Genomic DNA, 72,089 nt, shown 5'->3' on the forward strand with positions numbered 1-72,089 from the left:
TGGACAAAAACAAATAAAACAAACCTTTGCACCTGGATTACAATTGTCTGTCTGTTCTTTAATCACCTGCACCTGTACACTATTAACCACTTTGCCACATGGTGTCACAATGTATGCACCCCAATAACCTCCAATTAAGTGTGACACTAGGTCGCAAAGAGACACACACACACACACAAATGCTGATATACTGACAGCAAAGGCAGGAATAGGATAAACGGAAGAACAGATATAAGTTACCTACTAAATCGCAAAAATGAAATACGTGATTAAAAGAGGGCCTATAAACTTATACTCTAGTCTCTACAGAATTTAAACTAGATCGATCAGTTGGAAAGGGATGAGAAGCTTTCAGAAATATTGATGGACTCCAGTGGGTCAAAACGCAAGATGTGGACTTATAATTCTGAATCTGAAGTCTTTAATTGCATTTGCAAAAAAAGTCTTACTCATACCAACAGAAAATAAAAATAGCAGTAGGTTATGAACACTGTCAAATTTATCGGACGGGACTTAAGGTGTACGGTACCGGTCAGGTATCATTTTTACCTGTAGTGCTTTACTATAAGTGAAATGTTTTGGCCAGATTCAATGTAAACAAACCCACCCCAGACATGTCAACATGTAAGTGTTCACACCAGTGAGACCCCTGCTGAAAAACGGGATTGATGAAAAACCTTAACCTAGACCACTAGATTTTGTTTTTGGGGGGAGTGGGGGGGTGGTGCTGGTAATGGATCGAGATTTTTGCACATGGCTGATAGCTATGCCACTGATCTAGACTTAAGGGCTATGCACACCGGGAGCGAAGCAAACACAAATACAGCACGAGTACATAAAAAAAACTGTAGCTAGTCTTGAAAGGAAAATACTCTGCTTTTGCTCCTTTTGTGGAGACGAAATAAAATAAAGAAATAGTCTGCTTACACCACACACTAAAAAAAATATCATTTAACAGTGAATGTTTATATGTGATCTGGTTTAACATGTAAATTATTCAAAAAGAATACATCTACACATATTTCTTTGTAAATATGATACGAGATACGAGACTAGGGCGTGTGAACTATGCATCAGCTGCAGCGTCACTTACAACAACATCTCACCCGAAAGACAGAGCACAAGGAGGTTAAGTGACTTGTTCAGGGTCACACAATGAGTCAGTGGCTGAGCTCTGATTTGAACAGGGGACCTCCTGGTTATAAGCCTGTTTCTTTAACCACTGGACCACACAGCCTCCTATAATGTCTATTTCAATTTTATTTCTGTGGTAATTTCTGCGTGAACAAGACAGTGACAGTGACAGCCTCTCCTTCGAGACTGAGTAATGACGTGTGTGTACAGAAACATAGAAGGCTTGCGCAAACAAACCGTCAGTTTGAGACAACAAGGCAACTCTATCTTTGGAGTAAGGGGGGGAGTTTGCGTAGCAGCTACAGGGATATAGAATGGTAATGTACACCTCTTCATGGTGACCCCCACTCCCACAAAGTGAAATAATACGCTTGGACATGTGTATTGGATTTACCGCTGTATCATGTATAAAGGGTTTCTCAGCCTCACAAACAATAACACACTTATACACAAACGTGAGAATCCATTGCACGCCCATGAGACTCTCAAAATTGTGAAAAACTGTGAGTTTCACGGGTAAACCTTGAGACTTGACATCCATGCCACCCATTCTGCTTGTATTGTACCTTAACAGCAGTACCACCTAGGAACACACACTGCAGTACAGTGACTGTACACACCATTACATTGGTCATATGACTTCTCTGTGGATGTAATATCTGTCTTTCCACGGTAGATGGCGCTACGGGAGTATGTATTTACTTTGCTGTAGACAGTGAAAATTGCATGTTTGTGTGTTGGCTATAATAATATTTAGCTTTTGTAATGCTAATTCCCCCCTCAGAATGTCATAAAATCTTACATATATAATTAAATTTAAAAAATTGGAAACATTGAAAGTTACAAAAAATATATTATTATAAATTTAATTATTTAATTTATCTAATAAATACATATTTACAGATAATATTGTGTATATGCTGGTATTAATAACTTAAATTATATATATATACACATATATATGTATACATACAGGGCCTTGCAAAAGTATTCAGACCCCTGACCAATTCTCTCATATTACTGAATTACAAATGGTACATTGAAATTTCGTTCTGTTTGATATTTTATTTTAAAACACTGAAACTCAAAATCAATTATTGTATGGTGACATTGGTTTTATGTTGGGAAATATTTTTAAGAAAAATAAAAAACTGAAATATCTTGCTTGCATAAGTATTCAACCCCTGTGCTGTGGAAGCTCTCAGTTTACACCGATGAAAGAAATTGCCCTAACGAGGACACAATTACCTTACCATTGGCCTCCACCTGTGAACCATTAAAGTTGCTGTCACATTTTCTGGATAAAAACCCCACTGTTGAAGGATCATTGGTCAGGCAAATCTGCCAAGAAGAATGGGCCAAAATCACTCCGACACTGTGTGCAAAGCTGGTACATACTTACCCCAAAAGACTTAAAGCTGTTATTGCAGCGAAAGGTGGCGCTACCAAATATTAAATGTGTGGGGGTTGAATACTTATACAAGCAAGATATTTCACTTTTTTATTTTTCTTAAAAATATTTCCCAACATAAAACCAATGTCACCTTACAATAATTGATTTTGAGTTTCAGTGTTTTAAAATAAATTATCAAACAGAACGAAATTTCATTGTACCATTTGTAATTCAGTACTAGAGAATTGGTCAGGGGTCTGAATACAAGGTAATCGAACATGCAATCTTCAGGTGTGAAAAAGTTATCCACCGTTTTGTTTGTAATTCTTATTAACAAATGTAAAATAACTGTTTTCTTAAACTATGTTGATCATGTTCAGCACCTCTGCTGGTGGTATTGATTTATCTAGTCTATTATCTAGTGCTTTTTGACAAGCTTCTAAAGTTTCTTTACGAGGGACACTTGGGTACAAGGATTTTACATCCATGCAGCTATTATGTGTATTGGATTATCAATTGTACTGACTATCATTCCCATAGTGTGATTTTCTTTGTGCATTTTAGGATTTCCTCTTGCTAGGCCTGTTCTTGCATTATGTGGCTGCATGTATTTTTTAAAATTCTTTTGATATAATGCCTTTATTGTATAGTCTCTCCGCAATTTCCTTAACCTCTTTTACCGATTTATTGATCTTATTGCTTTTAACTTCTTCATATGTAGTATTTAATTCACATTCTACAGATTTCATATAGTCATCTGTGTTCATTATCACTATTCCTGAACCTTTATCTGCTGGTCTTATCATTATATCATCATCATTTAACAACTCAGTCATAGCTTGTTCTTCAATATTGGTTAAATTAAGTTTACATCTTTTCTTTAGTCCTACTATTATTTCTTGTTTAACTACTTCAATATACATATCTAACCATTTATCTCTTCCATCCGGAGGAGTCCATGTGCTTGTACTATTAATCCCATGCTCTTAATTACCCTCTGAATCTGAGATATTTTCATTGAAAAAATATTCCGCTAATCTCATGTGTCTCTCCCACTCCTTTAATTCAGTGGCCTGTTTATCTTTATCGATGTATCTTTCTTAATTATGCCACCGTATTCAGATTTTATTCCGGTTTCATTGTCTTTAAATACAATAACTGAGAAATGGTTATTGTTGTATAAAAGATTAATTGGATCGTTCTTATTTTTAATAGTTTCTATTGTGCCTTCGTATTTAAAACAGGGCTTCCTTATTCTTTGTCTATGTATACGTGTATGTATATATACACACACACACACATTATTTTAGTAGTTTGTTGTAGTTTTAGTATTGCATGGTAAAAAATGTTTACTAAATGTGCTTAATTAAATATTATTTGTTATCCGCCTTCTAAATACTCAAGACAAAACATACCATCACAACAATACCAGTAGAGTACAGCCGCTCTTCGGATACGACTGGCGAAATACTTTGTGGGCCTCAGAGTACCACAAATCCTCGCCAATCAATCAACTCACTGAACGTCCCCCGACCAAAACAAAAACATATAGCTCCCAATCGCCCCTCTGTAGGGTTAGCAGACCATAATTAGTGCCTCTCGACGAATGAAAACGCAAACCTTTTTAATTTGTATCCAATTCCAACATTCAATGAACACAGCAAGACAAATGTTGTCCAATCAAATCCCTAATCGCCCATAGTAATTGTGGTGGGGGCTCAGTAAATGATTTGACAAATATGGAACTTTGAATGCCCACTATCCAATGACATTACACCCAAACAAAACTGTTGTCCAACCAGGTTTGGTATTTCCCCAAAATATTACATCACTTCAGTACGCTCAGATCTCCGTGGACGGCCAATAGGATCGCCTGAATCGAGTATAAAGACCGTTGATATTATTCCTGGCAGCCAATCAGTGGCATCGGTCAGCTGTGTTATTGGTGGTGACGCATGAAAATAGTTCTGTTGCTAGTAGAGAACAGGATAGAGTTTAGATAGACGCAGGGGTCTAGTCGAAAGCTTACTTGCTTGTTTATTTATTGACGTTTGTTACATACGGAAGACCCGTCGCAGCTGCGTCTTTGTTTTATCCCAGCAATTAAAAAAATAGCCATGTCGGTGAATATGGACGAGCTCCGGCACCAAGTGATGATAAATCAGTTCGTTTTGACTGCTGGCTGTGCGGCGGACCAAGCGAAACAGCTACTACAATCGGCTCACTGGCAGTTTGAGGTGTGTGTGTGTGTGAGTTGGGGACGGGGGACGGGGGACGGGAGTACAGATGAGAGGTATACTGGTTCTCGTGTTGGCACATCTCTGACATGAAAAGTTGTTTATTATAATAATAATAATAATAATAATAATAATTTGAGCCGAGGGGTTGGAGTGGGCCAGGGTTAGGCTGTATGCCTACAGTTGAACGACATTGTTCCTTGTTTACAGTAGCTACAATTCTGTCTCACAGAGGGGTGCAGTTCACATTTTTTGAAGGTTACGCAATTGTACTTTTCGAATTATTGAATTTAGACAAAAACAGAAAATAAATAATAAAAGATAAATAAAAAAAACATAATGCAAGTCTCCCACAAGTAAAAAAAAAAAAAAAAAAAACACTGTACATAACAACTATTCTATTAAGATACTATATGTATGTTGTAGCTTGATATATATATATATATATATATATATATATATATATATATATATATATATATATATAAAATTATTGTACAGTAATGTCCAAAAATTTGGAAACAGCAAGACTCACTCACACCCCTTGCTTACTAAATACCCTGGTATCTCTGAATAGATAACCATCTTCTCTTTAAAAATATGCTAAATATTGTAATAAGCAAGACATCTCACAAGTACAGTGGTCCCCCAAAATGTTCTCCTTTTTCTAGGAAAGGAGTACAGCCTGGGGACGGGGAGTTTGTTGCTGGATAACTTCACTCTGACAACTTTCTCACTGAATATCTTGGTATCCCTGAATAGAAAATCGTCCCCTCTTTAGAAATATGCAAGAAATTTAAATGAACAATCTCTCCCACAAGAGCTGTGGTACCCCACGTATGATCCACAATGCAGAATGTTTTAAAACATGTAAAAATGAGCTTGTCATCTATGTTGCATAAAGGTAGAACAAGGGTATTTCTCAAATAAATAGACCATCTACAAATGAATATTTTCATTTAACTAAACAGCAGCAGGTCTAAATACTTATAATATCCTCGGTATGCAAAGGTGTGAAACCAACAGGAATGCCAGAGTCTCTTTGGCTGTATCTTTGTAGCTTGTAGACATATACTCCAAAACAGCTTCCTCTGAGAGACTCAATTCTACACATTCCAGCACGTTCAGATTTGTAGATGTGTATGGCTTCTCTCCTCTGTGCTGTTTGGAAATGGATTTTTGTTTGTGCAAATTTACACTCCCTAAAGTGAATGTCTGCACAGGTAGAACTGGTAGGTTCGCTTTTGTCTCTTTGTTTATTTTGAATGGGTTTAAACAAGCTTTGTATTTCGATGGCACTCCCTATCATCATCTCTCCCTGTCCCTTACAGGAGATAATATCGCCTTTTCTAGTGATGCAAGCATTTGGGGATTAAAATCAATAATGAAGGCAGTTATGTGTCTTATTAATACAGAACCGTTTTGAACAGTGAAGACATGCTGGCAATATACAGTGAGGTTGCATGAGTGGTCCACTTCTTGGGTCCATTATTATCTTCTACTCTTTTAAAAATAAAATGTTGTATTGTGCACCTAACTGTAACCCTGTTATAATGAACCACATGCACAAACCAATACAAAGGGTGTCGACTTGCTCCCCAGCTCCTACTATGTGGGCATTTTGGTGTGGCAAGGTCCTATATTTGGAACTCTGCAAGAAAGAAAACTGCACAGGCCATTCAGATTCTCCCCTAGCTTCTCTGTCTGGAATGCTTTAGGCTTCTCTGATCTGATGGAAGAAAGGGCTGTGTTTGTTATTGCAGCAAAGTATGGTGCATTTACAAAGGATCCAAAAACATTGTGTTAAACAGAATAGGATGTGGGGTTTACAATAGGGTTGGATGATAATGACATTTTCAGTTATCAATTATCGGCTGTAAATGATCACGATAATCATGATTATCGGCTGAAAAAATAACATATGTAAAATGTGTTGGAATTTATCAAATTTAAAGCTATATATACTTGAGCAATATGACAACTGCCTCTACGAGTTTAGAAGAAATAAAACTAGACAATTTTGAAAAAGACCAGCATCTTTAATAAAAGTTATGAAACAATGGTTGGTTACAAAAAGCACAAATAATATAACCAAATGTTTGTTTGGTAGCTTTTCAACTTTTGAACTATAAGCTACTTATTAAAAGTGTTTAAAAAAAAAAAAAAAAAAGAAATTTATAAATTGCGATTCAAAAATATCAGCTTTTGAACAGTTTCAGCACTGAATCGATTACGTTGCGGTGTCACTATCAGTCCACATCCACTGAACAGCCTTTCAGACGGAACGCTCGTGGCTGGCAAACACAGATACTTGCAAGCTAACATGGAAAGATGTGTAAATGACTGGGCATGCATCTTCCACCAGTTTAGTGGATCAACCTCGATATTACTTTCAGGTAAGCTGAGATAACCGAGAATCTCACGCTGAACAGCTTCTGACACAGACAGGTTTCTTGCAAGTACTTCAAGTTTTCTCTTCTTGATTTTGACTGCCTGTTTCAAAAGTGAGGTTAAGCCTCCCTTGGTTTTCCTTTTTCTTGAGGTAAGCAAAGTGTGGGTGCTGCTTTCACCATGGCTGTCCTCAACTCAAAGGATCCAAAGAGACTGCCTCTTCCTCACCCTGGGCCTGGCGAGAGCCACCAGATCCATTAAAAGCCACTTTGGCCACTTCCACAGCTTCCTGCTTAACTGTTGCAAGAGTAGCATCTTTATTTTCAAGATACTCCTGTCTAAAACAGGGATCCAGAAATGAGCACACACTCACCAACTGTTTCATGCCTTCAGCTAAGTACTGAGACTGCAAGTCCTCTGATATGGTATGCTTGAGCTGCTTAACCATTTTTATTATTATTTGTTTATTTAGCAGACGCCTTTATCCAAGGCGACTTACAGAGACTAGGGTGTGTGAACTATGCATCAGCTGCAGAGTCACTTACAATTACGTCTCACCCGAAAGACGGAGCACAAGGAGGTTAAGTGACTTGCTCAGGGTCACACAATGAGTCAGTGGCTGAGGTGGGATTTGAACCGGGGACCAAATGGTTACAAGCCCTTTTCTTTAACCACTGGACCACACAGCCTCATTTCTCGGTCTTGGTCAGCATTCACGTCCAGAATATCCCTATGCAAGTGCTGCAGAAGGGGACTTAAAGCAGATATAATTACATGTTCTTCTCCACTGAGAGAATCTGTAAACTGCAGTAGTGGTTCCATTACTTGTGCTATATCTTATAAGACTGTAATTGCTCCATCATCTGGCATAAGTGCCAGTTTTTGCAGTCCTGTGCCAGCGTGGCAGAGATTGCCTGCTGCTGCTCAATAAATCTGATGACCATTGATGCAGTTGACCCCCATCTGGTAGGAACATCCTGCAAAAATATCAAAACACTTTCAATCAAAAACACACCACATATTTAAATATGTAAGATTTTAATACAAGTGTTTCTGTTTATGGTAATTATCTAATTGAGATACATGAGTAGAAGAAAAAAAAAACAACTTGGTAGCAATACAATTTATAAAATTAAAACAAGCCTACATACAGTATTTAGTACTGTACTTATGATTGTAGTTTAAAATAAACAACTATAATATTAGCCTAAAAATAAATTTAGGCTAATATTAAACTTTTTTTTTTGGGTGGGGGGGGGGGGTTGCATTGTAATAATTGCAATTACATTTAATGTATGTAAACTGTCAATGTTAAACAGACAAAATAATGAGATTTACAGTGAGCTACATATTTTTATTACAACAGGGATGTATAGCAATTCTGTGACTCAAAATATAAATTGCGTAGCAAAACTTGGGATTTGTGTAGCAGTTTTTATTTATGTACTTTTTTTAAATTACTTTGTAAATGAGGGACGGAAGTGAGACGAATGCATAGCAGTTTGGTCCATTTCAGGTTTTACTAACCACAAGCCCTTGTACTGTACTGAAAATGCTGGTCACAAAACCAAATGTGTTTCCCAGTGCCAATATTTGTACTGTCTGATCTGTCTTGTATGAAAAAACACGTACCGATGATTAAGATAGCGTCAGCGTTGGAAACATTAAGAAAGCTTTTTGGCGCGTTCCACTTTGAGAGGCGGGCTGTGTGAGTGTCGTCAGTCAGTTGTGTGTCGCAGTGATGTTTCAATACACTAGTCTAGAAAGCTTTATGTTTTACTTAAGGTGTTTATATGATGGAGCTTTGCTGGATATAGCTTATGTAAACCACATAGCAACACTATTTGTAGCCTGATTAGAATATAAGTACCTTTGCATTTTAAAAAAAGAAAAGAAAGAAGTACCGCTGCCTGCAGTACTTTATTTTACGCGTGTTTCAAAACAGATAAACTGAAATAGTTGCTTCACTTTTTAGCGATCCATACATACATATGCATGGCATTTATCATGTATTTTTGGTTTGCAAATTGCGATGCGATACCATCTGTTTCCACCCCCTGTTTACAAGTACCAATAATTGTGTTTTAATGTTAGGAAACCAGGAAATTTTTGGGTCAAAGTGAAACCATGACATGAAGTTAAAAGCAACTGTTTAAAGTCAATACTTACATGTATCAACTTATGGTCTGGAAGCCCCAGTTTCTGTTGCTCCTTCTTCAGATCTCGTTTTTTCTTCCAGCTTCTATGAAAATGAGCAATGACAAGACAGCACACTCGAACATCTCTCTGTACCGAATCAATCTTAAGTCCATGGTTTATTGCCAAATCTAAATAGTGGCCAAAACAACTCAGCCTTTGAACCTCCATATCCCGAAATGCCTTTACATAGTTGCTCCCGTTGTCTGTTACAGCACACACAATTGACTCTTTTTTTCAGGCCCCACTGATCCAAGACATTACAAACTGCTTCAGCAATATTGTTTGCAGTGTGATCTGCTGTCATTGGTACAACCCCTAAGCACTTGGATTTTAACGCCCACTCTTTATTAACAAAACGACAGGTAAACGACATGTATGCATCGTTGTCCCTGCTTGTCCACAGGTTGGTAGTACAGGAAAAAAAAAGTAAGTCCATCCAATTCCGCCCTCAAACGGGAGACTTTGGTCTCATACATTGCTGGTATGTGAGCACCACTGAAGTATTTTCTTGATGGAATCTCCATATATTTTGTCCTATGTGTTCATCATATGTCGTAATTCCAGGTTTCTCAGCTACGTCACGGAATGGCTGCATATCCTTGCACATAAAACAGACGATGGCATTTGTAATTTCACAGTGTTTTGGGTGATCCGTGCTGTATTTAGATTTACGTTCCAGAAACTCAATTTTTATGTTTGAGCTTCTCTGTTCAGATTTCGATTTCACTCTGCCTCCGTCATTTTTGGTTCTTGTAGAAATATGTGTATGAATCTGGATGGTGATCTCATAGATGGGTGAAGACTAGTGGTATTCCCTTTGCATGGTATTTTTTTCCCACACTGCCTACAGACGGGCTTCTTACCTTGCGGATCACTTTCTGTCACTCCAAAAAACTGCCACACAGGACTGATGCTGTTTCTTTTTTCTAAAATGTTTTCGGAAGGTTTGGTAGTTTCTGCAGTTGCCATCGCCATTAGCTCAAACGTTTGCCTTTACTCGGTGAATCTTACGTCACATGTTACAACTTCCCACTACGCAGCGCGCGCAGATCACGTGTTGCGCCTCACTCAGACAGTTAAGTCCTGTCTTACTGCTTCAATGCAGAGCTACTCTTACACACAAACATATCATAGTGGGTAACGGACGATAAAATGATTATCAATAACTATTTTTCAACCCAGTACAATTATCGATGCAAAAACATTATCGATAATATCACGATAATCGATTATTGTTCCAACCCTAGTTTACAACACAACACGTTTCTTAACATTGCTGTCTGGTGTGTGGGATGAGTTCCCCTGAATCCCTTTCAGTATTATTCTGATTACTTTGTTTTTTGTATACACATAACCTTTGTCATAAATTAGTTTGGACCTATTTCCACTTCCACAACTGATCAATCTTTAAAAAGCAAAATTGGATGCTAAAGCAGGTTCATATGAGTTAGGAGCTGTCTCTCATTTCTATCAATTTTTATATTCTGTGATAATAATATTTATTGATTAACAAAAAAATCGATTTAGTTTGGGTTCGGGTGGTATACAAACCAGTGAATAATAAACTAACCAATAATTTTACTTGCAAAGCCACCCAGAAGCATATAGCCATTCTGCAGATTTCACTGTGTATACAGTTTGCTGTGTGAAAATGTTGAATACTACTTGAGACACAGAATACAAAATTGAAGACATTTTTAGTAGCAAGCAGCTGCATCAGTTGAATAATAATCCAGGACATATGGATATATAAAAAAATCTATCTAGTCCAGTATCAAATGAATTATCCTCCTGCTAATCTTTCATTGAGAAACGTAGCGGTTGAAAGTTAGGTGCCTCCAGGGATGCAGCATAGTTGTAATTACTGGTTCTTCTTGCTGATGTTGATCCGCTATCCAGATGTAATGTAACAGCATGGTGACGGTTCAACAGTATTGACACGAGTGTCTTATTATGCCAGTTTGGAAGGAAGATGTGCCTTGTGTTTCCCGTCCCCTGTCACAGGTGAGACTAGACCAACCAAAGCAGAAGGAAATCTGTTGCACTCAGAGAAAGCTTCTTAAAATGGATGTGAGCGGCAGGAGCTGTATGCATTGGATTTCTCTCGGCACGCCTTCACTGATTGGCTCTCACTATGACATCCCAGTTTCTCGTTGGCTGGTTAATATGCCCATATCTATGTGTCTCTGGTTCATGCTGTACACAAACATTAACAGCAGATAGTGGGATAAAATGACACAGTAAAATGTATTTCCTGGTTCTTGTGCTCTACATGAGAGCTGGCTGGTCTAAAATGGAATTTCAGTTTATGTATCAGGTAATTAAATATCCCCATGAGGGGAACTTGCAGATATGTTTTTGTTAATCTGCCTGTCCTTCAATTGCAAATTTCTCTTAAACCGTTTCAGAGCCCAACTTCTTATTTAAAGTGTTATAGAAACTCCACAGTGGAAATCTATCAGCATCCTGTGACCTAAGATGGCTGCCATAATGAGGATTTAATGCTTTGAAATTTTAACTTTGTGTTTTGTACATTTTGTGATTCTGCTGATCAAATTGGATCGTTCCAGGGGGAAAATTGCAATGTTCTCTTTTTGATGCAGACCGCACATAGATTGTGTCTTTACAGATCTCTCAATGTCAGGTGGTGTCCAGTAAAGCATTGTTTGCCACGTAATTCTACCCTCTGGGCTTATCAGTGATGCAGATCTTTTTTAAATTTCAATTTTACTTCGTTTACATGCAATTCCCCTTGCATTATGCCCTTGCACATGCTTTGTTTTTGTTTTGTTTGTAAAAACATCCAGTTTCTAGTTGTAATGCTGTTTACGCTGTTAAGAAAATATATAGCAGGGAAAAGGTTAAGCAGGTGATCGATACCAACAAACAAACAAAAAAAACTTGAGAGAATTTGAACCAGTCTTTGGGGGGCAATAGGTCAGTGTTAGTCATGTGATTGCTCTGTTGGGAGATGTGATCCTAAAGGCATAATTTCGTGAGACTGAACAAACCTGATTTGGCAAAACTGATCCACCTTCCTACCGTGGAACATGTTTGGTCGAACAGCCCAGTCTGCACAAGATGAAACATGGTGGAGCCCCGCAGGTACAGCTATGGCCAAAAGGTTTGCATCACCTACATTTTCTTTTTGTTGGATTGAGACACTTTAACATCATGTAATCAAAGAAACTACAGAATCATTGGCTCTATACTAAAAAAAAAAAAACATTGGTATTTCAGTGTGTTTTACCAAAGCGAATTTCTTACCATTTTGTCAGAAAGTCGAAGTGATACACAAACATAATCCCCTAAAATAAGGAAATTTGGTGAGCACTTATCCCCCCTTAAATCCCCTGTGCAATCAGTCAATTAAGGATTTAATCTGTAAAAAGGAAATGTATTAAATACGGAGTAACAGGCAGATGATGGTCCTCCCAGGGAAAAGCAGTTGAAAACCAATCGAATATCTAGAAATACGAGGTAACAAACAGTTTCAAAAGATAACTTTTATGCCGGGTTTTACTAATGACAGGAACCCACAGAAAAGCAGCTGTTTTTTTGCATGCGCCAGGCTCTGGGGAAACATTTATCTAAGAAGCAAGTGGTACATTTGTCTTCTAACCATTAATCCTGTATAAATACGTTTCTAAAACATGAAGAGTTATTTTGTTCCAGATGTTATTTATCTTAGGTGTAATAAGAAGTATGCATGTTGATGCACTGTATTGTTTAAAATAAAATGTAAAAAATATATGGCTATGTAACCCATTAATTGCAGGTTAATGTATTATATAAAATGTGTACAGTATATTATTATTATTATTTATTTGGCTGTTGCTTTTATCCAAAGCTTTTTTTTTTTTTTATATATATATACATACACATTCTGGTACCCATTTATACAGTTGGATTTACTGGAGCAATCTGTAGTTATGCTCCAGTAGTTAAACAGATGAGTAGTTATGTAGCTAAACAAATGAGTAGTTATGTAGCTAAACAAATGAGCCATAAACTGTTTCATGCATATTATGTATTAGAGGTCAATAAAATGACTGTTCAAATACAATTCTGGATTGCACTGGGTTTATGTCACACATGCATGTCTTACATACATGTTACATGTCTTAGCACATTACTGTCCAATAACATACATAATGTGGCTCTGTACTTCTCTCTATCTTGTCAGCATTTACTATTATATGTACATGTATTGTAGTAGGAAATAGGAATATTTTGGGATGGTTAAAGTTGCTGGTCTGTAAAAGCCATTATAATGTTTAGTTAAAATCCAAGCCATTTCCGCCTGTGTTTATTTTTATTTTTTACTGTTAGGTTTGTGCCTATAACTCTTTAGCTGTAAAGGTTACTGATACATGTCATACATGAAATGAATGTGCACACACTGGGCTTTCATTTTTAAAAAGTGAAATAGTCTGAGACTCGCCATGTTTAATACAGATAACAAAAAACACAAAACGAGACGCTTTTTAGAAAAAAAAAAGATTTATTGTTTATACAATTTCTTTTAGTATGGTCAGCTCAAATATGACTGTACAATGAAACTTCAATATGTATGGAACATGGAAAATTGAACAAATTGGATAATAAATAAAGGAATGATGGCCATATATACAAAAGGGACCAAAAGCAACCCCCCAAAAAATGAACAATTGAAAATGTGCAAAAGAAAAATATATATAATACTAAGAGAGAATGTGTATTTAAATAACCATTAAAAGACTATTGTATATGTAAATGGTTTCATTAGATTTATCAATTATTTAATGTGCCCCGGTCTGACATTTCGTTAAGCAGTGCTGCGGGCTCGTGGTGCAAAGACTGAACTCGATCGTCATTATTGCAGCAATATTAGCGGCGATGCCAGCAACAGCGACAGCATTGCTCATACATGCAACACCAGCACATAAATTCATGTTTACAATTACAATGTGCAGTTCCTATGGAGAACACTATTCAACTGCTTTTAGGGCAGACGCGATCTGTCGGAAAATGTTCATGGAAAAAGGTTTCTTAAACATTACTAAATCTTTTGAGTATCACTTCGAAGTACCTAATGACTAGGGGAAATCGTGAAATACAGGATTGTCCGCGAAATTAACCTTAAAAGTATTATTCAAAATAAAATGTGAATTACTGATAAAATAGTTTGTTTCAAAACTTCTCCGCGGTCACTGCGCTGCAAAAGCACTTTACTTCCTTCTTTATATTGCCACGTGATAATTAAATCCAATCACTGGCTTGCTGAATTAGCGTCGTCTACTTTGTGTGACATAACGTTACAGTATATGCGACATCAGTTTGGTTGAACTCTAAAACATATCGAAGGTGGCATTACTTAAAATACCCGGAATATGACGTACAAATCAAAAAAATCTAAATACATTTCAGCTCAGGAGCGGGTGAAAGAGTTCCCGACAGGAACCTTACATGCAGACGGCGATAAATTGTTTTGTTCATCTTGCAATGTGACTAGATTTTTCAAGAAAATACACGATCGGTCGACATTTTGCTTCAGAATCGCATATCAAACGTAAATCTACTGCAGAAGCTACTGCCCAAAATAAAAAGCAAGCGACAGTGGCATCGATGTTTTAAAAGAGCAACTCAAAGCAGTTCAGCAAGAACTTGAAGAAGAGAAGAAACGTTCGAGCTAGTGGAGGCCTTCACTGCTGCTAACATATCTTTGGAAAAATGGATAATCCCAAACTAAGGGAGTACTTCAACAAACACGTAGCAAACGCTGGAAGTTTTCCGTGTGCAAACAAACTTCCGCCAGGATTATTTACCAGAATTAATTGCTTTGCACGTTGAGTCTGTTAAATCTGCACTGGCGGAATGCGATTCCGTTTCAGTTGTAGCCGACGAAGCAACAGACGCACAGGATAACTATATACTCCACATTTTATTTGTACCTGGCAGCTGGAACGACAACGACCTGACCGTGTTTTTAACAGAGCCTGTTCAGCTTGAGTCTGTAAATTACTCAACTGTACCGCAAGCCACAGTAAAGGCTGTTGTAAACTATGGCTTGGAATTCAGCAAGGTCTCCGCATTTATCTCTTGACATTGCGATGTACATGAATAAAGCTTTTTCTGATGTGCTGCATGGAATGATGCCGAATGCAATTCACCTTACCAGCAATGCACATATTCTTTCCTTGACTAGTGATGTCTGGCGTACAAGTTTCACTGATGTGGATATCCTGGTTTCTTCTTTAAAAAACAAACAAACAAAAAAAAAAAAAAACATTTAAGCATTGTCCAAGTCGTAAATTATGGTGCCGGGAGTCAATTGCCAATCAAAGTGACAAAGTACATGCAGCAGTGTCGCTTCCACCGGATTACAAGGTGGAATTCGTGGTTTAATGCAGTGAGTTACCATGCAAAGAATATACAGTACTACCAGCAATTTGTTGGTGACGTGCTTGAAATCAACCAGACACACAGTCTTTGCTTAAAATCCGTGATCTTTTAAAACAAAGTGACATTGCTGACCAAGTGAAATTTGTGGCTAAAATGCAAGCAGGTTCGTGCAGCTTCTGACTGATGCCAGTAAAAGTGACTGAGCTTTGGCACACGCTTTCCATGTCTCTACAGTTGGCAAAGCGCCGCCTTACAATTCTGGTGAATTCAGTGGATGCCGAACGTGCCATATCAATGAATGGTCAAGTAAGTATTCACACCCCAGAGACAGAGGATGTCAGCTGTAATTGCTGGTGCATGCTGCATGCTGACATTTAACAAATACGACGGCGCGTTTTATGAAGGTAAGGATACATGTGTATTCCTGAGCTTTGGAGGTACATTTTATATATATATATATATATATATATATATATATATATATATATATATATATATATATATATATATATATATATATATATATACACACACACACACAGTGCCTTGCAAAAGTATTCAGACCCCTGACCAATTCTCTCATATTACTGAATTACAAATGGTACATTGAAATTTCGTTCTGTGTGATATTTTATTTTAAAGCACTGAAACTCAAAATCAATTATTGTAAGGTGACATTGGTTTTATGTTGGGAAATATTTTTAAGAAATAAAAAAGTGAAATATCTTGCTTGTATAAGTATTCAACCCCCACACATTTAATATTTGTTAGAGCCATCTTTCGCTGCAATAACAGCTTTAAGTCTTTTGGGGTAAGTATGTTACCAGCTTTGCACACAGTGTCGGAGTGATTTTGGCCCATTCTTCTTGGCAGATTTGCCTGACCAATGATCCTTCAACAGTGGGGTTTTTATCCAGAAAATGTGACAGCAACTTTAATGATTCACAGGTGGAGGCCAATGGTAAGGTAATTGTGTCCTCGTTAGGGCAATTTCTTTCATCGGTGTAAACTGGGAGCTTCCACAGCACAGGGGTTGAATACTTATGCAAGCAAGATATTTCATTTTTTTATTTTTCTTAAATATTTCCCAACATAAAACCAATGTCGCCTTACAATAATTGATTTTGAGTTTCAGTGTTTTAAAATAAAATATCAAACAGAACGAAATTTCAATGTACCATTTGTAATTCAGTAATATGAGAGAATTGGTCAGGGGTCTGAATACTTTTGCAAGGCACTGTGTATATATAGTATACATTGTTTTTTATATTGTATAAATACAGCCGTGAAATATCCGCGAATTTTGCCATTTATGCCGTAATAGACCCGCGAAAAATTAAAAATGTATCCGATTTAAGTAGACCCCTACTAATGACCAATGAGGGGATAAGATACACAGTCGGAATTGTCAAATCCTCGGTGTTGCAGCATAATAGTTGTACAGTATTTCATGTTGGATTTCGAAATGTCACATTTTCTAATTGTCAATTTTTAGTTAAGTATGGAAAACACAAAACGGTATGTAATTCAATATGTTTACGTAACATTGTTCAGCAGACTTCATTCGATCATGATATGACGCAAAATTGTTTAATTATATAGGGAGATCCAAAACCTTTTCCCATAGCTGTACTGCTAATTCACTGTATTCTATAGATAAATTACACAACTGCATGCAGTACAAGTAGCCTCGATTTACGAGGGTCTGTATAGCGAGATTTTTTTTATATATATTTTTGACCAATAATATTAATGTTATAGTTTATTACATATGATATAACTACTGCTTGGAACTTTCTGTTTGAAAAAAAAAACATCACAATTCACAACAGCGTCCCCATGAGGCAATGAACTAAATGATTTAGCGAAAAGGTTAAATAAAACCTGTTCAGTTTCCACAAACAAGCTGAAAGTGTTCGAGTCTGTGCGCCTCACGAAATTCCGCCTTAACAACTGAAGGTAAAAATTCTGTTTAAAAACAAAAAACAAAAATGACATGCTTTTGGGATATTAAGTTAATTGTGTTTATAGAATCATGTTTTCGCTTAAGAGTTGTAACGAATGCATGTGTACTGTGGGCTAAGTTTTGAGATGCAGACACGTGTGTGGTTTTTATTTATTTATTTATTTATTTTTTAGAAACGTTTTCATACTAAGTTTTGTGCTTGATAACATTTAAATACAATTGATGCCTATGATTGATTAATGTTTCAATTTTGTAATTAATCTGCAGGTTTTTGATTATATTTGTCCCACCAATCAAAACCTTTCTTAATTTCACTGTTGTGGATTTCGCCTTTTTTTGTTGTGATACAGTAGCGACATTCGATTTGGTGGATGACCGTTAGGAATGGCATGTCTGTAGAATTTAGACTGGATAGATCTGGATCCAGACAGGAACACTGTGCACTGTAGACTAGAGCCTACCATGCACTGGTGGATCTTTTATTTATAACCTGCTGTGTTCAGATCAACTGGCTGTGCTGTATGTTAATGACATACTCATTGATATTGAAGGTAGTGGTGGAATTGTCCTGTACACTATCTCTCAAAGATTGCATGTCCCTGAAACCTGGCGACGGCGTGTTTGTAAAAGGGCAATAAAAAGCACACTGTAAAAAAGAAACTCAATGCTTGGCTACCCCTCGCACTGTGATTGATTGGCTCTGGACTCTTGACCGAAAGGTCGTGGGTTCAATCCCAGGTGGGGTATACTGCTGCTGTACCCTTGAGCAAGGTACTTTACCTAGATTGCTCCAGTAAAAACCCAACTGTATAAATGGGTAATTGTATGTTAAAAATAATATGATATAATTGTAACAATTGTAAGATGGTAATTTAGAAATTGCTGTTATGAAGACATCCCACACAATCACTAAAGGAGTTATAACTGAGCTTTTAAAATCCATTCCTTTGCCTTGTCCTAGCTCTGAGCAACATTCACTGCCCCCTCTTTTCTTGTGTTGAAGATCTTCTGTTTCTCTGCTATACTTTAATTTGGGAGCTCCAGTGGTCTAGCTGCAATCAGACTATGCGGTCTACAGAAAAGCAGTTTATTGCACAGAATTTAAAATTTACATAACATAAAAAAAAGTGGCCCCAAAGATGGGGGGGGGGGGGACGACGACGACAGACTAGAGCATGAGTGAGTTTCTGATGACAATGAAGGGCAATGTGTTACTTTCTTATTCTAAAACATCTTCTCTCTTTTTCTCTTTTAATCCAGACGGCATTAAGCACTTTCTTCCAGGAAGCCAATGTTCCCAGTCACCACCATCAAATGGTAAGATTGTTTTATTTCTGTCACCTGGTTGGTCTGTACAACACAAGTACAATGGGCATTCCAGTCGAGTCTTACTGTCAAGGAATGTCCAAACAAAGCTTCATCACAATTGAATGAGTAGTTCACACAATTAAAAATGAATACAAATACAAGTTTGACATGAATATCAAAACAAATAGATCCCCATCATAATAATGTGCAGAGGTGGTAACTCCCAGTGGATAGTATTTTGAGCCATTCCAGATTTTACTGTAAACTCAAATTATTTACATCTGAGATTTCACACTCCTTACAGTGTTCTACGTCTCCCATTGTTCTGCAACTTTATTATTAATATTATTTATTTCTTAGCAGACACCCTTATCCAGGGCGACTTACAATTGTTACAAGATATCACATTATTTTTACATACAATTGCATTATTTTTTACATACAATTACCCATTTATACAGTTGGGTTTTTACTGGAGCAATCTAGGTAAAGTACTTTGCTCAAGGGTACAGCAGCAGTGTCCCCCACCTGGGATTGAACTCACGACCCTGCGGTCAAGAGTCCAGAGCCCTAACCACTACTCCACACTGCTGCAACTTGGTAAGGATACTCCTTACTAGCTCAAAGGTCATGACAGTGCAATAAGCTAACAAAACAGAAACGTCGGTACATGCCAGACTTTCACCAGAACCCAGTAATGTGTGCCTTGAGTGTGGTTCTTAGACCAGTGATCTCACAGTTCAGTTCAGTTCATGTTGTCAATATGAGCACCTGTACAACACCTAGCCAGCTGCTTTCCACCAAGCACAGGCGTGTGCTAAAAATCAAGAGCTACAATTAATAGAAGATGGAAACAATTATATTTAATAACAGGCTAGGGATGGGAATTTTAAACGTATAAACTCGAAAGAAGTGGTTAAACATTTTTTTTTTTTTTTTTTTTTTTAATTTAGTCGTCGCCAATTTTTTTACCCCCGTTTTCTCCCCATTTAGCATGCCCAATTATTATCTGTATCCTCGGCTCGCCACTTGCAACCCCCCCGCCGACTTGGGGAAACGGCGGCTGGAACACACGTCCTCCAAAACGTGCTCCTGCCAAGCCGTCATTTTTCGCACTGCGGATCCACAGCGATGCCACCAGACCTATAGTGCCGGAGGACAACACAGATCTGGCAGCTCCACTGCAGAACCACAGGCGCCCTATCGGCCACAGGGGTTGCTGATGCGCGGTGAGCCGTGGATTTCCCTGCCGACCTAAGCCCTCCCTACCCGGGCAGCGCTCAGCCAATTGTGCGCCGCCCCCTAGGAACTCCCGGTCATAGTCGGCTGTGACATAGCCTGGATTTGAACTTGCGATCTCCAGGCTATAGGGCACATCCTGCACTCCGCGCGGAGCACCTTTACTAGATGCGCCACTCGGGAGCCCCCAAATGGTTAAACATTTAATAATATGCTAGACGTATCATCATATACAGCATTATATGATATACAGCATTCTGTTGCGTATCCAACTACTGTGATGCCACAGTAAGAGTGGATATTAATAAACAGAACACTCTAGATGGCGACTGTGAATACGTATAATTTTAAAAGGATTTTTTTTTCCAATATTAATTCGGAGAATGCATAAATGTATATTTAGGCTTTAATTTACCAGTACACTGTTACACAAATCATTTGTTAAAAACTATATATATATATATATATATATATATATATATATATATATATATATATATATATAGATATAATATATATATAATATATAGATATATATTGGAATCTGTGCATTTGATAGATTCTGTAATGCATGCAAGCTGTGTTTTTGTTTTTTATTATATTTGGGTTTATTTTGTTCTTTCAATACAATATAATGTGGAAAAAAAGGTTTAGTTTACTTTATTCATTCAATAGCGCAGTACAAATACAAATAGAGACATTTACCAATATGGAAAATAATAATACAAATGCTTTTTAAAAGACCAAATTTCCACTGGGCTTTTATTTTTAATTATCAACTAATGGTCATAAATTAACTGATCAAAAATTTGAATTGAGTGACAGCCCTAATTTCAATATAAACTTTGTGTGCGTTTTATTTTTTTTTAACTTTGTAGTTCAGTCTTTTTGATGTTAAAATGTTATTTGCTTATTTAGGGGTTATTTGCTTGGGAACTACTAACCAGGGCTATCCGTATACATCGGAATATAATGTAGAGTGTGTGTTTGTAGATATGGTTTAAACGCTGACACCTGCATAGCATTTAATCATTTAGGGCAGCAGTGTGGAGTAGTGGTTAGGACTCTGGACTCTTGACTGGAGGGTTGTGGGTTCAATCCCAGGTGGGGGGACACTGCTGCTGTACCTTTGAGCAAGGTACTTTACCTAGATTTCTCCAGTAAAAACCCAACTGTATAAATGGGTAATTGTATGTAAAAATAATGTGTAAAAAATAATGTAATTGTATGTAAAAATAATGTGATATCTTGTAACAACTGTAAGTCGCCCTGGATAAGGATATCTGCTAAGAAATAAATAATAATAATAATTTAATCGTTCATAAAAATTTACCAAAAGCACATCCCTGTAACGGGCTACTCTATGGGAATGGGTTTGAGCATGTACCTGATCCCAGTATGGCAGAGCAGAGGAATCACAGTTATGAAAGCTAACCTAGCAACCAAACGAAACGCCTGAAAAAGTGTAGCTTGCATGGGGTCGCTATTGTACATTGCTTTGAAGTGAACTGCCACTTCATTTATCTAACAAGGTTTGCATAAATATAAGGTTTCCTTAATCAATCCCCATGTTGTAATTTACTCTTTGAGATTTTGTTCATTTAATTGTAGTTCTGATCAGGAGAATGATTGCTTGGTTATTGCCTCAGTAATGAAAACCCAAGCTTACCCTGAATTTACAGAATGGTTTATTATGTAAAGGGTTTTATGACTTTTTTTATATTTATCCTACGTGTGCAGGTGTTCAAAAGCAAATTTATTTTCCATCCTCTTATAAATACAGTATTTAACAATCCACTTTTGCCTCTTTCAATGCACGAATCGAATCAAAACATTACAGTGCTGTCTTTTGCGTAACTGCTGAAGAATCATTGATTCTGAGTAGGATAAAAAGAGAATGTCATGGCTCTGCAGGAATGGAAATAAGACTCTCATTGCACAGCAGTTTGTTTCATTCCTGGTTTTACTATGAGTTTAATAAAAGTACACCTGACCTTGTTACCTGTACACTGTGGCTAATCAAACTCGCAGTAAAGAGTCTTATCTCCATCCCTGGCTCTGTGTGGGTGACACACAAATAATACTCGCATTGATTTGTTTTCGTAGATACCTGCATAGAACCATCATGTAGCCTCTGCGTACTGTAGAGCCGACTCCGCTTGCGCTGTACTCTGTGTGTATTTTGCTTGCATTTAGTGGACGTGTTTATGTTCCTCTGTAGTTTCCAAGCCTTAGAGGAAATGTATTTCTGTTTGTGTGGAGTTGGAGTCACGAGTGCATGCATGTACTTGCCTTCTGCAGACGTGTGTCTACCTGCATTATGAGTGCTTTCATGAATGCGTGTGTGTTTGTGTAAATGGAGGCATGGCTTTTACTAGCCTTGTGGGGTTGGAAGCATCTTGTATGTGGTGAGAGGTCAGGCTATTTTTCATGTCTAAAAAGTGGTAACCAGTTTGTGGGCAAGAGCGATTTTTATTGTGAAGTGGATCCACCTCTTAAAGCATTTGTGAACATTCGTTTTTGGTTTTTTTTGCAGAAATGTAAAGTTTAGGCTCTATTATAATGTAATGTAAAAAAAAAAATGTTAAAAGTAACCTAAAGGCCAAAAAATAGGGCAAACCTGTCGGTATTTACGCATATTCTTTGGAAACACTCTGCTATCCTCGGCGTGTGACATTATAAGAAGTCCTACACAAGCTACTTGCCATAATTACCATTGACTTAAGTCTGAGGAGTCTACGCAGTGCTTTGAGTATTTTGAGAATTAAGTGGCATGATGGTGTATTGTGTTGCTTATGGGTGCTCTAATAGAAGCAAAAGGGATTTAGGATTAGTTTTTTTCATTTCCCGGAGGATCCTTTGCAAAGAAAGGCTTGGACCCATAAAATTAAACAGACTAACTTCACTCCAAGCAAATACAGCAAGGTATGTTCTGACCACTTTGAACATGACTGCTACGAAAGGTATGCTGACGATCTGGCTGGAATTGGCTACCATGGAGGCTACAATAAGTTAAAACCAGATGCTATACCAACAATATTCTGTGCTTTTGGTAAATCAAAATAAAAAAATGAAGACGAAAACCCAGATGTGTCGGCGGGGTCACCCATGACAGCTTGTCAGCAGACCAAAAGACTGTGAAAGGCTTACGAAAAAAGACACCGTGAGGGGAGTCCTTGCTTTTCCTGTCGTAAAATAAAACATAAAAAATATTTGGTTAATGATAGTCCATTTTAATAATTTTATTTTTAATCTCAACCTGAACTCTGGCTGTCTGTGAGTGGGTGTATGCTTTAGACCAGAGCTTCTCAAACTCGGTCCTGGGGACCCCATGTGGCTGCTGGTTTTCATTCCAGCTGAGCTCTCAATTACTTACTAGACAGAGAAATGAACTAATAATTTGCCTAATTTGACATTTTTACTTGTTTTCAGCTCTTAAACAGTTGCAGTTTACAAGTTACTTATCAACTGTCACGGCTAACTTGAAATGTGAACTGTTCAAGAGCTGAAAACAAGTAAAACGGTCTAATTAAGCAAATGATCAGTTCAATTAAGGGTCTAGTTAAGTAACTGAGAGCTCGGTTGGAATGAAAACCAGCAGACACGGGGTCCCCAGGACCGAGTCTGAGAAGCTCTGCTTTAGACTGTGGATTCCGCACAGCATTCTCTCCCGATGTCAGCCTACCCCTCCCCCCTGACATTTTAAACCTCTGATATTTCAAATTATAAATGTGTGCAGCATCATTTCTGTACAAACTGATTTCAAAAAGCTTGGTCTGAGCACTTCAGGCCGTAAGATATTGTAATAACTTGTTACCTCTGTCGCCCTGGATAAAGGCGCCTGCCAAAAATAAAGAAATAAATAAATAAAGAAATAATAATATGATCAGCAGCACATTGTATAGTCCCCATGGAAATCTGCGGTAAAATTTCCTAAAATCTGCAACGAGAAGTGTTTTCTGCAAAATTCTGCAGCAATGACTTTTTAATGAAAAACAGTGTTAATGAGTATAAATAAATAAGAAAAAGTCAGTCAGTTTTATATTCATTTTTTGTATTAAATCACATCACTAAAATCTAGAAAAAAATACTTGCCATATTTTATGGAAATCAAAGAAGAAAAAACTCTGATACAATAAAGCAGAGTTCACTTTAAAAAAACAAACAAACAAACAAAAAAAAAACAACTCTACAGCACTGACTTGGGTGCCATTTTTTAAAATATACAGTACTGTGCAAAAATTTTAGGCAGGTGTGAAAAAATGCTGTAAAGTAAGAATGCTTTCAAAAATAGACATGTTAATAGATTATATTTATCAATTAACTAAATGCAAAGTGAGTGAACAGAAGAAAAATCTAAATCAAATCCATATTTGGTGTGACCACCCTTTGCCTTCAAAACAGCATCAATTCTTGTAGGTACACTTGCACAAAGTCAGGGATTTTGTAGGCATATAGTCAGGTGTATGATTAAACAATTATACCAAACAGGTGCTAATGAACATCAATTCAATATGTAGGTTGAAACACAATCATTAACTGAAACAGAAACAGCTGTGTAGGAGGAATAAAACTGGGTGAGGAACAGCCAAACTCAGCTAACAAGGTGAGGTTGCTGAAGACAGTTTACTGTCAAAAGTCATACACCATGGCAAGACTGAGCACAGCAACAAGACACAATGTATTTATACTGCATCAGCAAGGTCTCTCCCAGGCAGAAATTTCAAGGCAGACAGGGGTTTCCAGATGTGCTGTCCAAGCTCTTTTGAAGAAGCACAAAGAAACGGGCAACGTTGAGGACCGTAGACGCAGTGGTCGGCCAAGGAAACTTACTGCAGCAGATGAAAGACACATCATGCTTACTTCCCTTCACAATCGGAATGTGTCCAGCAGTGCCATCAGCTCAGAATTGGCAGAAAACAGTGGGACCCTGGTACACCCATCTACTGTCCGGAGAAGTCTGGTCAGAAGTGGCCTTCATGGAAGACTTGCGGCCAAAAAGCCATACCTCCGACGTAGAAACAAGGCCAAGTGACTCAACTATGCACAAACACAGGAACTGGGGTGCAGAAAAATGGCAGCAGGTGCTCTGGACTGATGAGTCAAAATTTGAAATATTTGGCTGCAGCAGAAGGCAGTTTGTTCGCCCAAGGGCTGGAGAGCGGTACACGAATGAGTGTGCAGGCAACAGTGAAGCATGGTGGAGGTTCCTTGCAAGTTTGGGGCTGCATTTCTGCAAATGGAGTTGGGGATTTGGTCAGAATTAATGGTCTCCTCAATGCTGAGAAGTACAGGCAGATACTTATCCATCATGCAATACCATCAGGGAGGCATCTGATTGGCCCCAAATTTATTCTGCAGCATGACAACGACCCCAAACATACAGCGAAAGTCATTAAGAACTATCTTCAGTGTAAAGAAGACCAAGGAGTCCTGGAAGTGATGGTATGGCCCCCACAGAGCCCTGATCTCAACATCATCGAGTCTGTCTGGGATTACATGAAGAGAGAGAAGCAACTGAGGCTGCCTAAATCCACAGAAGAACTGTGGTTAGTTCTCCAAGATGTTTGGGCCAACCTACCTGCCGAGTTCCTTCAAAAACTGTGTGCAAGTGTACCTAGAAGAATTGATGCTGTTTTGAAGGCAAAAGGTGGTCACACCAAATAATAATTTGATGTAGATTTTTCTTCTGTTCACTCACTTTGCATTTTGTTAATTGATAAATATATACTATTAACATGTCTATTTTTGAAAGCATTCTTACTTTACAGCATTTTTTCACACCTGCCTAAAACTTTTGCACAGTACTGTACATAAAACATAACAATTCTTAAAAAATAAATTAAGTACAGTGTTAGCCAAAACATATGACTGTTTAGTACTTCTGTTTTTTGGGTTTTATTAATTGTATTTTTCAGTGCTTTTATATTTAGCTATTTGAGTTTTATGTAAACCTGTTTTTTTTCGGGGCTTTCGTTTTTGATATACTGTATGAAATTAGTGTTTTCAGTTATTTTCCAAAATGCTTGAGCATTTTTTTTTTCTTCTGTCAAAATATGTATAGTAGTAACTGACAGTACTTGCACATTTAAGTTGTACCTTCTTTCCTTTGCTGTCTCCCACAACGAAATCCCTATGGTCACGGGCACATTCTTCTGCGGTTTTTGTGTGTGTAGGCATTTTTGTACATTTCGCCACAAAAACTTGGGTACATTTTAAGGTACCTTGAGTTAAAAAATACAATGTATAGACTGGAGTGAAAAGCTTTGAGAATTCAAATGTGGACTCATATACCTCTGTACAAGCGAGCCGGCCCAGGGCCGTACCGAGCCCTCACGGTGCGGTTAAGAGGAGCCTGGGTTATTTTTCTACTGTAGAGCCGAGCTGACCTCACACGAAACAAAAGATAATTGTTATTAATTATTAAGAACATAAGAAGAACATAAGAAAGTTTACAAACGAGAGGAGGCCATTCAGCTCATCTTGCTCGTTTGGTTGTTAGTAGCTTATTGATCCCAGAATCTCATCAAGCAGCTTCTTGAAGGATCTTAGGTTGTCCGCTTCAAAAACATTACTTCAACATTACTTCCCTTGATTTAAATTCAACACGTCTCACAATATATCCGAGCATCATGTTGGCCTTTTTTATACCTTCCCCACATTGTCTAGATGAAGACATTTCTGAGTCAACATAAATTCCTAAGTCTTTTTCATAGATTCCTTCTTCAATTTCAGTATCTCCCATATGATATTTATAATGCACATTTTTTTGCCTGCATGCAATACTTTACACTTTTCTCCATTAAATGTTATTTGCCATGTGTCTGCCCAGTTCTGAATGCTGTCTAGATCATTTTGAATGACCTGGCAACAGTGTTTGCCACTCCTCCTATTTTTGTGTCGTCTGCAAATTTAACGAGTTTGCTTACTAGACCAGAATCTAAATCATTAATGTAGATTAGGAATAGCAGAGGACCTAATACTGATCCCTGTGGTACACCACTGGTTACCTCGCTCCATTTTGAGGTTTCTCCTCTAATCAGTACATGTTAACCACTCCTTAATCCATGTGCATGCATTTCCTTGAATCCCTACTGCATTCAGTTTGAGAATTAATCTTTTATGCGGGACTTTGTCAAAAGCTTTCTGGAAATCTAAATAAACCATGTCGTATGCTTTGCAATTATCCATTTTCAATGTTGCATCCTCAAAAAAGTCAAGCAGGTTAGTTAGACATGATCTCCCTTTCCTAAAACCATGCTGACTGTCTCCCAGGATATTGTTACCAGGTAATTTTCCATTTTGGATCTTATTATACTTTCCATAAGTTTCCATATAATAGAAGTCAGGCTTATTGGTCTGTAGTTACCTGGTTCGGTTTTGTCTCACTTTTTGTGGATCGGTATTACGTTTGCTGTTTCCCAGTCTGTCGGTACAACCCCTGTGTCAAGAGACTGTTGCATGATCTTGGTTAGCGGTTTGTAAATAACTTCTTTCATTTCTTTGAGTACTATTGGGAGGATCTCATCCGGCCCAGGGGATTTGTTTATTTTAAGAACTCCTAGTCCCTTTAACACTTCTGCCTCTGTTATGCTAAAGTTATTTAAAATTGGATAGGAACAGGTCGCCATGTCGGGCATGTTGTCCGTGTCCTCCTTTGTAAAAACCTGTGAAAAGTAATCCATTTTTAATATATTTGCTATTTTTTTTTCTTCATCTATGATTTTGCCATTTGTGTCTCTTAGACATTTAATCTCCTCTTTGAATGTTCTCTTGCTGTTATAATATTGGAAAAACATTTTGGAATTGGTTTTAGCCCCCTTAGCAATATTGATTTCTATCTCGCTTGGCCTTTCTAACTTCCTTTTGACTTGTGTTTGCATTTCCAAGTACTCTTTCTGGGTACTTTGTTTTTGGTCCATTTTAAATGCTCTGTAAAGTGCCTTTTTTCGCTGAATAATTTTTTTTAATTGATCTATTAAACCATTTTGGCCATTTTTTTTTTAGATTTAGATTTGTCTACTTTTGGGATGTAATTGTTTTGCGCCTCTAGTACTACATTTTTAAACGGCCATCCTTTTTCTGTGGATGTTTTCTCTATTTTACTCCAATCGACTTCTGTTAGTCTCTGTTTCATACCTTCATAGTTTGCTTTTCTAAAATTGTAAACCTTAGCTTTAGTCATTACTTTTGGGGTTTTAAAAAATACTTCAAATGAGACCATGTTGTGGTCTGAGTTTGCCAATGGCTCTCTGACCTCTGTTTTAGTTATTCGGTCTTCATTATTTGAAAAGACTAAATCAAGGCATGCCTCCCCTCTAGTCGGTGCCTTGACAAATTGCGTTAGGAAGCAGTCATTTGTCATTTCCACCATTTCAATTTCGTCCGTTGTGCTCCCCACCGGGTTTTCCCATTTTATACAGGGGAAGTTGAAATCCCCCATTAGTATGGCTTCTCCTTTTCTACACGCATTTCGAATGTTATTGTATAACAGATTATTTTGCTCAGCGTCTGAATTTGGCGGTCTATAGCATGCTACTATTATTATGCCCTTTGAAATTGTGTCCATTATTCTGACCCATATTGATTCTGCATTGTTTTCTTTGTCCTGATTTAACACTTGGTCTTCAAGACTATTTCTTATGTATAGCGCTACCCCTCCGCCTCTTCTGACCTGCCTGACTATCCTATACAGTGTGTACCCACTAATATTATATTTGTCTCCATCACTCTCAGACAACCAAGTTTCTGTAACACCTATTACATCGTAGTTACTTGTTAGTGCAGTAGCTTCAAGTTCTAACATTTTGTTTCTGAGACTTCTAGCATTAACCCTTTGCGGTCCATTGTCGGACTGGGTCCGACATTGCAATTATTCCTCACAGGTCCTTTGTTGGACTGGGTCCGACATCATTATAGCAACGCAATAAACGGGTGTCTAGTCGTTTTTTCTCCGGAAAAAGCCGAGAAAACCATTCAATTGCCGAGTGGGAGCGACAGGAGCCGAGACAAGTCGAAAAAAAAAAAAAAAAAAATCTCATGAATAGTCATACATGGTATCAGGTATCAGATAACGGGGGCGGTCTGAAGTAAACAAGTTGGCTGACTGAATCAGCGCACAGAAAACACGGACATTTGCAGAGCTTTTTTGAGATGTTATAGTAATAAAATAATGACTTGGATCGCATTATTGAGGAGTTTGGTGATAAAACGAGTGATCCGGAGATGATCGATCGGTATGTACGACTTATTATTATTATTATTATTATTATTATTATTTATTTCTTACATAGGTGAACGCTATAGCAAACGAAAGGGTGGGGCGGGGCTGGAGATGCCTAGTGAGTGCTTTGTTGATATGCAGGGCCATTTAAACCCGTTTGACTGTGGAAAAAAAATACTTTTAAACAGCGCGTCTAAAATCAACTGCGCGTGTGAAAATTAACTAGACCTGACGCGCAATTAATAAATGGACCGCAAAGGGTTAAGATAAATACATTTTAATAGTGGTCTTACCTGAGTTGTTGCCCTTGTTTTGATGTGGTCTCCCTTCTATTTTTTTGTTTTCTCCCCCCTTCCTTTCTAGTTTAAATGCTTCTGGACCTCCTCAAGGATCCTTTCTCCGAGTAGATTGATTCCCTTTCTGTTTTAAGTGCAGTCCGTCCCACCTATATAGATAGTCCTTGTTGTAGAATGTGCTCCAATGTTCAAGAAAGGTGAAGCCTTCCTGTGTGCACCACGATTTTAGCCATGCATTTTGATTTTGTATTTCCAGCTGTCCATATGGCCCTTTGTAAGGTGCCGGCAGTATCCCAGAAAATACCACAGTTTTGGTCTTGTCTTTTAATTTGTTTTGCAGGGATCTTGGTCTGTCTCTTCCAATGTTGTTTGTACCGATGTGGACGACTACTACAGAGTCGTCTCCTGTTCGTTCTAGGAGCCTGTCCACTTTCTCCGTGATGTGCTTGACAGAGGCTCCTGGAAGGCAGCACACTGTTGTAATAAGGGGGTCCAAACTGGTCAGCAGTGTTTATAGGGTCCTGGATGTTGTTCCTTTCATTCTCTTGATGTTGGTTTTGGTCATCTAAATGTTGAAGTGGCTCAAATTTGTTGGATGTCTGGATTTCTGGTGGTTGTGTTTGATGAAGTTTCTTTTTTTCCCTATTGTTATTTATTAACTCAATGTTGTCCCAATAAGCCTAGTTTTATTGTTTTAATAGCTGTGAGATACTGCACCCACACAGAAAAAGGTGTTTTAATAGCTATGAGAAACTGTACCCCCTCAGAAAAGGTGTTTTAATAGCTATGTATCTGAGAGATGCACTAGCTCACAGGCATATGAGTGTGTGTGTGTGTGTATATATAGGCTTAATTTGACATTAAGCAATAATTTTATATATATTTATATATATAATATGGGATCCATGATGGACTTATGTTAAAGAAAGTAAAAACATTAAACATTTTTGAAGATCTACATTTAACTATTTTACTCATAATATGTAATTTATTGAAAAAATACTGTAAATAAATGAACAATTGATACACATTCCAGGAACCAAATGTTAAAATGTAAAATTCAACAGAAAATAAATCATCCATGAAAGTAAAAATTTGCGCACAATACAAACATCCACAATTACATAGTTTTAAGGCACAGCATGAACTGCAGTACCTATTGTTTGCAATAGTTATTTATGTCATCCAGTGTTTTCAACTGCAAATTGATGAATTTAAAAAAATATATATATAGGTGATTATGTATTTTAATAACATTTTACCTGACGTTGCAACATATTCACTACTGCTGGTAGACTACAGTAGACTGCAACGTGGGTTAAATTAAACCACTGCTGACATGTTGAAATTGAAAAACCCTTTTTGACCTGTCTTCTTGAACATTCATTTTCAGATTTAAACCTCAGTTAAACCGGTTTAAATAGAATGTTGCAATTCACCTATCAATTGGATTAAATTTGTTACGCTGCAATTAACCCATGTTTTTTTTTTTCATCGCCTCTCCTGTCTCCATTCTCCCTGTCTCTGTGGAATAAAATTACAGTAAATAGAGGCTGAGATCGATGCTTTTTGTTTTTAAATCTTTTTTTAAAATGTAATCGCTGACAACAGTAGTAAACGTCATGCTTTATTCCAAGTAAACTGAATAACTAAATACTATGTTATGTGTATCGTTTGCTTTTAACAATTGTGTGTGTTTTTTTTTTGTAATTTATTTTGTCATAAACATGCAGTTTGCATTACAAGCCCGTTGTAAAAAATAAAATAAACATAAAAAAAAAACCTTGGTAAGGCATAAAAATACATTTAAATTTCAACTTTAGTTGCCTGCCATGGAAAATCACGTGAATTGTTTGCATTACTAACACAGTGTGAAAAACCATTTATTAATAAAACAACATTTTATTGAAAAATAAACAGCTAAATGTGAATATTAATATATTAGAGTGAGGGTGCACAATTGCACAGGATGCAGTTTCTCATAGGTATAGCTACACAAAAGTGAATCCCCTGTACGTCCCATAACGTGCGCATGAGTGGTAAAGCCAGCGGTGCTGAAGGGATGGATTATATCATGGGGGGGGAAAGGAACAATGTGTCTTCTGTCAGCTACTTTAAAAACACAAGATCTTTTTGAGCCTTGTTAATGTTACACTGCAACTGGAGACTGAATGGACAGAGTGAGAGAGAAACAGAGGGGGTGGGTGGAGGGCGTTTAAGAAAGACCTACAAAAACAGAAAAACTAGGTGGAGGGGGTACTGTTGTGTTTCGGAAATCTGTCCCTAAGTAATTGAGATACTATGCTTCAAGCGGAAAATGCTAATATAAGCGCAGAGCATATGCGAGTTGGTAAGAATGAGACAGCGTTGGTGTGCATGTGCAAGCCTTGTGATTAATCCTGGAGTAAATCATGAGTAAATATGTGTGCAGTATGATTTTCCAGTGACCAGGTTTTTTACGCCTCATAACAGAAAAATTATTTTGAGGTGTAGCAGTATCCTTTATTATATAATTGCAAATTGAACGACTAAAGACATCCAGAAGAAAGACAATGCCTGGGTGGCTTGCAGGTGGTGCATTTAGCAGCACCAAGGCATTTTCTTTCCGATTTATGGAAGTTGCATAAAAATAGGTTGGTTAACAAGCAAAAATAAACCAGAGCATACATGCAGTCTATCCAGCATTTAAATGCATAATGTGCACTTCTGCTGGCTCTTAAAAATGACAGAAAAAAGGTCCAGCATTCACACAACTTGAACATGTGACCTAATTTTAAGCTATGGCTTTTTTTTTTTTTTTTCGGTTTTTTTTATGGTAAATAACATTTTGTTCACTAAATTGTTCTGTGCCACAAGGTCTTTACATACGCATACATCGAAGTTTTGTGGAGAGTCACCAAACAAACAAAAATAATGTTGAGGTCCTACTATTCTATACAATCTAAAACAAAGCCAGCAATCCGTTTGTCTGTGACACATCCCAACATTACCAAGCTCATACATTGTTTTGAAGATTATATGAGCTATATTTACAAATCATTTTCTGTCAAGTTCACTGGACTGTTTTAAAAGGAAAAACAAAATACAAGTAAATAATACAAGGCAAGTGGTGACCTGCGCATAACAACACATCATCATAATAATAATAATAATAATAATAATAATAATGTTGCACTTTAAAGTACTTTAAAAAGTTAATAAACAAAAAGGATTAAAGAAGGAATTGCAGTAAGTTGTATATATAAAATGTATAACAATAAAATAATTTTGTTGAAAATATCAGTTCAACTATACTACTATCGTCCTGCTGTCTTCGTACTGGGCTTCAAATCAGACAACTACTACTGGTACCACGGAAAGAATACTACAACTGTACAATTACTACTAATAAATGATAACAATAAAACTGTTGGATATATAAGGATGTTCAATAACTCAGATCTGTAGATTTTACAAGTCCAACCATTATTTTACAATGGAGTTGCCGGAGGTCAGGGTGGTAACCTTTTATTAAAACAAGACCTGTTTTGTAGTGGGACACCGCATCTCTAGTATGTCCAATAGGAATGCATGGGCAGGGTCATGTATTTATTTCCAGTCTTTTGGATAGTTTCCAAGTCGTGTCTGGTGTGGATTGACATTCGGCGACTTTGCTTGCTTGCATCGCTCGAGTACAACGTGGAGGCAGTTTTAGAATTGCAGTTAGCCACTGTGGCTAAAGTAACTTAACATTTTTAGCCACACTGGAAAAATTTAATCCACTTAACAATACTGTAAACAAGTTAAACATACTGTTTCACAAGGCAAAGTGTATTTTATTTGAAAACACGTAGTTATTTAAATGCCAGACTCTACATAGTCCAATTGACTATTACCACAATTGTTAGTTTCTAACCCTGCACAGCGATGTATTTAAAATAAATAGCATTACATTTTACCTGGTGGATCTTTACTTCCATTGTCAACAGACTGGATTAATTTCACCCATGTTTAGATAGAACCTTGAGCTCAGTCTGTTAATTTGAAGCCTCTCTGTTGTTTACTACCATTACTAGTGTAATGAAGGAGCTACAGGCTGTTCAGATAAGTCAGACGCAGGCAGATTGGTAACTGGCATTTCTTGAGTTAACTCATTCTCAAGGAGTCCAAATCAAAACAACAATAGAAATTATAAATTTTCAGACATTTTAAAGTTTTATAAAGCACATATCAGTAGCAGTATTGTATTGAAGCACCAAAGCGCAGCTCCGTCCTGAATTTCAGCAGCACACCACTGGATTGGAATGTAAACAAACACACGTTTGAAACTCATGTTATCTCACTCTTATCACATTAGAGTGGGATAGCACAAATGTTTCCCACACTAGATATACCATGCTTGTGGTATAAAGCTAATCAGAAACAAAAAAAGAGAATTTGTTGATGTGAGAATTTGAACAAGAAGAATCTGTGTTTGTCCCAGCAGAATTGTGAAAGTATTGATTTTTTTTTTCTTCTGACTTTGTTATGCATGATTTGTTTTCGCTGGTTAGGGAATTAAAGGAGTTCTTTGGGAGTAATCAGTCCCTTTCTTCATCATGTGTTCCTTTTCCTAGTGACCTAATCTGGAGCAGAGCAGTTTCGGTACTGTGATCTGGCCGGAAGCCAGACTGCAGAGATTCAAGCAGATTGTTGTCTGTGAGATGTTTTGTCAGCTGGCTGGCTACAGCCATTTCAAGAGTTTTGGAGAGAAAAGGTTGGATATGGAACGGAAGTTGGATAAGACAGCCGGGTCAAGGGAGGGTTTGTTGAGCACTGGTGTTACTCGGGCAGTCTTGAGGGTAGCAGAAACCAGGGACAGGTTGAGAGTGTGCATAATGGAAGGAGCAAGGTCAGGAGCAGAGAGACAGACGAGATTTGTTGGCCAGGGGTCCAAGGGGCACGTGGTAGTTGTTGATTTCAGCAGTAGGATGGAGACATCAGTAATGGAGAGAGGAAAGAAGGAAGAGAGAGCAGGAGGGGCAATCAGTGGAGAGTCAAGGTGGTCAACTACTACACTGGGTTTGTGGCAGGAGAGCGTAGAATAAATGGTGTCGATTTTGTTCCGAAAGAAAAAAATCATGGAGAGAAATCATGGCAGGTAAGAGAAGAGGATGAATGGGAGGTGGATTTACCGATGGCTGGATGCAGGATTTGGTCAGTGGTTTTGAAGAGAATATTTGGTTTACCGTGTCCCATAGATATGATTTCTGAGAAGTACCTCACCCTGGCAGCAGCGAGCGCACGCCTGTAGCTACTAAGGTGATCGGTCGATCGATGTGTTTCTTGACTATTTTGGTTGTAAGCGGGGCAACAGTGTCAATGATCTGAGTAAGGGCTGCGTTGTAGAGGGCCACCGCATCATCGACCGAAGACGGAAGAGTACCAGTCAGAGGGGAAGAAGAGACACATTCCAAGAGTATTATAGGATTTAGCAGGTTTTTGGGACGGAAGGAAATAACAGTATCAGTAGTAGCTGAAAGTGCAGGAAGATTAATATTGGCAGTGATTTAAGAAATGGTCAGAGAGAGAGATCTGTGACTGATTGGAGATATCAAGACCCCTGGTGATGAGCAGATCCAGGGTGTGTCCACGGGTGTGAGTCGGAAAATTGACAGATTGAGAGAGTCCAAGGCAGTCCAGCAGCGTGACAAAGTCGGTCACTAGAGGGGAAGGAGGCAAATCGACATGGATGTTGAAATCGCCTAGGAGTAGAATTTTGTCAGTTGAAGTGCAGATTAGGGAGAGGAATTGCGAGAACTCCGCAATAAAAGCAGAGTTATTCTTTGGTGAACGATAGATAACAGCAAGGGTGAGGGACATGGGAGAGAGGAGCTTTAGAGCAAGATGCTCAAACGAAGAGAAGCCTGTCCTAGAGAGTTGAAGCGGCAAGCACAGGGTTGGCAATAACAGCAGTGTCCCCACCTCTACCAGTGAGGTGTGGCTTGCCAAAGAGCGAGTTGCCATTTGGAGTGGATAGATGTAGCGAGTGTTACTTACATAGTACCAGGTTTCTGCTAGATCAAGATTAGTATCAGTTATAAGTTCATTGAGAAGCAGAGATTTGTTACTCGGAGAACGGCAATTTAGGAAGGAGAATTTACAGTATGTAGCAGGCAGTACAGGGGGAGAGGGAGGTAGTAGTGGTATCTGGGGTTGTCAAATACCGATACTTTTGATACTACCGCGATACCAAATTTCAAAAACGGTTCTGAGCTTCATTAATTATGCATTCGGTAATCATGTGAAAGACGGAGTCTTACTAAAAAAAAAAAGCTTCCCTTTATGTCAGCGCAGGGACACCATACACTCCAGGTGGAAACAACGACGAGACAGGATTTAGGAGTAAAAGGTTAAGATGGAAGGCACACAAGCCTAGCGGCCTGCGCTCTTAGAAAAAGAGAACAGCAGAGTGCTGTTAGGAAATATTTCGTTTATGAAGCGAATGAGCAGGGCAAAACAAAAGATCCATCCAAGCCCATATGCAAACGGTGCTTTAAGACGGTACAAACAAAAGGAGGCAACACCTCAAATTTAGCAAAGCATTTGGCGGACAGGCACCCTGACCTCTTCAAATAATTCAGACAGGTTAGTGACAGCGTAGATTATAACAGTGTAACAATTTTTTTTTTTTTTTTTGGTTCCTGGGTAGTAAGTGCTATTTCCTAATTGCTTATGCCTCAAAAGTATAGAAAATGGCTATTATTCCCCACGAACTTTGCTTTTGTGACCAGGACAGTGATATTTTGAAATTCACCTATTTCCAATGAGAAAACGGGCGAATTTGTGTCTTTTCGTTCACATAGTCAGAAAAAAACAACATATGAATCCAAATTAACATGTATTTATACTAAAGTAATACAAAAATGACTACAAAAGATTTAGAAGTGAGTAGTTTTTCGAGATTTACGATTATACTGTAAATCACTTTCACGAATCAGCCCCCAAATGTAGTCTACATTTTGTACCAAAAAAAATGCCATGTTTTGGGATCACAGCTGTTCCTGTTGCCCACCTAGAGTACAGTAAAGTGCTTACGAGAAGGTGGTGTATACTGAAGATCTACACAGACGCATACACTTCATGCACAAAGCCTTCAATGTAGCAGCAACCTTTTAAACAGTCTACTGTAGCTATTCCAGTGCTATTTATAGGTGCTAAGCCTCTGATATTGCTTAAAACGAGCCCCTTCCTTCCTGAGCAGCTGCCATCCCACAGCGCTGCTATGAACTGGTGCTGCTGGGACACACGGCTCCAAATCACGGGCTGTGGAAATCAAATTCTACAAAACAAACGCTGCTCAGTAAAATCTCCAGTAAGGAAGTGATTGATTGCTGTGTTTTTTTTCCCCTTAGAACATAAGAACATAAGAGTTTACAAACGAGAGGAGGGCATTCAGCCCATTTGCTCGTTTGGTTGTTAGTAGCTTATTGATCCCAGAATCTCATCAAGCAGCTTCTTGAAGGATCCCAGGGTGTCGGCTTCAACAACATTACTGGGGAGTTGGTTCCAGACCCTCACAATTCTCTGTGTAAAAAAGTGCCTCCTATTTTCTGTTCTGAATGCCCCTTTATCTTATCTCCATCTGGTCCATGTTTCTTTTTTCATGTCAAAGTCCCCTGGGTCGACATTGTCTATACCTTTTAGGATTTTGAATGTTTGAATCAGATCGCCGCATAGTCTTTGTTCAAGACTGAATAGATTCAATTCTTTTAGCCTGTCTGCATACGACATGCCTTTTAAACCCGGGATAATTCTGGTTGCTCTTCTTTGCACTCTTTCTAGAGCAGCAATATCCTTTTTGTAACGAGGTGACCAGAACTGAACACAATATTCTAGGTGAGGTCTTACTAATGCATTGTAAAGTTTTAACATTGATTCCCTTGATTTAAATTCAACACTTCTCACAATATATCCGAGCATCTTGTTGGCCTTTTTATAGCTTCCCCACATTGTCAACATAAACTCCTAGGTCTTTTTCATAGTTCCCTTCTTCAATTTCAGTATCTCCCATATGATATTTATAATGCACATTTTTATTGCCTGCATGCAATACTCTGAATGCTGTCTAAATCAATTTGAATGACCTTTGCTGCTGCAACAGTGTTTGCCACTCCTCCTATTTTTGTGTCGTCTGCAAATTTAACAAGTTTGCTTACTAGACCAGAATCTAAATCATTAATGTAGATTTGGAATAGCAGAGGACCTAATACTGATCCCTGTGGTACACCACTGGTTACCTCGCTCCATTTTGAGGTTTCTCCTTTAATCAGTACTTTCTGTTTTCTATATGTTAACCACTCCCTAATCCATGTGCATGCATTTCCTTGAATCCCTACTGCGTTCAGTTTGAGAATTAATCTTTTATGCGGGACTTTGTCAAAAGCTTTCTGGAAATCTAAATAAACCATGTTGTATACTTTGCAATTATCCATTGTCAATGTTGCATCCTCAAAAAAGTCAAGCAGGTTAGTTAGACACGATCTCCCTTTCCTAAAACCATGCTGACTGTCTCCCAGGATATTGTTACCATATAGGTAATTTTCCATTTTGGTTCTTATTATAGTTTCCATAAGTTTACATATAATAGAAGTCAGGCTTATTGGTCAGCAGTTACCTGGTTCGGTTTTTTCTCCCTTTTTGTGGATCTGTATTACGTTTGCAATTTTCCAGTCTGTCGGTACAACCCCTATGTCAAGAGACTATTGCATGATCTTTGTTAGCGGTTTGTAAATAACTTCTTTCATTTCTCTGAGTACTATTGGGAGGATCTCATCTGGCCCAGGGGATTTGTTTATTTTAAGAGCTCCTAGTCCCTTTAACACTTCTGCCTCTGTTATGCTAAAGTTATTTAAAATTGGATAGGAACAGGTCGACATGTGGGGCATGTTGTCCGTGTCCTCCTTTGTAAAAACCTGTGAAAAGTAATCATTTAATGTATTTGCTATTTTTTTTTCTTCATCTATGATTTTGCCATTTGTGTCTCTCAGACATTTAATCTCCTCTTTGAATGTTCTCTTGCTGTTATAATATTGGAAACACATTTTGGAATTGGTTTTAGCAATACTGATTTCTATCTCTGTCTTGGCCTTTCTAACTTCCTTTTTGACTTGTGTTTGCAGTTCCAACTACTCTTTTTCTGTGTACTTTTGTTTTTGGTCCCTTTTAAGCGCTCTGTAAAATGCCTTTTTTGCTGAATATTTTTTTAAATTAATCTTTTAAACCAGTTTGGCCATTTTGTTTTAGATTTTACATTTGTCTACTTTTGGGATGTAATTGTTTTGCGCCTCTAGTACTACATCTTTTCAAAAACAGCCATCCTTTTTCTGTGGATGTTTTCTCTATTTAACTCCAATCAACTTCTGTTAGTCTCTGTTTCATACCTTCATATTTTGGTTTTCTAAAATTGTAAACCTTAGCTTTAGTCATTACTTTTGGGGTTTTAAAAAATACTTCAAATGAGACCATGTTGTGGTCTGAGTTTGCTAATGGCTCTCTGACCTCTGTTTTAGTTATTCTGTCTTCATTATTTGAAAAGACTAAATCAAGGCATGCCTCCCCTCTAGTCGGTGCCTTGACAAATTGCATTAGGAAGCAGTCATTTGTCATTTCCACCATTTCAATTTCATCTGTCGTGCTCCCCACCGGGTTCTCCCATTTATATGGGGGAAGTTGAAATCCCCATTAGTATGGCTTCTCCTTTTCTACACGCATTTCGAATGTCATTGTATAACAGATTTTTTTTTTTTTTTTCTCAGCGTCTGAATTTGGCGGTCTATAGCATGCTCCTATTATTATGCCCTTTGAATTTGTGTCCATTTATTCTGACCCATATTGATTCGGCATTGTTTTCTTTGTCCTGATTTAACACCTGGTCTTCTATTTCTTATGTGTAGTGCTACCCCTCCGCCTCTTCTGTCCTGCCTGTCTTTCCTATACAGTGTGTACCCAGTAATATTCGTCTCCATCACTCTCAGACAACCAAGTTTCTGTAACACCTATCGCATCGTAGTTACTTGTTAGTGCAGTAGCTTCAAGTTCTAACATTTTGTTTCTGAGACTTCTAGCATTAAGATAAATACATTTAATAGTGGTCTTACCTGAGTTGTAGCCCTTGTTTTGATGTGGTCTCCCTTCTGTTTTTTTGTTTTCTCCCGCCTTCCTTTCTAGTTTAAATGCTTCTGGACCTCCTTAAGGATCTGTTGGAAAACATGGATCGAGAATTGATTAGCAGTTTGCTACGCATGTGGACTGGCAGAGCTATACTGGTGTTCTTTTCTGAAAAGAAACTAATATTGCAGATAGCAGACTGTTTGGTTCAAATTGCATGTACTGCTAACAATTGATAAGAGACCTTGTGTCTACAAGCTTCTTGTCCAACATTGACTGCAAGCTAACAAGATAACAGTGCTAAGGACCAGAAGGGGCCAGGCTCTAAGACTTTTGGGAATACAAAGCATAAAGGGGCTAAAAGGCTCCCAGGGACTGCCGTTGGACCCAAAGGTTCACAGGGAGAGTAAGAGATAATGCCACTGGACTCAAAGGGTCTAAGGCAAAACGGAGAGATAGTTACAAGGAAGATGACAAAAACCAGATGTATGGACCTTTTTGGGGCACCAGGGGTTTGAGGAATGCACTGAGTTCAGAGGTCGTCACACTGGACTACACACACACACACACACACACTCACACTAAATGAAATATATGTTAACAGGATAATGAGTTGTACCTTTTCTATTGGTTAAGTGTCAGAGAAAGAGGAGGAGAGAGACACCTATGCAGAAGGGTATTTAATGTCATGCAACAATTGTAAGAACGAGTATTCTGTTTGTCCTGTACCTGGGACCAGACTCCCTGCATATTTCAATAAACCTAACAACTGACTGAAGAAAAGGACTCTGTGCAGTTTCTTGAATCTACTTACTCACCATCCTCTTTTTTAAGTTACATCAGGATCCTTTTCTCCAAGTAGATTGGTTCCCTTTCTGTTTTAAGTGCAGTCCGTCCCACCTATATAGATAGTCCTTGTTGTAGAATGTGCTCCAATGTTCAAGAAAGGTGGAGCCTTCCTGTGTGCACCACGATTTCAGACATGCATTTTGATTTTGTATTTCCAGCTGTCCATATGGTCCTTTGCAAGGTGCCGGCAGTATCCCAGAAAATACCACAGTTTTGGTCTTGTCTTTCAGTTTCCTTCCTTGCTCTCTGAATTTGCTTTGCAGGGATCTTGGTCTGTCTCTTCCAATGGTGTTTGTACCGATGTGGACGACTACTACCGGGTCGTCTCCTGTTCGTTCTAGGAGCCTGTCCACGTTGTCAGTGATGTGCTTGACAGAGGCTCCTGGAAGGCAGCACACTGTTGTAGTAAGGGGGTCCAGACTGCGAACTGAACTTGCTGTGTTTCTCACTATGGAGTCCCCAACAATCATGACCTCCCTTCTTTTTGCTGCCTGGTCAGCACTGTTTATAGGGTCCTGGATGTTGTTCCTTTCATTCTCTTCATGTTGGTTTTGGTCATCTAAATGTTGAAGTGGCTCAAATTTGTTGGATGTTTGGATTTCTTGTGTTTGTGCTTGACGAAGTTTCTTTTTTTCCCTGCTTCTGCCTATCTGAACCCAGCTGTTTCGACTCTCTTCCATCTCCCTGGTGGCATTCAGTCTGCTAGGGGTGCAGACTTCCATGAATTGTGGGTGTGTCAGCTCCTCAAACTCCTGTTGCTGTCTCATTTCCTCCAGCTGCATTTCTAACAGACTTACTCGTTGAAGCAAGCCCTGGATCGTGCGGCACTTTACACACACTTGGTTGAGCTCTGTTGGGTTTTCTCGGATTTCCCACATCATGCAGTTGTCACAGATTACTGGCTTGAAGACCATGTGTGTGTTTTTTTTTTTTTTTTTTTTTTTTTGGAAGTTCAGTTTAGTTTCTGCAGCTTTCAAACTGCTTCTAGGGGACCCCTTGCATGAGAAATAGGCATCTGTTTCACACGATGCAGTGCACTGGTCTCCTTGTAACCCCTGTGTGCAAAGCTTCATTAACATGCACCACAGGCTGCAGTCTCTGCTGATTTTATGATATTTTGCAGTTTTTATTAGTTTGTTTTTTATGCTAGGTTCTGGACAGCAGTCATGACTTCAGTCTTGTCATGGGAAGATCAATATGTTTTTGATTTTATAATAAATAAATATTTGGCCCAAAATAAAAAAAATAAGTGTTTAAACATTTGGTGTAGAACATGAAAACCCAACAGTGGTATCATAGTACTCAGTGGCTGCACTTCAGCACTCCAGGGTGCTTGTATTATCAGGGCATTAAGTTAAGTCATGAAGGGCAAGACAATGTTGCCTTCATTGGGCGTGAAAATTCAGGGGCATCAAGGCAGTTCGAAGGGTCAGAAAGGCAAAATATAAATCCAATCCAAGGGCACCAAGGCAATTTCATATTAATTCATAAAACAACAAAAAATAAATACAAATAAGTTAATTCAAACAAACAAAAATCAATGTTTTCTGGGTGATACACACACTAATTAAACAAAAATAAAATATAGGTCACTTTTTTCCATTGTAAAAATAAAATGGTCTAAAAATATCCAACTTTTAAAAACAAACTTTCCTAATGAAAAAATACAAAGGGTAATTTGGGAAAAAATAAATATTCAGGTTATTTTTACTAAAGTCTGTCACCCTGTTAACAAGAGCTAACATTGTAACCCCTTTTGTGAAAGCACACGTTTTACTAGTTTAAAAAGCAGAACTACGTAAGGTAGTGAGAAGGGATTACACAAAAATAAATGAAAACTGAGAACGATCCACTTCTCTATTTCGTGTTTATCTCTCTCCTACTTGTTTCTTAACGCAGGCAGCTGCTACTTGAACGATGTCCCAGTTGTTGGGCACCCTTTCTTACCTGAACAGTAGGTACATCCTAGAACACTTCGCTGCCGCTTTAGACAGCTCTTCTTCCATCTTTCTTTTTAAAGGTTTTTTGAGTTAGCATGGCGCTGACAGATGAGAAAAATCACACAGTGACACTGCCAGTGAACACTTGTCATTTGAAAATTCCTGGAGGCGCGGTCATACTGAGCTCAGTCTAACAGCGTCCCTCCCTCTGTTTGCCCATCATTAACCAATGATACAGTACACCTTTCTCGTGGCTTAGTGCTGTAAGGTGCACAGTAAAAAGAATGGCAACAATAATACATTATGATAATGAGTAATTTTCTCACAGGATGAGATTAAACGGAATTCAATTGAATTGTGACAGAACGGGCCAGCTGACGCTGATCAGGTTTGTGAATGGGTTGTAGATCAGATGTGCTGGTGTTGATGGACACAGTCAGCAATGACGGGCAGGCGTAAGTTTGTTTTTAATTTGAGAGGCATTGCGGCAAGTGGCTTGGGCACAGTGGCAATTGCCACCGGTGCCGTCGGTTATTTCGCGCCCTGAATTATTATGTTCATAGTGAGCAGTCTAACAGTCTTAAAGGAGATAACTAAGGGTTTAAAATCAATTTTCTTAGCTATTTTTATGTTGCATTGAAGATCTTTTTTATTGTTTTCTTTTTAGTCTTTAATGTGAGACATGCAGGTACAGATGGAAAGTTGCTGCTGCTAATCATAGTTTGCACTACACTACCAGCTGATTTCAGTCTCCTACAGTATCATTATATCAAATATTTGCATAGCCTTATTTTAAAATAAGTAACAAGATTCTTGGGCACAATACAATAATGTTAACATGTGATGTATTTTAAAGATGAATTGGATAGCCCTGTGTACAGTCTCTTGTTATACCTGTTTTCTAATGTTTCAGTAACCCTGCGTTTTCTTTGCCTCCTCTTCCTTTTTAGATGTGTACCCCACGCAACACCCCAGCCACCCCTCCCAACTTCCCGGATGCCATCACCATGTTCTCCAAGCTGCGTGCCTCGGAGAGCATGCACAGCAGCAACAGCCCAGTCCCAGGTTCCATGGCCTGCTCCCCGCCAGGAAACTTCAGCCCCTTCTGGGCCTCCTCGCCCCCCAGCCACCAGCCCGCCTGGCTGCCCCCCTCCTCCCCCACCGGCCACCACCTCCACTTGCAGCACCACCTCCACCAGCCCATGTGGCCCCCAGTCTCCCAGCCCGGCCGCACACAGCAGAAAAGTGTGACTGCCATCCACGGCCAGAGATGAGCCTCACAAACTCCAACAGCAGACTGGCCTGCTGTGGCGAGGGAGCAAGAACCCTTTTTTATGTTATTATTATAATAATAATAATTAATGATGAACTGTCAAATGAAGTTTTTTTTTTTTTTTGGTGTGTGCATATTCATGTGCAGTACAATAATCACACTAAAACAGGGGAGAGAACCACTAATCACAATTGGATACAAACGTTATTTCTGAGGACTACTACTAGAGCACGTGGACTTAAAAGCACTGGAAAATGTGTTGGTGTAGCAGCAAGAGTGGCACCCCTACTGGGCTGGAATAGATGCCGATTTTTTTTTTTTGTTTGTTTTTTGTATTTTTGTTCCCCTCCCCAACATGATATCAACAAGATACTCTTCATTGAAATTGAAAAGCGTTTCCATTGTTCAGGATCACATTAATTACATAGAGCGTGGATGGTACTGCTTATTAGGTGAGAACAGTCAGCACTTTTCCTAATCGTCTTTGCACAACTATTCTTAACACCAGCCTCAAGAACAAGTTTTTTTTTTTACTGTACAAACCTCTATAGCACAGCCCAGGACAGATGTTATTGATTAGCGGGCAATAATACCTTCAATAACATGCTCTTTTGTTGTCCTGGTTTGGATTGCATTAAACAAGCAAATGATGGTAATGCACTGCTTATTTCTACAGCAAACCCTCAGCGTGTCTCCGTTCTTTTGAGATTCTTTTTTTTAATTGATACCAGCAATTTAGAAAAACTCAGTTCTTCAGTTTTTCATTCCTAACTTCCTTCCATCAAACTGGTGTCTGACTCCTCTCTACACCACCAGATAGACATGTTGGCTACATCTCCAACTGAACTGTGCATGGTCCCAGTAATGAAAGATATATCCATGTTCACATCAACAACTCCTGCCACTTCCAGACCTACCATGTGACGACAGGTTGAGCGGGAAAAGGCAATTATGCCTAAACCTCAGAATACAACATCCTGTCTGGTATCCTAACTTGCAGAAAATGTCAGGGTTTATTTACATGATGCAAAGAACCACCCCAATACTGCATTGCCTTACCGCAGGGTTCCTCGGCTCCTCTGAGCCCCCTGTCCATGCAGTGGGAGGGTGAAGCTACACAGCACACCCATCCTGAAGGTTGGTGTTCACCGTGGTTAGAAACACACCACAACCACACTGTGTTCTTCAGGGACTACTTTCTCACCTTCTCTTTTATATTGAATCTGTACTACACACGTGTCTATATATGAAATTACAGATTTTGATTACTGATTACTTGGTTGGATAATTGCCAGCTTTAGCATATATATATATATATATATATATATATATATATATATATATATATATATATATATATATATATATACTTTATTTATTTTTATTTTATTTATTTTTATTTTATTTGAAATTCCTGACAAAAGCCTATACATTCTCCGCTCTCAATACATCAAACAAACTGCCCATGGATGACTGGTCTTATACCAAGGTTGTCTATAAGCTAGCTTTGTTATAACCATAGCAGCTGAATGAAAACGCAGGGTCAGGGCATCTCTCAGTAATGTTTTACAGAGAACACTACAACAGCATAACCTCTCGTGTGCTGCTCAGCTCTGCTTTCAGTACAATTACATTTAAAAAGACTATAAAATAATGGCAGCAAGTGTATGAACATCCATCATAATTTCATAGGAAAAATACCACCAAAATACTTTCCTGATGTTAATGAATGCACCTGGATTTAAACAGTTTAACAAATGAATAAGAGGGATTGGAATGTAAAGCAATGGGTAATTGCAGTTCATGTGGATTTGCAGCCCTTACTTTGCACTGTTGTAATAATAATAATGCAGAACTGGCATCTTGCAACTCACCTGCATAGTCAAATCGCCAGCTAGGGGCTCAGTTCATTCACTCTCTCACACTCCTGTTAAACTGAAAGAGTTGTAGACATATATGGAGCACCTTTTAAACTATAAGGAACAAGGTTGAGCGGACAAACAGTTCAACAAACTCCTTCAGCAGAAATGTTTGACTACCGCTCTGTTTATCAGAGCCATTGAGGCTTGAAACGACTGCAGATGGATTCACTTTGGGCACGACCTCCCCACTAGACTTCTCAAAGCTACAGTTCACCAAGATGGGTTTCTGGGGATTTCAGGATTTCCCTGTTTGGATTTGCATGCTTTAGGGGTTTGAATTGGGTGGTCAGTTTACAGCATTGCCTGAATATAATCCACTACCCAACCATAAGTATACAGGGTATACTCTGCTAAGAATCCAGGGCACACTGAGTGACTGACTGATCACACTTTCACCTGTCATCACAAAAACAAATCCTGCAAGGGTTTTCTTCATGCCGCACATTTCTCTTTAGTGTTTTAGTCTGATGCCGGTGTCCTGGGGAATAAGTAGACTGGGTAAAAAGTGGATCGCCGTCTCTAGAATTTAAAGGGAAGGTTCCATTGTTTCTAAGGTTTACGCCTACTAGTACTACGTCTGGGGAATTAGTAGATCGAGCCCAGAGAATAAGTTGGATATATTAACTACAAATAAATCATTTTAAATGAACTTTGTAAGTGTCATTTATATATCTGTTTGTTTAACAAACGTTATAGCAATTGGAGATGTTTTTGTTACATTAATGTGTAAGCAGTACTGTAAGGATAGGTATGCGAGCAATTATCAAAATTAAAGGACGATTTTCAGTCATGGACAAAATTGAGCTCCATGCTGCAATTACTAACTTAGGCCACGATGCACAGCAATCACTGATGCCCTTGTATTATTTATGCGCTCTGTTCTTTCATTTATTTTTACAGACCGTGCTCATTTTCCTATTCAAACAAAAAAATGAAATGTGTTTACTAATTTAGGTGTCATGTTTGTGTGTTTTTTTTTTTGTTTTTTTTTTTTTTTAAACTAGGATGTTAACGTTTCGTCTTTGTAAACTGTGATAGTTTATGCTAGGTAATAGACCTTGCAATACTACAATAATATTGTATGTCATTTAGAATATATTACTAAAACATTTTAATTCTGATTAAAGATTGACAACATTTTGACATGTAAAACTTAATATACAGTAAATAAATCTTTGTGATAACACATCATCTACATCTGATTAACAACAACATTTTTACAGGCAGAAAAAAGCTGACTAGCGTTTAATACTAGGCCTAGTATAAGTCAGACCGAAAATAAATAAATAAAAAAGAAAGTGGTTTGTGAACACATTACTATACGATCTGGCAAATAAAATGACCAGATAGAAAATGTTGATTGATATAGTTAACCTCCCCTTTAATCAAACCGTGCCTTCCTTTTGCCTTCCTGGGCTTGCGCGATCCACTTCCCCGGTCTACTAATTCCCTACAACACCGGAACTACTGCTTAGAAAGGTTGGTGTTTTGCATTCTAGTAACTTAACAAGTATGCTTTCCAGCAGGTGTTTGTGTTCGATGATTTATTGGCTGAAATTGAATGGTAATCATGCAGAGAGAAAGAAACAATTCCTGAAATGATATGTATGCACAGGGTGTGCTGTCCTAACCTGCATTCAGAATAATACACTGATCTTCATCAAAGCCGTGTCAGCAATATGGTTTTATTCAGGTCGATGCTGCAGATTGTATTTTACATTGTCATTTAAATTATTTTTTTATGTTTTGATTTTTAATCTGCCAGCAGCGGTTTGGTGAACAAAAAGGTTAGTATGTTTTTAGCTTTTGTGCTGTGTCACCATAATAGGCAGTTGACACGTTATAAGCAGCTTGTGCAACAAGTCTTAATTGAATGAAGCCCCTGTAGGTAGTACACTGCTGTATATTGCATTACAAATCACCATTGTATGCAACACACTGGGAGCACATTGAGGTGCATTTGAAAGCGCAGTGCTGTACACTCATCATTGTTCAGGCGCTAGGACTTTTCTGTGGTGTGATTTTGTTTGTTTGTTTGTTTGTTTTGTTTGTTTTTTTTTAATGCTGGGGATGAAATCACATAGGCGTGATAGTCCAGGAATCAGTCATCAATAGTTTCCTGGATATCAGCTGTCCATTCAAACCTTTGCAATGTATAATGTGTACCAGTCTCATAACAAAGTGCCTGGAGTCTAGTGAAATTGTGCAGTTGGTTAGATCGTGACCTGTACTGGGACTCCAAGTCAGCCGATGCAGAGCACAAATTACTCCTCTCTCTCTTTTTTTTTTTTTTTTTTTTTGGAGACCTACGGAATTGTCTGTTTACAATAACTCTGGTGTGACCTCCTGCATTGTGGATTTTCTGTTTTAAAGAATACGATATTTTTCTACACAAACCTTGATATAGGAAGCTTTGCATGTTGATGTCTTAGGAATTGATTTGTGATCTAAACAGAAAGGGATCTTAATACCTTTACTTAGATAAGGTGATGTGTGAAGGGGTCCTTCCCAGACCTGAAGGTTTCACAACTTCATTAACGGTACAGTGAAAATAGGTCTGCATTAGAGCAGGGTTATGGGCTATTGAGATTTGCTGCAGATTACATCATTGAAATAGACCCATTTATTGTTGCTTAGTTCTGTTGCCTAGTGACAGCGGATTGTTCATCTGTTCAAAAGGGCCCCTCTGTGACAATAGCAAAATGCACTCTTCAATGTGTGCTGTATTGGTAACATACACCACAGTGCAGAATGGCATTTTGCCACCCAAGGCATTTCTCACAAATAGGGGCTCCAAATGGTTTATATCAGTCTAGTTGGATCATGTTTTATGGACTTTCAACTTTTGCCATGGACCGCCGTACTGTAGATAATCTGTGCACGCCCTAGTTAGCAGCCTGACATTTCGGTGACCTGTTCTGTTGTATGATATGGTTATGAACTGCAGGAAAAAAAACGTTTAATCAAATGCCGAATTCCTTTTGTATATATGTAAAAAAAAAAAAAAAAAAAAAAAGTACCATCTTTCCTGTTTTTTTGGTTGGTTTTTTTTTTCCCCCTATTGAAATTTGTATTTGTATATTTTTAAAATAAAAAAGTATTATTTGCTACCATCCTAATGTGTCTGTGTTTGTTTGAGTCCTGTTAGCATCATGTTTTATTTGTTTCTGGGGTTAACAATAAGAGATGGGGATAGAAATAAGACTCCAATTGCACTAGAGGACTAAGGATCTTATTTAGGAACAAGTGCAAAGGTAAAGGCAATTTTCTTAATGGAATAACAGTAAATTACTAGCAAGAAGCAAATTAGTTGTATGCAGTACCAGTTGCACTTGCTTCAAAATAGAGCCCAAATAGTGTATTCGATCATTCATTTCTCAACCTGGGTTAATAGGGAATAAACTTAAATAATGGGTTTCATATATAGAATTGTTTTGCAGCATGTTTCCACTTGACACTGACAGAATTAACTCAAAACTCTTGTCTCATCAGCTATCGCACTACATGAACCATGTGAACAACGCTAGAGGCGGGTCTTAAACTTGACTGGGGGGGAGGAAAAGGGATGCTAATGAAATTTATTATCAGGAGGCAGGTGGAAAAATGTAGATGTGTGAATTATACAAAAAGTACTACATATTGGTCTTGATTGTAGACTGCAGATGAAACCATGGGCCGTCTTTACTGAGGTTTGATGAAACAGGTTTTACGGACTGGCTTCATGGTGCAATGTTCTACCAGAACGTGTTTCAGCAGTGGTGAATGCCAAGACATGTACAACATTTAATGAGTGAGCAAGAGGTCTTGAGTGGTGAAGCGGGCAATACCCTCCCCCGGTTGCTGTGCATTTATAAACCCTTCCTTGCACTTGGTGTAACTGTGCATGTGAATTGTGTGTAGAACCTTGAGATTCGTAGGCCTGATGTATCCAACAATAACCTTTTGAATTATTTCAATTGCTTTTAGGATTTGTGTTTCATAGGCTTCAAGATTATATCCAACTGGTTTGCGTGTGACCATTCGAAAACTCTTTCATGCTAACCAAGCCTGACCGCACTGGAATGGTGTCTCTGTCTCTCCAAGTCTTTATTTGATGGTAATAGTAAATAGTTGCAAGATAATTAAGGGATAATGGCACGGCTGTGGTGTGTCACATGGTAATAACGGAACTCCCGAGTCAATAAAGCCTGAGACTGATGGCAGGCCCACCGCGAGGGCCAGGAGGATGGGGAAATTTCCCCGGGGCCCTGATGAAGGGGGAACTTTTTATTTATTCATTTTTTTAAATATATATAAAATATTTTAAAACAACTAGCCCTGCACAAGACCCTTTGTGTTCCCACCACCACAATAAAAAGAACTCCCGTACTGCACACCGAGCCGATGTGCTTCTGTTGTGTAATGATTGTGTATCCAGGTGCTGTCAAACACTTCCTTTCACACAATGATTTGAACTTTTGAAAAATTGCATTGTGTAAAATAAATAAAGTACTTTCTTTAGCTGGTGGTAAACACAATTAGAGAATGATCGGTTATATTGCTTAAAATACAAATATACTTACCAATACAGGCTATTAGTTAAGAGCAGAGAGGAGTGGTTTGTTTTTGCACGGGATAAATAAAATAGTGTATAGCAACACCATTAAAATGTAGTTTATGCTAAAAATGTATGTTATTTGATGTTAAGTAAGCTTCCGATTAATGACTAATACACGTGGAGTTTCTACAAAAAAATATTTATTCACTTATCTAAAAAAGAAGTTTGGATACTGTAAATAAAATTGAGATATTGAAACTTCCAGGCGTCGTTGACAGTTTCCTTCAAACCTATTATCAAAATACTGTATCGGTTGAAATGATCTTCCTCAGACACTGCTAAGGTTGCAAGTATCATAGCTTGGTTTAGTTTGGGGGGGGTGGGGGGGTGGCAGCGGGACATACCAATCCTTCCCCAGGGCCCCTGGCGGCCCTGACCGACAGTCGTTTATTTACCTGTGTTTGTCTGAAATAATCCCTGTAGTCACTGAAAGGGTTCACTTTGAGAGCAGGGCTCGAGCGTCCCTGTGAAGTGTTTCATCAGTAAGCAGTAGTTTTACAGGTTTCATTAATTAGTGTCATATTTTCCGTTACTGAGCAATAACAGAATGGCTAACCTCCATTGAAAACAATGGGATCGCAGCGTCTGGTTGTTGTATAATGTAATATACACTACCCTCCCAGAACAGGGCAGGGGAATAAATGCAGACTGCAGATGTGCTGGATGGAATATCTGTTCTTTATTTTACCCCACAAATAGGTTTCTGGATCAGTCTCCTCACCTCACAGAATGTGCGCTTTGAATGGAAAATAGCAATCCCATTTCATTATTCTTTTCTATATGACAAGACACAGAGGTTTTGGTTCATATCTGGCATATAGGGGCAGTCTGTTATCCTGCTTGTTATTCTGCTGGACCAGCCCGGATGCAGGGAGAAGGGACTGATAAACTGGGTACATTGTGACCTGGCATTATGATCTGTGTCTGGAACGACACCATAACTCCCGCCAAGAAATTGCTAGTTTAGATGAACATGGTGGAAGCAGACTTCACAAAGTTCAGCTTCACACACACGCAGTTAGGTAGGATATATAAGACAGGCACTTATGAGTGTGAGGTGGACAAGCTTACCTGAATCTTCTCCTGACGACAGACCATCTCCGGTCCTGAACTGTCTCCCAAAGAATTAAGTAACTGATCATTATCTGATTTTTGTTTGAACTAGGTGCCACATTCGTTGTGCTGAATGATAAATGTTTACGCTATAGGTGTGTAACGTTTGAATACTGGAGTCAATAAATGGAAACTTACTAACATAGCCATTGGTATTGCATGCATTCATTTGGAGACACCAAATTAAATGAGTTTCCTTACAATTACAAACATCATAAAAGGTATAGTAAAGCAAGTTATTTCACAGTGTGCTTACGAGTTTACCAGCAGTGTCGTAGTGCAGATCTCAAAAGGGGCCTTTCATTTTTAACAAGAAGTTTCTAGTTACTATCTATGAGCAATAACGTACAGCCCATCAAGCATATCCGATAACTCCTACAAGCTGCTACATAGCTCTTCTGTTCTATGTTAAGAACCTGTCACCTGTTGCCATGGTGCGATCTGAGCTGTGTTTGATTGTGGTCATACAGGTTAACATTCCACAGCCGTTCAGAGTTGGAGGTGTGGTTCAAACAGATGGCCAGACAGAGGACAAGCTGTCTCAGAAGAAATATAGTTTGATTTGTTAACTTGTATATCAACAATAAAGGAGTATGGAGTTATTTAGGAGTCTGTATGGCTTATATCAACACTTGCAGTGTGTAAACAAACCTCAGCCTTGGTCCATCCATGCCAATATTACTCACAAGCACAGACGTTATCTGTCTTATAACTGTGTAAATCCTTGTCACAAAGACGGCCAGAGTGGGTGGCGTCAGACCGGAAGCAGGAAGGAATTCAAACACAGACAGACGGTGATGGTGATGAGCTGAGTGCAATGGCTGCACTCAGCGTTTATTAACAAAATAAAAGGTTTCAAACAGCACAAAAACAGGACATGGCACTTGACGCAAAAATAAACAGACATACAAAACGACTAAACACTAAACAGACGGTGCAGGACAGACAGACGAACAAACACGGTGAGTGAAAACACGTTAACTATTACTCTTATTCTAACAATTACTACCTCCGTCTCCAATCCCGTTCTCCACTCACCGAACACCCAACCCTGACTGACTAAAAATGTGCCTATTTATACTGTTGTGCTGGGATTCAATTACTAATTAATTACTCACTTGAATCCCAGCACGTGAATTCATTACGTGCAACCCCGTGCCACACATTATACACATTTTATCTGCACGTGAAGTGATGTGCCATCCTCGTGCCTAAATATAATTATACACTTTAAATATACGTGAAACACAGACCCGTTAATATCCCGTGTACCAATCTATACACCAACATTAACATACGCACGCATACATACACAAAACACACAAATGCACACAGGGGCGGGGCACTTTGCCACAATCCTGTACCCATTAGAACCTATTAACACTTACAACAAAGCAGAGAGTGTAAATCTCATACTCAGAATGTCAATGACAAAACCTTCTAAACGTTTTCACCACAATAGACCTATACCATGTCAAGAGATCAGGGGAATTCCTGTTTATTATGTAAACTTTCCATCTCTTTTTTATTTACACTATGGGGACTTTTAATATGTTTCTAAGTGTTTGGTGGCTACCTCGTGCACTCTTTGTATGACAGACACGACACAACAAAGAGTGTGCAATAAATAAATAATAAAATCGAAACATACATTTTGTACATGTGAAACTTTACTACACTGGACATCAGAAAAACTGCATGCATGAAATGAATTGATTTTTATTGATAGGATTTGTATGTTAATAATTTTGCATTGAACCCACTATGAAAACAAGTCAGCCTCAGGGTCACTGCAAGGGTGGAGGTAGAGGAATCAAACACAAAAGGAGGAGGGCATCTGTCTGTCCAATTAGGTTAGTAACATGTGTTGGGGGTTTTCCCTCCCGACCTTTAGTTTCTAAACTAAGTATAAGTAAGGAAACAAACAAGAGTCTGGAACTGCTTCATGAAACTGTAATAAAGGTAATATAGAATAATATAGGGTGAAATGAACCTGGTTCGATTCTCTGTCACTTCCTCTATAGAGTCAGCAGACTTTGTTTTCAGGCTTGGCTGGTTCAGGAATAGGCCCTTCTAAACTATTTACATTCTGTTACTGGGTTGTTTTCACTGAGATAGAGAGCTGTGCCCCAGCAAACTGCTTTAGGTTAAGTTAGGGCCATTCGTTCCTCAGTGTAAAGTAAAGCTCAACTGAGCTAAATAAATCCTGACCATTCCCTGCCCACATTATTAGGACTGAACCCCTGTCTTAAAGTGTTTGCAAAAAAAAGGCATTCTGATAAAGCTAACCCCCACCCCACTGGTTATATTTTATGTTAAGGACATCAGCGTACCTTCATGGATGTTCCTTATAGTCAGTTACAAAGCAAGCAGATAAAGGGTTGTTTTGAGAGTCAGAGGCAGGCAGGGAGATCGGGTGGTAGGCCGGGGGGCTGGAGTGGGTTTTGTTTATGTTTTGCTCACTGTGAGACTGTTCTGGAGTTGTTATTATCAGCAGTTACTCTGCCATGTTTAGGAAAGTGTTAAGCCGGGTTCATGTGTGTAATCATTCTGCTTGTGGGGTGAGGGGGTGGGGGTACTTGTAAACACTGGCAGGCTGTGCACTGTGAGGAGCTGTCTTTGTTTGGCCAGGGGTTCACAACTGAGCTCCTTTCAGCTAAAGGGATTTGAAAAATACTGTGGTGTGTATGTGCTCCTGAGAGGCAGGGTGACCTGTACATAATCCTCTCTGAACTGTCCAAATAAATCCTCTGAGTTGGGGGTCAGTATGTCTCTAGAAGAGGAACGGGTTGCACTCCGTTATCAGGAGAAGGGCAGGGGGTCAGATGCAATCCTATGAACTCCCAGTCTTCAGGGCTGGCAGTGTGATCTACACAGCGACAGGTGCCCTGGCTGTTAGTGTAAAAACTAAGAGCAAAGAGGTTACTGTGTCTCTCTCAACCTTATGAGCTCCCTCTCGGTAGCTTCAATGTGCAGTGTCTGTCTGTATATCTATGTATGTATCTGTCTGTCTGTTTGTCTATATGTCAGTCAATCTGCACCTTCTTCAACATTACAACGATGTGATTACTTGACTACCTCTTTGCATTGCCATTGTAGTGCCACTGTTTGTCTGCATTGCCATTGTAGTGCCACTGTCTGCATTGCCATTGTAGTGCCACTGTTTGTCTGCATTGCCATTGTAGTGCCACTGTCTGCATTGCCATTGTAGTGCCACTGTCTGTCTGCATTGCCATTGTAGTGCCACTGTCTGCATTGCCATTGTAGTGCCACTGTCTGCATTGCCATTGTAGTGCCACTGTCTGTCTGCATTGCCATTGTAGTGCCACTGTCTATCTGCATTGCCATTGTAGTGCCACTGTCTGCATTGCCATTGTAGTGCCACTGTCTGTCTGCATTGCCATTGTAGTGCCACTGTCTATCTGCATTGCCATTGTAGTGCCACTGTCTATCTGCATTGCCATTGTAGTGCCACTGTCTGCATTGCCATTGTAGTGCCACTGTCTGTCTGCATTGCCATTGTAGTGCCACTGTCTGTCTGCATTGCCATTGTAGTGCCAGTGTGTGCATTGCCATTGCAGTGCTACTGTTTGTCTGCATTGCCATTGCAGATCATTTGGTTCCCCTGTCACATCATACAGTAACTTCCTGAAGTATGCTTTCATATCTCATTCTCTGATGTAATTGAATGTGAGAGCTGATCGATGGCAGGGGCTTCTGTCTGATTGAATTGTGTCTCCTACGACCTTCAACACCCAGAGGATGAAGCAAGGCATTAACTCCACAATTCCACAGCAGAATGCAGGAACACACATGCATACTATCTAATGTATTGGCGCCCAATATATTTTAGTTTTAAAGCATTCATTCAAAATCAACATTCATTACTACAGGTAAAACTACTTAATGAAGACCAATTTGTCATTCTATCAGGGAATACACCAAATGTATTATAACCAATAAAATACACTCAAACTGCACTAGAAGGTTGTAATTCAAAAGGTTTGCTCTTGTGGTTTTATGTACCAAGAACCCCTTGATAGGGAGTGCAGCTTTATCTGCCATCTCAATTTATTTTTATGATGATTTTTATTTGTTTATTTAGCAGACGCCTTTATCCAAGGCAACTTACAGAGACTAGGGTGTGTGAACTATGCATCAGCTGCAGAGTCACAACAACATCTCACCCGAAAGACGGAGCACAAGGAGGTGAAGTGACATGCTCAGAGTCGCACAATGAGTCAGTGGCTGCGGTGGGATTTGAACCGGGGACCTCCTGGTTTCAAGCCCTTTTCTTTAACCACTGGACCACACAGCCTCCTATTATGGGCAGTTTGATAATAATTGTTTCTGCTGAAAGCCACAGCTAAGGAAATTGTGTAAATTTGTTCTGTGGATTTTTTTGTTCTTTTTTTATTTCAATGGGTAGAATGACACACCTTTCCTGCCTAGCTGTTCTCAGAAACTGTATCGTTTTATGTTTCTCATAAAAATTCTCTCGTGTAACCAACTCAGAAAGTAAATATGACTTCGGTATGCAAATAATGTAGCCCTAGCTGTGCCATAGATAGTTATTTCATGTGGTTTGGTTCTCTGTCCCCACAATCCTCTTCCCAGGTGATCTTCATTGGCAATGCAGTGACTCTGTACAAGGGGTAACGCCAGGGCAGCTACAATGGTGTACCGGCACCGTTCTGGGAACTATTTACTTTGTTGATATACCAATGGTATGACCAATGCACACCATTTTTAATTAATTAAAACAGATCAGTACCGTACTGTATGATATTTGTTCCAAATCCACTGTGTTGCCATTGCTGGTAATGCTGTGGTTGGCTAATGGTTCTGGAAACTAGAGTTTCTTCAGGGTGAAACACTAGGATTATAATGGGCTTTATCAAACCTTTCTCTTACTGCAAGTCAAATAAACAGTGCTGGCTACAATCAGACACAGAGAAAGATGGGCCAGGAGAGTTTTCCTAACAGAGAAAGAGAGAGAGCGAGAGGTGGATGGAAAGACTCCAGTTCCACAGACTGATTCATGTGGAAGGCTGTGATCATCTTATTGAGGAACAGAATTTGTACGCAGTGACACCCTGCTACCATCGTCTCAAATACGCATACAGGAGCTGTGCACCAACAGCGCTTGCAGCTCACTGACCCACTTTGCGGAGGTGATAGCCATGAGGAAGGCTGTCTTCATAGACAGATGCTTCAACTCTATGGAGTGTATGGGCTCAAACTGGGCCTTCGTGAGAGCCTCCAGTACAACATCAAGGCTCCATTTGGGGAGAATGACTCTCCTGGGAGGGCGTCACCGTGAGCACCTTTAAGAAACTGCGTTGCCAAAACATGCGCACCCGGAGATACCGAGTCTACGGGGGCATGGCATGCAGCAATAGCCGCTAAGTACACCTTCAATGTAGAAGGTGACCTACCAGCATTGAGCAGTTCCTGCAGAAACTGCAAGATAACTGGCTATAGGGCAAAAGACTGGGTCATGACCCTTAGTCAGACACTAGTTCTGAAAATATCTCCACTTGTAGGCATATAATGACCTAGTGGAGTCTGCCCTAGCATTCTGCAACATATCCACGTCTGTGTCAGACAGCCCTTGGACTGATCAGTGGTCCCGTTCAGGGGCCAGACCCATAATTGGAACCTGCCCGCTTCCGGATGCCAAAGAGTGCCTCTCGCCTGACTGAGGAGATCCAGGCGAAGCGGGATCTCCCAGGGCTGGCCTTGTAAGAGCTGGCACAGGGTTGAGAACCAGATTCTCCTGTGACACCGGGGGGGCACTAGGAGAACTGTCACTTTCCCTAACCTGACCTTTTCTAGAAAGGCCGGGATCAACGGTGTTGGCGGGAACGCGTAGAGAAGCTTTCTGGGCCACTCGTGGGCTAGGACGTCAACGCCAAGTTGACCTCCTGAACAGTGGAGAGAGTACCACAGGGGGCAGCCGCCATTCTGATGGATGCGCACCCTCCCTCGAAAGGAGGTCCGCTGCCCAGTTCACCACTCCAGGAACATGCGTCTGCCCGTAGGACAGCAGGTTCCTTTGAGCCCAAATAAAGAGCCGGAAGGCAATGCGATGCAACCTCGGGGACCGTAGGCCACCCTGGTGGTTGACATATGCCACCACTGCTGTGTTGTCCGTCCGGATCAATACGTGTCCTTTGCAGCATCGGGAGGAAGTGCTGGAGGGCAAGTAAAACGGCCTGCAACTCCAGCATGTTTAAGTGCAGGGACATCCAACAGACCGACCAGGTCCCGCAGATTCCTCTGCCTTCCCAGACCACCCCCCAACCCAAGCAGGTGATGGCGAAGCTGGGGCTGCAGCCAGAGGCGCAGGTGCCTGCTGTCTTGTCAGGAGCTCCAGGGCCTGGGCCATCTGCGCCATGAGGTCCATTATGTCCCTCGCCTGTTTTAAGTGCTTAACCCATCTCACTTGCGGAGATGGGAAGCGGCTACCAGGGGTCGACACCTGAGCCTGCATGCAGGGGATGCCCTGCGAGGGGCTCTGGGACAGCCGGAGGAGCAGGTGCTCTGGGGCTCCAAGGGCCGCCGACGGCCCGACCACAAGGGATGCAGAAACCGTCTCCTTGGCCCTCTCCATCCTATTCTGATGCACCCGGGGCTGAAAAGGCGCGCAGATGTCGCAAGCCACCTCATCCCCAAGGGCCAAGGTGGCGTGCTGGATGCCCAAGCATTGTGCACACTGGATATGCCTGTCCTCCTGGGATATGTTAGCCCTGCAGGACATGCAAGCATGGAACCCGGACCTGCTTGTCATCACGTGCACCAAGTGCACCAAGCACCACGTGCACCGGTACTATATGTACAGGGCTTACCAAGTACCGCGACCGCTAAGCGCGTCAAGGTGGTGGACGCCTCATGCACCAAACACGCGCGCCTAGTGCAACAAGCACCGCGTACACTGAGTGTATCAAGTACTGTGCACGCTTTCACCGAGCATACCGTGCTCTGGATGTAACTAGCACCGAGGTATTAAACACTGCGCACTGCTCACCGTGGGCACCGCACGCACAGAGTACAGTATGCACCGAGCACCATGACCACAAGACACCATGTGCACCAAGCATGGCGTGCACTGAGCACTGCGTGTGCACCGAGCACCATGACCACAAGACACCATGTGCACCAAGCATGGCGTGCACTGAGCACTGCGTGTGCACCGAGTACCAAGTACTAAGGGCTCCGAAGTACCAAGGGCTGAGCATGCACTGAAGTACCAAAGCACCGGGGGGCACCTAAAGCAGCGGTGCCTACCCTAACCATGTGTAGTCACACACCTGTTCACCGCACAGCATACACCAGTGAGACACACAGACTAAAACCACGGTGGGAGAGCTGCAAAGCAACTGGGGGAGAACACACGTTGTTTTTTTTTTTGTTTTGTTTTTTTTAATGCCCGACACACCGGCGTGGGCTGGCCGAAGTGGCCGGCGAGGTCTACTGTATAGTGGGGTAGGTGAAAACACAGCACAACACAGGCAAAGCGGGGTTGCACGAAAGAGTCAACAACAGGCACATAACAACAATAAATACTTTTATTTCGTCCAACTGCACACACGGCAGCTGACGGAATCACTTGACAGCGGAGTACAACAAAGCCTAGCCCCGGTGGAGGAACTGCGTTCTCCCCAAGAGTGTAGAAAAGACAACACACGCACTCCTTTAAAACAATACTGCACAGGCAGTCGCTCAAATACGACAGACAGTAAGAAAAGGCAGCCTGCAATGCAAGCGAGCAGGCTGCTGAAGGAGAAAGGAAAAAAGAGGCTTTGATTTGGAGCCACTGATTCCATGAAAGCGACAAGCCAGCTTTCAGCACAAATGCAGGGGAACTACAGTCAACTCAGAAAAGCTATTTTTCAAAACATGCTCAGTTCAACACAGAGGTCTTACCTTACTGTCTTGAGAGGCAAAAAGAGAAATGGCTTCCGTGGGCTGATGGTTTTAACCCCTTGGTAGGCGGGACCGAGCATGTCACCCCAGGAAGTGGCCTATCAGCAGGTCTGATATAAAGAGCTCAGTAAATATCGACCAATAGGAAGGCATATCCCATAAGTATTGTTTTGGTGGACGTCTTCTTATTGAAATGGAACCGACTCTGCTCTTTAGCTATAGCAGAGCTGGTATTCATAACCTCCTACTGCTGCAATCAATAGGCAGGCAGGAGGAAGCTTGTGTCCCTACATTTAAAACTACCCTTCAGGAATGTACGTATTGGCCTACAAACCAACCTGCTTTCTGACAAGGAGGAAGCAGAGAAGACTATAGAGGACAGTAATAAACAGTGTTAAACTGAAGAGTGTTGCGAGACAGTCCAATTTGAAATAGCCTCGACTTTGCTGTTTACACCACTAATTTGACTGTGTTTTGGAACCTGTCAGTCTGTGATTAAATGATTTACTCTACACCACATTGTATGGGTTAAAATGACAAGCATTTACACAGAACATAAGCTACACATTAAACAAGAACTAGTGAAAATAAGCCAAGCTAAGCACACAGTACCACACACTGTTAAAATATTACATCATCCAGTGACCTCTGGTAAAACAGCAGCAGGAGTTACACTATACTGTACAGTAATTCAACAATTCAAGAGTCATAAATAAAACAGTAGCATAACTAGGCTGGTCGGCTGATTCTCGGGTACTGTTTTCAGTTACTTTTGCACCGCTTGTCTCCCAGTATAAGCATTAATATACCCCAGCATGGTACAGTGTGATAGGAACATTTATAAAGACCACATAGTAAACTGATAGATTTTCAGTTTTTGTTCTTTCTCTTCAGCCCTTTTCTAATACACTTTTCTAATACAAGCCCATTTGCTTTTACACAAAGGAATGTTCAATTTGCATATTTATACGGTTCCTTTGAATTAGACACTATCCAGAAAACTAGACTGGAAGAGCAGCTCCTGAGCTCAGATGAAAGCATCTTAATACTGCAGACTTGTCAAAAATAAAACAATATTTGCACTAGAGACCACTCTGAATGATTATGTAAGGATCCTGGAAGGCTAAGCAGATAACACTGGAGCTCAGCTGCACTGGGTACCGGGTATGTTATCCTGCTCTGGTTAAAGCCTTCATCACTGGCTGTTTATCTACTTCTATTTCTACCTCACAAGAAAAAAATGTTTGTGGTAAATATTTAACTGTAAAAAGTGTATAGGTGGCAAATAACATTATAATGGGTAACGATTTTGGTGAAAAAGCTTTGTCAGTGAATTTGGAATGAAAAAAAAAAAACTCCTCAAACTGTGCGGAAATATTTATCCTGACCTCAAAATGAAAGCAGAAATTCTTCGTCACTATTACTGTCCTGCCATAATGTTTAACTGGGCTGTTTGACAGATGACCTATTTGTCTTTACCCCACTCTCTTACCCAACATCCTGGCAGTCATGTCATGTTGAAAGCCTGTGGTTTTCTCCTGTGTCAGTAAGAACACAGCATGCAATTGCACCACAACAGCAAGAGCCAATCACAGCCCAGCCATAATCAGGCAGGGCGGGCCTATCTCCACTGAGGCTTTCTGTTTATTACTCTTCAAAAGGAATGAGTCATACAAGAGCGATATTAGTAAACAAACAAAGCCACTGCTGCTATGATTGCTATGATTGGGCCCTGCTTTGTAAACCAGGGTTATGAAAATCAAACATTGAACCCCACGGTCTCTTCAGTGTATTTCTGTCTTTTAAAATATATATAGATTGAAGTTGCTGCTGCTGTTGTAAACCCCCTAGGTAACTCTACATTGTGTCTCTAATTACTGTGTATTTACATGGTAGTTACTTAGTAAATACATGTGTACTTAACATAATTACAATGTTATTATGTGTAGTTACAATGTACTTAACGTGTATATGTAACTACACAATTGTATCAGAAAAGAGTTAGGGATAAGGTTAGGGTTAGGGTTAGTCTGCATAATAACATTGTAATTATGTGTAAATGCACAGTAATTAGACACCTAAAGTGTTACCAACCCCTATCTTACTTTGGGGGTCAGGGTAATATAAATGTTATTGTTTTAATCAGGGTATTTCTGTCTGTAAAAAAATCTACATGATGCATGAAGATTAATGAACCTAAACATGTTTTAATGAAAATACAATATGGTGACATCAACAGTGATTCACAAACCTGGCAGCTGCATGGAACACTGCTGTGGTGTCGGGTTACCAGGCGTCCCAGGAAAACTGGGATTGTTCTCGTTTCCAGCCTCAGTAAAACAGTGAGATCGTCCCGGTGTTGCTATTGCATTCACATTACAAAACTATCAGTGTGCTCAGCAAGTTAACAGCAAAGTAATTAATTAGGTTATTGATCTATTTTTTTCTAATCTGGCTTTTTGTAGATTTAACATGTTTTGATTAGATGAGAATATATAAAAAAAACTATGTGTTGTTATGATCTGTAACAAATACACCTGATGTTTCATTTTTAAATTATGATTGTATTATTATATACTGTGATTTTCAGCTTCAGGGTTGCCAGTGAATTGAAGAATAGAAAAAGTCAGTTTTGCACTCTGGAAATCTGTGGTGTGACAGCTTTGGCTTGTCTGAATGTCTTTATATGAACGGCCTCTGCATTGGCCTTGACTTGCAAACTGGAACACCAAGTCCACACATTCATCAACACTGTGTGTGTTTCCATCAGCTATCCCTATCTGTTTATGAATCATCCTGTGCATACATTTCTGTAAAAAATATATATATATTGAGTTGTTTTGTGATGTGACTGGTCATTTAAAGTACTGCGTATGTATTACTTCTCAGGGTTACTTACAAATGCATTTTATGAGAAATCAGAAGTATATTTTGTATTGCAAAAAGAACATAGTTGCAAATGGAGCAATAACAGAGCTTCTTGTACAATGTGTGCTTGTGGTACTCACAAGAGCATTTAGTTTTTGGTAGAAGAGGAAACTGTGGCTAAACTGAAGAGATAGCAGCGGGACGCTGTAGCCTTCTCAACCCCAGATTAGCATATTTCTAATAACACAACCTCAGAACTTCCTCGCACACATATACAAAGTAGCTTCTTCTATCCTGTTAGATTAGTACAGTCAGCTCAATCTGGGACAGACAGGTACTAAGTGTGCCTATGTGTTTTAAGAAGCTATTTTACTCAAAGCATGGCTCCTTAACAGCTTTACAGCACTGCTATATACAGTGCTGTCCGTTTATAAGAATCACTGATATAAGAATCAACCGCATATTGATCAAAACCACTGGGACGAAAGCATTCCTATACTAACCAATATAAAATAATCTGCATGTAAGAATCAAGCAATCCGTTTATAGTATCATTTCGGGGCAAACTGACTGCATGGGTACATGATCAAGTGCGATGACGTGTATAGCCAATAAAGCTGTTTCTGAATTTGAATTTGATCACATCTCACGTGATTAGGCACGTACGCAGCGTGGATAGTGCAATGATGCAGGAAACACTGCATTGTTTGTAATCAAACATGACTGCGCCACTGCATTGTGCAGGTATGTTTTTTGTGTTCTCTGTTAGTGAAAATGTGTTTCAATAAAGTGAATACACATTCATTGAATACATATTGAGACTTCAATTTTAGTACAGCGGTGTTATTGTGTGATATGCATGTGAGGGAGTGGGATTGCGGCGCGGTGAGGAGGAGGAGGAGGGGGGGGGGGGGGATTGCAGAGCTTTGCATCTCCGTTTAATGAAAAACTGTGAGATTTGCATCGCAACAGAAAATAAGCAAGCCACAGATGCTTAAATGCAGTGGTAGTCCTGACAGTAAAATACTGTACTGTAATATCATTTTAATTCAAAGGTCATTACAAGTAACACCGCACGGCATTTAAACTAGGCTCCCTCACGAGACTATCGCTTCTCAAGTATACTGTAGTAAAATAGGATTCTGCAGCCCTGAGTAAACATAACCGTGATCATATCCACGAGGACTTGTTTTGTATTTTCTTCAATGATTGAACACCATTGACATCTGTATACTGTATTTAAACTGCTGATGGCACGCTTTTGCTAATTGTAATGCGACAGAGTGACCGAGGACCGTGTAAATTGTCAGGCTGGAGTCTTGATTTACAGTTTTAAACCGGTGTTGGTTTTATTTTTCTTACACTGCGGTGGCGAAACAACCGCTAATAAAACAAACCAAATAAACCTAGCTCTCAGCTGGATCACTAACTAACAGTACTTAGTGTGGAACAAACACTAGATCTCTTACTCGAGTTTTGGTTTATTTTTGTTACTTCTGCTTTCTTACGCCTATATACCTCCATCACAAAGCTATCGGCTAAGCCATTTCTATCGAGGTGTCATTAACTTTAACAAGCAGATAACCAATGGACTATTATACATAATTCGTTAAGGAAAGCAGCTGTGGATTTTTCATGCGGGAACTCGTGACATCTAGTGGTTAACCCGTTACACTACAGCCAGGGAACAAGCTCATATCATTCTCATAGTAAGTTTGATTCTGTACCACAGTAATCATATCGGTCCGCTTTTAAGAATCAAAACACCCGGGACGGATGTGATTCTTGTAAGCGGACTGCACTGTATTAGTTGTTTGTTATCTTGATCCAGTATGTGTGATTTCTATCATTCTCTTTTTTGCTTAGGCCATTGTTTACTGTGCCTACTAACTACTCTCCACCTACTAATTCCTCTTTCAGCCACTGAAAAGACAGTGAGCTGGTTTGAAAAGTGACCACATGTCCTCTTTGTAACAGTATAGACATACGTCTCCCACCATGGCTGAAATACTAAATTAGAGGCTTCAGTATCAGGGAGTGCAGCTCAGTTACTGTATGCAATGTAAACATGTCTGTAAGGGTGCCTCCGGGGATAATAAGTTAACGTTGCTTGTTTTTAGAAATATTAATGATGGAGGTCAGATGTAATGGCGTTGGATTGGCACACGTATTAGAGGGACGCTCATTCAGTTTTGTTCAGTTTTGAGAAGTGGGTTTAAATGTACATGGCTTGAATACCACTGATTGAAGGTGTCTGATGTGGGAGTCACCTCTTTTGTCCAACGTCTGCTTGACTTTTCATGGTGGTTACAAAGGTTTTTCTGTAGAATTATCACAGTCAATGTACAGTGCCTTGCGAAAGTATTCGGCCCCCTTGAACTTTGCGACCTTTGACCACATTTCAGGCTTCAAACATAAAGATATGAAACTGTAATTTTTTGTGAAGAATCAACAACAAGTGGGACACAATCATGAAGTGGAACGAAATTTATTGGATATTTAAAACTTTTTTAACAAATAAAAAACTGAAAAATTGGGCGTGCAAAATTATTCAGCCCCTTTACTTTCAGTGCAGCAAACTCTCTCCAGAAGTTCAGTGAGGATCTCTGAATGATCCAATGTTGACCTAAATGACTAATGATGATAAATAGAATCCACCTGTGTGTAATCAAGTCTCCGTATAAATGCACCTGCACTGTGATAGTCTCAGAGGTCCGTTTAAAGCGCAGAGAGCATCATGAAGAACAAGGAACACACCAGGCAGGTCCGAGATACTGTTGTGGAGAAGTTTAAAGCCGGATTTGGATACAAAAAGATTTCCCAAGCTTTAAACATCCCAAGGAGCACTGTGCAAGCGATAATATTGAAATGGAAGGAGTATCAGACCACTGCAAATCTACCAAGGCCTGGCCGTCCCTCTAAACTTTCAGCTCATACAAGGAGAAGACTGATCAGAGATGCAGCCAAGAGGCCCATGATCACTCTGGATGAACTGCAGAGATCTACAGCTGAGGTGGGAGACTCTGTCCATAGGACAACAATCGGTCGTATACTGCACAAATCTGGCCTTTATGGAAGAGTGGCAAGAAGAAAGCCATTTCTTAAAGATATCCATGAAAAGTGTCGTTTACAGTTTGCCACAAGCCACCTGGGAGACACACCAAACATGTGGAAGAAGGTGCTCTGGTCAGATGAAACCAAAATCGAACTTTTTGGCAACAATGCAAAACGTTATGTTTGGCGTAAAAGCAACACAGCTCATCACCCTGAACACACCATCCCCACTGTCAAACATGGTGGTGGCAGCATCATGGTTTGGTCCTGCTTTTCTTCAGCAGGGACAGGGAAGATGGTTGAAATTGATGGGAAGATGGATGGAGCCAAATACAGGACCATTCTGGAAGAAAACCTGATGGAGTCTGCAAAAGACCTGAGACTGGGACGGAGATTTGTCTTCCAACAAGACAATGATCCAAAACATAAAGCAAAATCTACAATGGAATGGTTCACAAATAAACATATCCAGGTGTTAGAATGGCCAAGTCAAAGTCCAGACCTGAATCCAATCGAGAATCTGTGGAAAGAACTGAAAACTGCTGTTCACAAATGCTCTCCATCCAACCTCACTGAGCTCGAGCTGTTTTGCAAGGAGGAATGGGCACAAATTTCAGTCTCTCGATGTGCAAAACTGATAGAGACATACCCCAAGCGACTTACAGCTGTAATCGCAGCAAAAGGTGGCGCTACAAAGTATTAACTTAAGGGGGCTGAATAATTTTGCACGCCCAATTTTTCAGTTTTTTATTTGTTAAAAAAGTTTGAAATATCCAATAAATTTCGTTCCACTTCATGATTGTGTCCCACTTGTTGTTGATTCTTCACAAAAAATTACAGTTTCATATCTTTATGTTTGAAGCCTGAAATGTGGCAAAAGGTCGCAAAGTTCAAGGGGGACGAATACTTTCGCAAGGCACTGTATTTAGAGTTCCCTGCGTGAAACTTCACATAGCTTTATGTTCAAAAAGGACATTTTGAAATGTGGGTTTGAAACCACATAGCCGCACTGCAAAGAGTTAGTATAGAAATTATGCTCTGATGACTTGTTGGTAAATACATGGTTATTATTATATAATAAGTCAAAGGAAACAAAAGAGAAAGCTGGTACACAGTCTTATAATGTGAGTGCTAAAGTTCTGTATGCAGGACTCTCAATAAAAGAAAAATCACGGCACACACATGACATCATTGGGTAAAATATTTATTATTAAGCAAAGAAATGAATTCAATTAAAGTGCAGCAAAAAGCAAAGTGCAATCCAAACAAAACCATACTACAGCATGTTCGTCACTTTACTCCCACGAGTTTGAATGTTTTTTGAATTCACCACCCCGGTGATGCTAAGGCAGGGATTCAAGTGCTCAAGACAGAGGGTGTAATACACACATATCAGAACAACCCATACTGACATGGCTGATTGTCAAAGTGTATAAATGTGAAGGCAGTGTGCATAGAGTTTGCAGTCTCAAGGTTACACATCTTCCCCTTTGTAGATTAAAGGAGTGCTACATTTTTTAATGTATTTTTTAATGCCTCTTTTTTTGCATTAGAAGCATTGTGTTTAAGATCTTTTGGTTGGTTGCTTGTTATTATATTCACGACTTCAAGACTTTTAAAGTAAAACACTGTGCATTAAAAAAAAACACCTAACTGCGTCTCCCTGACTGAGCTGTAGGTCATATGATCTGATGACAGCTAGCAGGGAAACTGTGCTATACAGCACAGGAAGTGACTTCATACCAGGAAGCAGCAGCAACTTTTAGTTCTACAGCATTGCTGTAGCAAACTGAAGTATGAAATCAAAAGATCTCCAACAGCAGAAAAGGTAGAGCAGCGATAATAATGACTAAGTCCTAATAAGAGATTAGCATCTTAAAACTATGGTTAGCACACCTTTGAGCGAGTGTACAAATGCCCAAAGCCAAACTGACTAAACCAGACGGAAGTCTGTGTTGTGAAAATGTAAACTGCTCTAACCCCATAACCTTTAATTAGTGGAGCACAGTCTCCCACTGGTCTCTCGCGGGGGAGGGGGGTGTCTCCACGCTGCCACTGTGTCATAGTGTAAACTTTGGAAGCTTGAAGGGGGCTCTGTTGCACATTCAGGAAAAAAAATGTAAGCAGTCTTACCACAAAGTATTAATTTATTAATGTATTAATGTAAGTGTTAAAAGAGCACCACACAGCTAGCATTCAGGAGGTGGTTTTGGGGTTTATTTTAAACAGTTACGGGTCTAAATACAGTATAGAAATTATACACGGTGTGTATTCTGAGCCAATTCGATCTGCTCAGAATATACTCTGCAGAAACGCACCCTTCATCCTGCAGACTGGGGGATTGATTGAGTCCTTGTATTTTAAATGAATACGACATTACTGTGAAGCAAGGTCTGTAAATAGCAGAGTAATGAGTTCTAGTGTAGTGGTATTAGACTCTGCCACGGTTTCCATCATTAAAACTGAACCCCACTGAGATTAAAGTGTATTGCAAGTAGAACATTCCCAATCGCTGCAGCCTTGGCTGGGGTAACAGAAGGCTGGCATGAAACACATTGAATGTGCTGTATGTCACAAGTACACACGTCCTCTCTGCTCTCTGGCCACGTGAAGTTTTTTACTCTATTGCTATTACAGTGGCGTGTTTGGCAGTGTCTGCCTATATCCGGGTAGGTTGCATGAATAGTGCCATGATAAAGCATAAAGCAGTGCTGTATTATGTGATTCAATTTAATGTTAATAAGTTAATGTAATTTTTTTTTTTTTTTTAAGATGACCTCAGAGCTGCCCAATCACAAACAGATATAGATGCTTTAAGTGAGTAAAATGTAGCCAGCCATTCTTCCAGCACTAGAAACTGTAGAGTGATGGTATCCTTCAAATCATGACGAATGTTTTTTTTTTTTTTTTCCCCCCACAGCAAAAGTGGCTGAGTAAGACCACATTAAATATGACCGTCCTGAAGTCATAGGGCTCTATGTATCATTGATTTTTCTTTCATATCTTGACTTTTCATTGGCTTTGTGACTTCGTAGACCTACCCGCCATGTATTAAAGTCATTTTCACTCCCGTAACTTAGTTTCATCCCTGCTGCCGTAGTTTAGTTATGACTGTTCTTTTCAAACTACTTTCGTATGCAAATGTATGAATCTCATTATAATATCGAAGTTTCGCACTTACTCTTGATGTATTATCATTTTGTCCTGATTTACGACTTCAGTTTGTGCTTGTTATTTTACACATGCCTCTGACTGGCATAGATTCAACTAGCTGTTTGTATGTGAAACTTCCTGTTTAAACGTTTATGGGCTTTTAGTTGCATTAAAATAAAGCACCTTAAAATATAAAATAAACTTTTTTTAATTTATTAATAGTCTATATTAAATAACAATGGCAACAAATATATTTTGTTTTTGTTTCTTTTATATTGTAAGGTGCTTTATTTTAAACTTCACATTAATAATGGAAGGGAAACTAATTATTCTCAATAATTAATTAAGTAGTGCATAGACAACTGAAACCAGTGCTTAATTTGTAAAGAAAGAGGTGCTGGGGCACAAGCAATGACAATAATACCGTTTTAAGAAGGGCATATTCAAAATCATAACAAGTTTATTTGAAAGAGTATCTGTGGCAATGTGCCCCGCCCCTGTGTGCATATTATGTGTTGTATGTTGCACGGGATATAAACGGGTCTGTGTTTCACATGTGATTTAAAAAGCTAGATTTGTATTTAGGCACGAGGAGGGCACAAATGTGCTGGTTAAATGTAATATGTGAGCACGGGGTTGCACAGAATTAATTCACGTGCTGGGATTCAAGTGAATAATTAATTAGTAATTGAATCCCAGCGCAACAGTATATATAGAGACACGTTCATTCAGTCGGGGTTGGGTGTTCGGTGAGTGGAGAACGGGAGAGAGAGAAGGAGTAAAGTAAATATAAAATAACGGAAATATTGTTATCTGCTCACTGTGTTCGTTTGTCTGTCTAGTCCGTTTTGTTCGTCTATTTATTTTGGCCTCAAGTGCCGTGTGCTGTGTTTTGTTGTTTCAAACCTTTTATTTTCCGTTCTGTTATTAAATGCTGAGCGAATGCTTTCGCTCAGCTTCACCAAACCCCAAATCTCTGTCTGTTTATTTCCTGCATCTGGTCTGACGCCACCCACTCCGGCCGTCTTTGTGACAGTATCATACCTACTAGTGTTAGATTTTATAATCACATATTCTACATCATATGCAAAGTTGTAGTATGTGCAGAAAAACAAATGCAGGACAAACAAACAAAAAAGCCAAATGCCCTATATATTAGGGCAGAGGGGACAGTGCCACCTGCTGTTTTTTTATGGTTTGGCATTTAAACAGTTTAAAATGAAATAAAAAGTGGTAAGTCATTCAGAGGACTCCAGAAGGCCGACATTGATAATATAAATAAATACATAAATAAATAAATAAAATTCCACCACACCCTACACAAACATTTGTTTGACCCATGGTCCGCACTCAAGTAATACCTAGCTATATCTAACATTATCAGCGCTGTGAATGTAACAGAACCCGGCGTTTGTGGAGATGCAAAAAAGATTTCTATTTAGGCTAGCTAGTTGTTAGCTTGGTTTATTCTCTATTAATTACATTATATTCCTTAAAAAAACGAGAGAGAGAACCAGACCATTATTATTGTTTTTATATATTTTTTGAATAGGGGAAGTCAGCAGGGTAATGTTCGTGTGTGGGGGTAGGGGTACAGGCAGGCATGAACGCGTTTAAGTTCAACACTAACCCTAAATAAAATATTGTTCCTGTTATTAAGCAGTAGTATAACTGGAAGCAGTGGTAAATTTAAAAATAACATCAGCCAGTTTTCACTTTAGTGAAGTAGGCTACAATATTTTTTTCTTTAAAAACTTGTTTATTGAAATTAATGTTTGACTTTCATGTTGAATCTTGTTGTGTAAGTACTCAATCACACAAGTAGTGTAGGAATTTGCTTTTGGTTTGTTTTTGCTGTGCCCAGGGTCTGCGCTACGTTTAACACATCACATTCAGTTTGTCCTGTTTGTTTTTTATTTTCTGCTGCTTTCTTTTTCGTAATCCTCCTAAGGTCGTGCCATTTTATTTTAATGTCCAATGTCTGTCGCTTACAGTGTCCCAGTGAATTTATTTTGTTAGTTATTTCTTTCCATGTTTCTTTTCTTAATGTTTTTTGGCCCTGCAAAGTGTTAAATAATGTTTCTTGATTTTGTTCCATTTCACTAACAGGTCAATTTCGTCTTTGTGGAAATTTGTTTTCCTTTTCTTTTTAGCCAGTTCTATAGATGCATCAAGGTCGGAGTCTCAGAAGTCATAGCTCGATCCTATTATATTTGCCTCCTACTTCTTCCTGTTCACTATACCACACATTTATCTTTGCCAGATGGTTCCTGACTTTCAGCATTGATAATTTATTTATAACGTGATGCAAATTCTGATCTCTCCTGTATAATGAGCAGTAATTTACTGTGTTCGTAAAATCGCGGTGATATTACGGTAAAACATGATATCTGGTACTATTTTAAATTAAAGAAAGTTCTCAGTTTCTATGCCTTATTCTTAGATATCTGTTACACTTGCACTTCCTACATTGTTTCACCTCAGCAGTGTTGTCTGGGTCATGCCACTAGCTGAAAAAATGTCAGTCATAAGGGGAAGCAGCTGATAATTAATGACACCAAGTGAATGAAAGCACCAAGCAAGTTTATCACTAACTGAAAGCATGGCTTGTAAACAGAGAATTCTTTAAACAAGTATCAGGACCGGCCTTGCCTATGCAGTCGCATAGGGCCCCGTGGCTGAAAAGTCTTTCCCTTCCGATTTTGAATTTAAATGCTAGTTCTGTTGTCTTGCACATGCTGGCACTATGGGTACGCTACAGCTTTAAAGCACAGTAGTGTACATTGCTACAGACAGTACTTCCCATACCCCGCCCACCCCCTCTTACACATTTCTGTGTAAAGCTATACACAGGTAAGTAAGCGACACATCGTGTGTAAATTGATTTCCCATAAAATAGTTTACTTGTCTCCTTGTTCCGAGTTGTCAGGTGGTGCAATTGGAGTATAAATAAATTGAGAGGTTTGCAATTTAGCTGCCGTTAATGTCATAGAAAGATTCTCTTTCAATGCACTGTATATTGAGAATTATTCATTCAATGAAGTACATTTTTGTAAAGGTGCACTGTACTGTACATTGCTATCACTGTGCAGTCTAGATGATACTATGTCGGTTCTGCTGCAGTATATTACCCAGTTTAAGCGACCGAAAATGCAGACTAAAATAAAACTACAAAAGATACAGCAGCTAGTGTGTGTCTTGTGTCAATCAAGAAGCGAGTGATTAGATGTCCGAAAGAGGTATGAGCGGGTTCAAACTGTAAGTGAAATTCAAATAATGAAATCCTGCTACATCATTGAAAATAATATTGCATTGAAAATGTCTGAATGTTAGGTTACTTACCCTAACCCTGGTTCCCTGAAAGAGAAGACGACCACCACTACATTAAGTGTGGGATATTTCTGCCCTTGAGGTAGGTATTGCTGAGCTCTCTATACCAGAGCTGCCGAAGGCCCCTTCCTGGTATGATGCACTCGGTCCTGCCCACCAAGGG

The 72,089-nt window shown here is 39.3% G+C and overlaps 1 protein-coding gene across 1 annotated transcript; it reads left to right on the plus strand.

Moving 5' to 3' along the window:
- Positions 1 to 4,453: 4,453 nt before the first annotated feature.
- On the plus strand, positions 4,454 to 48,995 carry LOC117424091 (UBA-like domain-containing protein 2). Its single transcript, XM_034040172.3, has 3 exons — positions 4,454 to 4,764; positions 18,965 to 19,021; positions 43,638 to 48,995. The coding sequence occupies exons 1-3, from the start codon at positions 4,645 to 4,647 to the stop codon at positions 43,959 to 43,961; spliced, it is 501 nt and encodes a 166-aa protein (XP_033896063.3). The 5' UTR covers positions 4,454 to 4,644; the 3' UTR covers positions 43,962 to 48,995.
- The last annotated feature ends 23,094 nt before the right edge of the window (positions 48,996 to 72,089 follow it).

This window comes from Acipenser ruthenus, chromosome 19, assembly GCF_902713425.1.
Source record: "Acipenser ruthenus chromosome 19, fAciRut3.2 maternal haplotype, whole genome shotgun sequence".
In the NCBI taxonomy this organism is placed as follows: Eukaryota; Metazoa; Chordata; class Actinopteri; order Acipenseriformes; family Acipenseridae; genus Acipenser; species Acipenser ruthenus.

Coding starts and splice junctions, on each gene's coding strand:
- LOC117424091 (XM_034040172.3), top strand. CDS start 4,645: ATGTCGGTGAATATGGACGAGCTCCGGCACCAAGTGATGATAAATCAG. Junction 4,765..18,964: donor CGGCTCACTGGCAGTTTGAG/GTGTGTGTGTGT, acceptor CTTTTAATCCAG/ACGGCATTAAGCACTTTCTT. Junction 19,022..43,637: donor CCAGTCACCACCATCAAATG/GTAAGATTGTTT, acceptor CTTCCTTTTTAG/ATGTGTACCCCACGCAACAC.